Source organism: Echiichthys vipera (assembly GCF_963691815.1).
Source record: "Echiichthys vipera genome assembly, chromosome: 8".
Lineage (NCBI taxonomy): Eukaryota > Metazoa > Chordata > Actinopteri > Perciformes > Trachinidae > Echiichthys > Echiichthys vipera.
In genome coordinates this window covers 21,955,482-22,027,570 of record NC_139833.1, presented here as the reverse complement: position 1 = coordinate 22,027,570, position 72,089 = coordinate 21,955,482, and the positions used below count along the sequence as shown (strand labels likewise).

The following is a 72,089-nucleotide window of genomic DNA, read 5'->3' as shown; positions in this document are numbered from 1 at the left end:
CTAGTGGTCCTTCGGAGGAGAGCCCCCGCCCATATTACAGCTTTGTTGGCCAATAGCAGCATACGATTCGGCGCGCCACGTGTTCATTGGCAGTTGTAAACAGGCATCGTCAGCTGTCGCGCCTTTCGTGTTCTCTGACAGGCCGCTAGGTGGCGCAAGTGACCAGCTGTGGCGATGAGACAGGGTGAAGTGACAGCGTTTGACAATAATGTTCGACCCCCTGTCTTTTAAATTGAGTTTTGTGGATCCAAGTTTATCATAATGACAGGATTAGATGCTCCAATTCAATAGGTTCCTGTGACTGCAGAAGAGTGTTGAGGGGAAAGTGGCAGTGGTGGAAAAAGTAGGCTTTATATTTTACTCAAGTAAAAACATAAAGACAGCCTCAGTAGTATAAGTTTAAGCCTACTTTCACTTTTGGTATACTCATGCAGAATGGCCCATTACAGAATCATAGCCTTTGCACCGTAACTGAATTATAATTAGTCATGCATTAATGTGTTCATCATATGTTGCAGCTGGTAAAGGTGGGGCTAAATTTAATTATATTATATACTTCTGGGTGAGCGTATTCTATTAATATTAATATAACATTACAGTTTATTAGTTGACTTTTATTTTGTATTAATGATCTAAATTTGTAATGTAACTAAAGCTGTCAAATAAATGTAGTGGCATTGAAAAGTGCAGTATTTGCCCCTGAGATGTGGTGGAGTACAAGTATGCAGTAGCATTGATTTGAATTTGAATGTTTTTGGCTGGTATCCTGTTTGTTTTTGCTTCTTTCGGATGCATGTTTGTTTTGTTTTTTAAATATTAGTACTTTTTTGTGCTTCGTTGTTTCTGGTCAATCTAATTTCCAATGTTGAGAGTATGGACAACAAGTATAAACTAACCGATCGGAAAAAGATAGCATTGGGTCTAATATTCATTATTCAAATATACATTATACTGTGCATTCCAAGAGTTGGCCTGCATTGTTCAATAGAGTAGACTCACAGAAGTCAAAATCCTTAAGCATCTGCATTTTCATCAACTAAAAGCTGAATATTTGCCAAAAAAATCGCAATTTTTTAAAATAAGCTTTGTCATTGTCTTTACATACAGTATCTCCCATATTTGCTGTCTAAAGCTGGCATTCAACTGAATTTTTACATTCTAAACCATCAACTTGTATGCACTAGGCCTATAATCTAAACTCTATTTACCATTTAATAGTAATGTATCTTTTCAAATAAAGGTTTACATTCAGTGGTTTAAGCACATTTAATCAAATACAATTCTGATCTGTTTGTGCAGTACCGTGTATTATTATCTATAGCAGTGGTTCCCAACCTGAGGGGCCCGACCCCCCAAGGGGGGCGTCAAAGACCCAGGGGGGGTCGCGAAGCCCTCTTGATTTTAAGGGGTTTAATAATTTTAATGTAATTAAAATGTTAAATAAATGAGTAGGCTAAGCATTTAATTCATATATGTGACAAAATCAACTAAATCCAAGGGCCACATTAAACATTTATTTGTGTATTTCAAATTTTAGTTATAGGCCTACATCACGAGGAAGAGAGTTGGTGACTTGAACGCCTCACGTGCAGCAGTCGTTGCTAGGCGAAGCTAAGGGAGAGATGGCGAAGCGTCAGGTAGAGGAGACTGCGGTAAATGTCAAAAAGAAAAAGAGGGGCTACCAAGAAAGTTATATTGAGTTTGGCTTCATAGAGGCAATGGATAAAATTAATGCAGAATGTTTATTTTTAATTTTATAATAATTAATTTTTCTTTATTATATTTCAATATGTTACCTGCTTAAATGAATTTGAAAAAAAGAACATGTACTTTTAAAAATTCATTTAAGCAGGTAACATATTGAAATATGTTAAAGAAATTTTTTTTTTTTTAAAGTACAAGTTCTGAAGAAATATGTTGTAATCATACATAGGTTCTCCTCATTGTCCCATGCTGTTATTAAATAACTGAAATATAAAGTATTTAATGTAAAAGAAGTCATGATGTTCCTTATTATTATTATTCTTTTTCATGGGTGGGGGGGGGGTCACCAAAGTTTACAATGGTAAAAATATGGGTCCCTTAAGAAAAAGGTTGGGATCCACTGATCTATAGTATAAGATTGAACATACGTTTTTATACATTAATACAAAACTGTAATTGCTTATAGTAATATTTAGCCAACCACAACATTAAAACACTGTTTACACATATACGCATATACAATAATAATACAATAAACATATAATGCTCTGGAAGGAGTGATTCTACATTACAGGTTTCTTTACATTTGATGCATACATCTTGCTGATAATACCTCTGCTTTTAATTAAATACAATTTTGAAATAGATTACATTTACTTGTAATGGAGTATATTTTACTTTGTGGTATATCTACTTTTACTTGAGTGAAGGTTTTGAATACTCCACCAGTGCATACCTTACAGGGTGGATTGGATGTCAGGAAGGACATTTTAACAGCTGTGTAAAAATCACTCATTGAATCTGATCAACATCTCATCCTGGTTCAATTTCGTCTCTGTTAGGAATAAATTCAAACTATCCCACATCATTAACCAAGCAAGTAAAATAACTGGCCAAACTCAAACTCCATTATCTGTACTTCACCCGAAACAGTTGAGAGGAAAGCCATTCCCATTACAAAGATCCCTCTCATGCCCTACATAAGTTTTTCCAGTTACTACCATCAGGCCGCCGCTATAGAGTCCCCCTAACAAAAACACTTTTAAAAACTCCTTCTTTGCCACCGCCATAAACACCTTGAATAAAAGGTTATGATCCACACACCCACGTAAACACTATGCCACTTCGCACACGTACTGTATATTGAAATTTTTTTACTGTGTAAATTATTTTGTTTTTAGGAAGACATGTTGTATGTTTATTATCCAAGTTTGTTTTGCACTGTATGTTGAGCCACGCCTAAGACGATTTAGTGTGATGATAAACAATAAAGTTTTCTGAATCAGTATCTGAATCATAGTTAAACATATGATCAATGGCTCAGTTACTGTACACCCTGTAAAAGTGAAGTGTGGTGGTATTATACAAGATACAAGTTGAAGAGACATCTCTTCAGCTTGAAGTTAAGCTCTGACATGGACCTTCAACCTGTAAGAAACTGAACTGTCCTTAAAGAATCTATCAGGCTGTTATTGTAGACCTATAGCTTATTCTGACCTCCGACCTAGCTGATGAGTGATCTCCCCTTACCCTTGGATTAACCCTGTGCAAAAAGTGCTCATGTTCAGGGAGCCACGGGCAAAATGTGACATTTGGGCATTTATTATGACTCACAGCAATAACTGCAAAATAATTAAAAAATATCTATTCCCATTTTTCTCTCAGTCCTGAAAGCCATGCCCTGGAGGAAAGAGCATACAGTCCTTTCCTCTCTCTTTCTCTCTCTCTCTCTCTCTCTCTCTCTCTCTCTCTCTCACACACACACACACACACACACACACACACACACACACACACACACACACACACACACACACACAAACAAACAGGTTATTGTCTCTCTCTCTAAACTTTAACAAAGCAGGAGATGTCTGCTGTCCATTTTCTTTCACAAAGTGAATATTTCTTACCTGTATCAATCACCAGTTGTACACACACACACACACACACACACACACACACACACACACACACACACACACACACACACACACACACACACACACACAGCATCGAAGGGGATTCCTTCAGTCTTTGAATAACCTATTCAAAAACACTTTCTGTTCATATTTATAGACATGCTAGAATCCTAGATTCCAAATATTGTTGAGAGATTTGAGAATCTGTTGTTGTTGAGATTGTTGAGAGACGAATGACTGACTAAAAATAAACATTTAGAAGATGAAGAAAAATAAACAAAGAGAAAAAGAACAAAATAGACAGCATTTTAAAATGATATACTACACAGATCGGCAACTTCTCTTCATGTTGTATTGATCTGGTTAATGGGTTTTTGTCACCATTAGCCCCTGACACACCCCTAAACACATCTATTAAGCAGGGGCGGGGGTTACAGCCTGATCCCACTTTGTCATCTCATGGTGCGCCAAGTTTAAAAGGGAGCCTGAATAACACCGGAAGTAAGATTAAATGGCTTTCATGTGTTTTATTTTTTAAATTATTATTCCAATGTCTTAATTAAATGGACTAGACACTACGTACATATTTCTCTTGAAATAATCTTCACTTACGACAGTTTTAGTGCAGTTTATGTGTGTTTTTTTTTTTTAAAAGAACAAGCTACACTGCCACTTCTCTTTCTTTTATTTTTAATTATCACAAATTTTTAACCTATTTTATTGTCTTCCTGTTTACTCTTGCTTTGTGTAGGCTAGTTTTTATTTCTCTTTTAACGAAAATCAATAGACTACTATTACATTTATTTTGGGCCTACTCATAATAGCTTATTTAAAATCTTTTTTATAGCTTTTAAAGCAACTTTATTACTTTCATATTTTTTATAATCACACATGCATTAGCCTCTGATTGTTAGACTAATTGTTAAATGTTTTTTTGTAGCCTATTGGTGTTTTTTTATGGTCTGATTGAAATGTAACATAAATGCAACATGTGTGAGCGAACCCCCTTTTATTGTAGAAGGTCTGCGAGTATATTGTGGGCGAAAACAAGTCTGCAATCTGGTTTCTGACAGTAGGCTACTGACCTGTGGACGCTTTTTCTAACAAAATTTTAAAATTTTCGCACTACTGGGCTTTTATTTTGCAAGCAATGACCGGAAAAGCTATATTTCTGTCACGTGTCACTGTCTGACTTGACTGGTTCTGAGTCCCTGGGGAGGAGGAGAGAAAGTCGGGAGTGATACAGTATGCCTCTGGTCTGTCTGGCTTGACTTGTCACGGGGCCTTTCGAACAAACAATGTACTTCTGTCACAGTAAATAGAAGTTAGCTAAAAAAAAAAAAAACAATACAAGAGAACCGGGAACATTGAGGCGTCGCGACAGAAAAACTACCCAGGATGGTCATGGGCGAGAGGTCGGACACTACGTTTAAAACCACCGGTTCCAAGTGGCTGCTGCCTGTCAGTGAAACCATGGGCTTTCCTCTTGACCAGGTAGGACTGTTCTGTCCAGGAAGTTTTTTCATCTAAACATTTCCCAGATTATGTTGTCTTATGGTTAGCAGTCTGTGTTGTGAATTAACGTTGGGTCTCTTGTTAGAGAGACGTGCAGTTATTCCTCACTTGCCACCGACCCACCCTGCAGTTCATCATTTCATATCATTTGTGTAGTTTAAATACTTTCGGTGTCTGGGTCTCTCCAAAAGGGCCGTATAGACACGGATGACTTGCACGTCAAAGTTTCAACTTTTTGATATTCTATTTCACAAATAACACAGCAAAATGATACACCCTTGAATAATTGATAAAATACCACTGAGGAGGATGAAACAAGTGGGGAAAATACTTCTAACTTTGCATCATGCTGTCACAATATATCCCCACACGAGCTGCTTTTTGTAAGGTGTTAAAAAGCAGATATTTTGTTGCATATTTTTGAGGATGTGTAAGTGAACACCCATCCTATTCTCTATCTCTCCCACACAGGTGAATTTTCTGGCGTGCCAGATGTTTGCCCTGGCTGCTGCCTTTTGGTTTCGTCTCTACCTCAGTCCTAGCCATGCCAATCCCCTGGTACGGCATGCTGTGGCCACTCTCCTTGGCATTGCCTTTCTCATCTTCTGCTTTGGATGGTACTGTATGATACTGTATGATACGCTAACACAGTGCTGCGTTCAGTTTCTCCCACATGATGCTGCTGCTCCTCGTTCTCTTCACTCAGTCAGTAACATGTTTGGGGGGCCTTGTTTGAGGTGGCATTTGATCCACGAGTAACAGGTTTTAGGGGAAACGTGTCTATACACTCTGCATCATGTTACAAACACACCTCAACTTAAAATAACACTTCAACACTGTATGATTCAAATCATAGGAATGATGGACATTTTCTGATCTTGTGTGTCCTTGTCTGCAGGTACTCAGCTCTCATCCTGACAGTGGTGGCTGCCAGCTACTTAATCATCATCAAAGCTGACATCAACAATGTACACAGGTCAGTGTTGGTCTGCATGCTTTAAACGGAAATTCACATAAAAGTCTTGGATGAAGCTAAGTTATGAGGACAAAATGTTGAATTATGAAATGGATCAATGTTACAGTAGTGAAATATAGGGCTGCCCCCTCTTTAAATCACTCGTCAACTTTGGTGATTTTGGTCTGAGACGACTGCGATTTCTTAAGGCGATCAGCCATTTTTTATGCTTTTTTTCATGCTGAATGAGAATTATTTTTCCCTTGAAACTTATGAGCACATCTCTGATAAACACAAGATTTAAAGTGGTGCTTCTGCACAATTCTTTGTGTAGAGAGTCATTTTTAAAAGATACCTTGTTTCTAGCAGCCTCTTTGGCAGTAAGATGTAATTGCAGGCGAGCCTGTTCTTTCCATAGACTGTATAAAAAATGCACGTAGCCTCTGTGTCCAGGTTCGTTTTCTCAACTTGATCCAATCATACTCGCCTACAAGAGTCGCCATCTTGTTAGACTTTGACTTGGCCTCATTTCCTCTTACCAAAAAAGGGCATTGATGTGACGTTGGGGGGAGGGAGATGCGTACGTCTGGCTGATGGATACATCTGAGGTGAAGTGATTATTCATAAACTTTAATCTCCAATAAAATAAAAACTAGCCTAGTACAAAAAATAATCATCCCCCTCAGTGTTGTCATAAGATATGACCTAAACATACAGACTAGAATGTTTTTTTTACCAGGGCTAATTATTCTGTGAAAACGGCCTATTTAACATGGTGATCAATGAGAAACTGCTCTATTAGGAAATCTGCCCCTAGTGGCCACTGGGCAAATTGCAATGTTGGCACTTTCTTATTGAATCAACCAGGAAGCCCCCACGGCTTGGTTCTTTCAGACACCCCCCCCCATCTCGTCACGTTCACGGTCACTATGTGTCTTGTCATTTTTTTTTAACGTTTTTTATTCTTTCCTCTTTTATAAACTTTTTTGATTCACATTTACCTCTCTACTGCCGGTCCATCCCCATATAATACCCCCCGAATGCTACCCTCTCAAATCCATACACACTTATGTTCCTATTACACTTCTGCCCTTACTACAAGCCTGACTCAAGTTGGAAGTTCAAGATTTTCTGATTACAAGTGAACGCATAACCGACGAGTTCGGCTGGCAGACCAAGCACTGTCAGCAGCGTTGCCTGTTTACATCTAGCCCATGAATGTCGCCACAGACACAGCTATTGTAATACTCTGCAAAAAGTAGAAGCGGTTTCATTTGTGGGTCATATGATCAACTTATAAGTTATCAAAATCACATGAGTGTTTGTCAACCAAGAATATCTTTAATTGAGGACAACCCTACTGAAATGTGGTGGAATTTCTGACATGTAAACATATCACATATTACACTCTTTTGTGGTCTGTGCATTTAATCAATGTCTTTTCGCCGCACATCTTGAAAGGGAAAGTGTCAACAAGTGTGAGTGTATATTGTTTGGTAGCCTAATTGGTTTAGTTAGTTAGACAAACAAAATGATTATTCCATTGTAAATAAGTTGCTACAGGTGTTGTTTTTTAGACCAGACTGACCTGTTTTTAGATATGTTGTCATGCAGACAGCTGGACGTCAGAACTGATACAGCAGCAACATCTCATTATAAGATACTGGTGCATTTCTAGTCACTGTTTTCAAGTAGAACTTGTCAGGCAAGATCCGCCTGAAGTTTGTTTACTTCATAGATATGTGCTTGTTGTAATGGACAGATGGCTCAGTCTAGATAATGGCAATTATATCAAAAGTTTATTTGTTTATAGTAAGGCAGTTTCTGACATTTAAATTTGTAAACAAATATTTATTGTTGCTCACCACTTGGAATTTACCCATCCATTTACTCCCTCCCGATCTACTGACTGCAGTCCAAGTGTTCCTGTTAAAATGTATTATGAAATAAAATACTGTAAATGTAACTGTAAATGACTGAAAAATGTAAATCATGTCAAATAAAAAGTAGCCGGACCAATTTGTTTGGAGACCGCCGGCCTGTGCATGTATTTTATTGTGTAGCTTTGTGAGTGTACATTGGCTTGAAACAACTTGGCTTAAGTGTGTCATGGTATTTTATTTCATTTATTTTTTACTATGAATGGAGCAAGATATAAGAGGTTTGGTTAGGTTGCTCTGGTATTTACATGGCAGGGACAGGGTGATAAAACCAGTATTGATCTTTACATGTGGAAGAAAAACACAATGTAAACATTGTTCCAACTGCTTGTTAAATGAGCAATCCACATTACTCACCTCTTTATCATTGTACAGGATCAAAAGAGGTATCTCTGAATTAATAAAGACAAACTCAGGACACTCTCACAAAAATGAGCAATCATTCTGATGTGTTATTAATGTTAAAAATGTACCATTCTTTTTGAATTCCTTTGATGTTGAAACGGATGTTTAGTAGTAATTTTACCTTATTGTTTTTCCTCACTATTGTAATCTTTAAGTTATAAACACTATGATACATGTGCTCTCCTGCTAGATAATATTTAAAGGTATTGTATGCATCACCAGAACATCTGTCTTTTGTCTGATTTAGTGTTGAATATTCCTCACACACACACAGGTATTCTATGATCATGGCTATGGGCTACTTGACAGTGTGCCAAGCGAGCAGAGTCTTCATCTACAACTATGGAGTCCTGTCCACTGACTTCTCTGGGTGAGCAACAACTTCATCACTCTGCTGTCTCCCCTCTTGTCCTCTCTCTTTGCCACACCTTCATGGCGACAGCATATTAGTCATTTCAGCTTTAGAGCACTTCTCATGTTATCAGTTAACAAACTGTCGTACCTGCTTACACATTTGCCAGTGTCACGGCCTTGTGTAAATACAACACCACTGATTAAAAAGCAGCAGTGTGGTTTGTTTCGCGGTTGACATTGTCCAGCCAGGTAGAGTTCAGGTACTCGCTGCCTCCTGGCAACTGTGACTTTGTTGTGTTAGAAACTAGGCTGCTTCCTAAAGGAGTGGGTAGTTCACTCTTTAGTATGTTTCCCTTTATTTAAAGTGCTTATTTTCATTCCAACATTGTATAAATTGATAGAGACTTGACTAAAGCTGGGCTATGGTTGCATGAGCAACATCCCATTGTCTGTCTTTAGCGAAGCTGCCCCTTTTAGAGAAAAAACTTTTGCTCTTGTGACTCCATAATTACTAAAGTTAGACCAAAGTATTTTATTTAATGTTATCTGAGCTGCTGAAAAAAAAGGTGATGCAAAGCGGTCCACTGTTCTGTGACACTGTAGCATCCAAACTTGGTATTGTTGCCATTGTTGCCAAGTTTTGTTGAGCAATTTTGCCTTATTGCAATATTATGAAATCTTAGCTAGCTAGCTAACATAATTATGCAGCAGGCTACATGCAAGAAAACTCTTAAGTTATGAATATTGCATTAAGTGTGCGTTCAGTAGAAATACAGGGATCTGGTGGTTTTGACTGTTGAATCATGCTAAGGTACTTGAAACCACGTGTATGTCCAGTGACTTATTGGGTCCTATTTAAACGATCAATGGCGGATGGTCTAAAGTGCATGGCACCCTTTGGCTAGTTAACCAACTCATAGGCTAGGCGCAAAGTGAGGCGCAAAGGGGCTAAGGGTTGTATTTAGTCTCTTCATTAGTCGTGGGTGTGTTCGGGTTAGGGGTAACATGAATGAAACCAGTCAGTGTCATCTGATTCCCTTTAAAAGCCATGTGCGCATGTAGCTTGCGCATTGCTAATCAAACAGTGAGTTTGGGAAATTGGAGCAAGAGATTTCCGCTAAGGTAATGGATCTGCTCATGTGCGAAGCTGGGGACCCTCCACCATCTTTGTCCCAACATCTCCTTTTGACTGCACATGAGAAAATACAAGTAATCCAAGACTGCCTTGGTCCGAAACTAGCATTGACAGTTTTACTGCACTGGTAGGTGCTCTGTGCCAGGTGTAAGATACAGCCTATTGTCCCTCTGCGATTAATGTGGATTTTTGTTGAAATTAATTGAATTGGATTTGGACTAAAATCGAAACTCTGTATTAAATGCAACTTCATTCCATAGCTACTCTCACAGTGATGGCATGCGGTTGCTTTGAAAAAGAGGGTTATCAGTTTGTCAACATACTGGTTTACCTCATCCCACAGAAAGAGGTGGGCCTCCCAGGATTGACAAAAACAGACAAATATTTAACTAAACATGGAGATGCAAATACAAGTTTTTGTCAGGATCATGCCTGAGGTGGTAACAGTGGTTTTACTAGAATGGCTCATACGAGATTAAAACAGGTAATTGTGTTTCCTGTGTGCAGTTGTTCTTGTAAAAGGTGACTGTTGAATTTGCAGGCTCCTGTATTCAGCAACTTTTTGTTTATCTGGCAGCCTCACTTGCACTCTGCCTGTGAGTCAGCCTTGGCTGGGGTCATATGTTGAATTAGAGATCCAGCTTCTTTTAGCCATCAGATCAGACAGATAAAGGGTTTTAAATCACAAAGATGTGGTCCATATGTGTATCTATTTAAACAGCCTTTTTGTTTTTGCTTGTATAACACCATTCATGTATGTTGTGTTTTCTTCATTATCACCGTGATATGTTGTGTTGCTGTCCCTGTTGGAAGATGCCAAACACAGTTCACCTAGAGCTTGTATCTGAAGTCTGTCTGCTATTATCCGTATTATTTCCGTAAGCTTTTATCTCCTGAATTTGTGCAAGGCAGCAGAACTGAACGTGTGTACAGTCAGTGCCAGCTTAAGAGTCTACGTGGAAAAAACAGAGTCTGTCGGCCACAGTGGTGGGAGAGTTGCACACACTGACTGGCACCCTGAAAATGTTTCTCTGAAGCCAACTGCCAGCTCTCACTGAACTGGCACTGCCAGCCGCTCAGCCTCTCTCTGCCTTCCATGCTGTCCATACAATGCAGCTGTGTGTGTGTGTGTGTGTGTGTGTGTGTGTGTGTGTGTGTGTGTGTGTGTGTGTGTGTGTGTGTGTGTGTGTGTGTGTGTGTGTGTGTGTGTGTGTGTGTGTGTGTGTGTGTGTGTGTGTGTGTGTGTGTGTGTGTGTGTGTGTGTGTGTGTGTGTGTGTGTGTGTGTGTGTGTGTGTGTGTGTGTGTGTGTGTGTGTGCGCACAAAGGCTCTGCATATCACACACACCCACATTCTTAGGACAGAGAGGTCTCTATCTGTGTATGAAACTAGGAGAGGGGGTGTGAAACGAGTCGTTCAGACTTACTGTACAGGACCTTAATGTCCTCCACCGTCACCTCACTTAAGCCCTTTTTTGGATACATAAGTTACTGGAAACGTCTGTAAGCAAAAATGTAAGCAATGTAAAGAAAATCAAATACAAAACATGAGTTGCTGAATGTATTTTCACCTAGTCTCTCGGCTTACACTGCTGTATATTGTACCTTTGTTCTGTATGACAGTGCCAATAGTAACAATGTTAAAAATCCAAGCAAATTATTAAACTAGCTGTTTATTGCAATGGAAATGAGTGTGGAAAAACCCTACGTTATGCTATTGTTGTAATCAACTTTATAACATCAATCTCTTTGGAGCTTGACAAGATATCTGCCTGGCTCTACTGGTTCACAAGAGACACAATGATTAAGATTTGAGTTTTGAATGAATTGCATTAGAATTAAAAATAAGTGACCTGACATGACACTGCTGGAAAGAATGAAGTGATTCACAGGATAAATAAATTCTGTGGTCTCAGGCTAATGCTCAGAAGGCATTTGGTTGGGACTTGTTTTGTTTCAAGTCAGTCATATGAATAACTGACAAGTAATCTTCACTAAAACATCCTGCTGCTGTTAAGAGGCTGCTTCTGATTTAAAACATAAAATAAAAACAGGATCCTTTTATTTCAAACTTTGTCAGAATTGCCCATCTACATCAAGTTGCCTTTGTGAGGCTAAAAACACCAGAATGTTTGACTGCTAACAGATCATCACTACTTATGTCCTTGCTGAATATCATAGAGAAACAAAGATTAATCGATTAGCTGGGAACTGTTGATTTAATCACCAACCATTTTGATAATTCAGTTTGTCTATTTTTTTAAAGAACAAGATCCAAATTCTCTGATTTCAGCTTTTTAATTGTGCATATGAGGATGCCATCTTGGGCCTGTGGAATAGACATTTTTTACAATTTCCTGACATTTTATAGACCAAACAATTAAAAAACGAGAAAATAATCGGCAGATTAATCAACAATAAAAATGATTTTTAGTTGCTGCCCTAGTATATCAGCTTTATATGAATCAGTTTATGTGGCACAGTATTATGAAGGTCAGTGTCTACCATTAGTAACTATTTACCTTTTCCTGCCCAGGCCTCTGATGATAGTAACCCAGAAGATAACCACACTGGCTTTCCAGCTCCACGATGGTAAGGCAGAGAAGACACACACACACACACACACACACACACACACACACACACACACACACACACACACACACACACACACACACACACACACACACACACACACACACACACACACACACACACATTGTGTAAAGTGACAGCATTGAAGTTTCCAAACAGGCTACTGAAGATACCCTCCCTTGTTTTCAGGTATGTGTAAGAAATCTGAACAACTGACCCCGGAGCAGAAATCTCTGGCTATAAAGTACGTTTTTATTGTGGTAAATAACTTGAATACTCATTTTATACAGTGTATCTTGTGAATAGTGATAATCTTCTTTTTTCCCCTACTGATTCTCCCTGATTTGCTTTTTAAGCTGACCGTTGAGGTGCATATAGTTTACATGTAGTGTTGATATGTCAAAGTGTGTATGCACAGAAGGTTGCATCGGAATCAACACCTATTTTTTTTCCTTTAGCCACGAGGGACAATGACAAGGAGATGCAATCATGGTGAATAGCTTGTTGCTGTAAATAGCATGCTGCTAACTTAGAAAAAAGGCATAATTTTGCATGAAAAATATTACATTTTTATGCATGTGAATTGATCAAAGCATAGCCATCATTGTAATATGCGTGCCATTTTAGGTTGACTTTAAAAACAAACTCAACCCTGCAGCTCATAAGTCACTGATTGTCTTGTGTGTTAGCTTTGTTTAAGAATACTGTGCCCCCTTCTGGTTTCTGATTTCCTGGTTCTTCAGTATTTGAAAGTTTGCTGTAATTGGAAGTTTCAAAGGAACTAACTCAAGAGGGAATTCCTAACATTTGGATTGTCTTGTCTAAAATTGAAAATGTCACTTATTGCCATTCACAGAATGTTTACTTTTATGTAACGTTTACAAAACTGATTTTCAAATGTTCATTTTTACTTAAAAATAAATGGAATGCTTTTCTCACGTTTCCACCCAACTTGTAAATGCTCGCATTTACCAAGCAGTGATCACGGTTATATTAAAATGTATATGAAAATAGAAGGGGTTCTCTGTTGTGTTCTCTGTTTTAAATGATTTCTCCTTCTGCAGTGTGAGGCCTTCTCTCATCGAGTACCTGAGTTACAATCTGAACTTCCTGACTGTCTTGGTTGGACCATGCAGTAACTATGAAGAATACGTAGACTTCATAGAAGGTAGACACATCAGCAGGAGGCTTAGGCAGCAGTCTGGGACATGTAATGGGCAGAACGGCTATGATAAGACAGCGGACCCGTCGCCTCTGGTAAATTCAGCATAACCTTGGACTGTAGTCAGTTCTCTAGACCTTCTCTATTTTGCGCCGTCTTGCCTCTAAATTTGACTAATTTCCTCTGATTTTTACTGGAACTGATTGTGGAGTGAGTTAAATAGTCACAGAGGTCATAATGTTATCTGTTTTCTCTGCAGAATGCTGTCTGTCGAAAATTACTGGTCTGCAGCGGATGCATGTTGTTCTTCCTTACTGTGACGCGGGCCTTGCCGATAATGTACAACGTGGATCCCCACTTTGTCAGCCACACCCCCTTCCTCACAAGGCTCACCTACGCTTTCTTCTCCATACAAGCAGCAAGGCCCAAATTTTACTTTGCCTGGACACTAGGTGAGCGCTGTGTGTCTTTTTCAGAAGTAGCTACCCAAAAGTGAGGTGAGAATATGATGGGAACATGAACTACATTGTTATTATTGCCATGGAAGTCACATGATTTTATATCGTCCTCTGTCCTGTCAGCTGATGCAGTCAACAACGCTGCAGGTTATGGTTTCTTGGGAATGGATGAAAATGGAAGGCCGTCTTGGGACCTCATCTCCAACCTCAACATCTTTAGGATTGAGGTACCCACAGTGTTTCACGATATTTAAAGAACATACATAGATAGTTTCTCCATACTGTGTGAAGTTTCATGCATGTTCATGTTGGTTAAAGTCCGGCAATGACTTATGGAGCACAAAGTTGCTGTTATGTGGTTATTGTTATTTATTGATCATTTTTCAGACCGCAACCAGCTTCAAGACATTCATAGACAACTGGAATATTCGAACAGGAATTTGGCTCAAAACGTAAGTTCTGCAGTCAGAAAACTTCTACTAAGCTTTCGATTTCTCTCTATTCAACTCTATTGAATGTGTTTGATTCGTCTCATCTCCTCAGGGTGTGTTATGACCGAGCCCCCAAGCACAGGTTGGCATTGACATTTATACTGTCTGCCCTGTGGCACGGTGTTTATCCAGGGTACTATTTCACCTTCATCACTGCCATCCCAATAACCATGGCAGCACGAGCTGTGAGTACTCCACCTCCTCTGAAAATTCAAATGAATACTCCAGCGTACTAAAATTTAGTAATTTTGATAGCTTTATTAAATATAAAACAAACATATGTTATTATTCTCATTGTAACTGCAAACAAAAAGAGAGAGAACATTCCTTTTGGCTGTTCGACAAATACAGATACATGTGCATGTCTTGTTGTTGAAAGTCCAGCAGCTAACCTTGGGCAAAAGCTCACGGCTGCAGGCTAAACTACAACCCCAATTCACATGGCGTTAGGACATTGTGTAAAACGTCAATAAAAACCGAATACAGTGATTTGCAAATGCTTTTCAACCTATAATCAATTGAATACACTACAAAGACAAGATGTTTAATGTTCAAATTGATAAACTTTTTTCACTTGTTTTGAATTTGATGCCTGCAACGCGTTCCAAAAAAGCTGGGACAGGGGCACGTTTACCACTTTGTTTCATCACAATTACTTTTTGCGACCATCAATAAGCATTTGGGAACTGAGGACACTAATTGTTGAAGCTTTATAGATGGAATTGGAATTGCAATTTTGGAATGATGTACAACATCAGTTGCTCAACAGTCCGGGGTCTCTATTGTTGTAATTTGTGCTTCATAGTGCCCCACACATTTTCAATGTGAGACATGTCTGGACTAAAGGCAGGTCAGCCTAGTACCTGCACTCTTTTACTATGAAGCCACGCTGTTGTCACAGAATGTGGCTTGGTATTGTCTTGCTGAAATAAGCAGGGATGTCCCTGAAAAAGACGTTGCTTGGATGGCATCATATGGTGCTCTAAAACCTGTATGTGCCTTTCAGCATCAATGGTGCCTTCACAGATATGCAAGTTACCCATGATGCCATGGGCACTAACACGGCCCCATACCATCACAGATGCTGGATTTTGAACTTAGGGCTAGTAACAATCTGGATGGTCCTTTTTCTTCTTGGCAGGGAGGACACAATGTCCATGATTTCCAAAACAATTTGAAATGTGGACTCTTCAGACCACAGCACACTTTTCTACTTTGCATCTTTTCAACTCAGATGAGCTTGGGCCCAGAGAAGCTGTCGGCCTTACTGGGTTTTGTCGATATATGGCTTTCACTTTGCATGGTAGAGTTTTAACTGAAAATTGTTTTCTGTAGTGTCCCTGAGCCTCCGTGGTAATATCCTTTACAGAATGATGTTGGTTTTTAATGCAGTGCTGCCTGAGGAATCGAAGGTCACAGGCATTCAGTGTTGGTTTTTGGTCTTGCTGCTAATGTGCAGAGATTCTCTGAATCTTTTGATGATATTATGGACTGAAGATGATGAAATCCCTAATTCTCTTTAAATTGTATGTGAGAAACGTTGTTCTTAAACTGTTGGACTATTTGCTCAAACAGTTGTTCACAAAGTTGGGTACCTCGCCCCATCCTTGCTTGTGAACGACTGAGCCTTTTGGGGATGCTCTTTTATATCCAATGATCACAATCATGACTCTTCACTTGTGAATGTTCCAAACTTTTGTTGCTCCTGTCCTTGCTTTTTAGAATGTGTTGCAGGCATCATATTCAAAATGAGTGATTATTTGCAAAAAGAAATAAAGGTTTTCACTTTGAAAATATCAACATTTTGTCTTTGTAGTGTATTCAATTGGATATAAGTTGAAAAGGATTTGCAATCATTGTATTCTGCTTTTAGATTACGTTTTGCTCAATGTCCCAACTTCATGTGAATTGGGGTTGTATTAGATAAGAGACTTTATTCCATCGTCAGTGCAGTACAGTACACAGAGAGACAGAACATTGTTAAAATGCAGTCCAGTTTATTGTCCACGCAGCAGACATTTGCTGTGAAATCAGTGGAGAGAGCTGGTTCTGCAGGAGTTAGCCGTAGAAGCCCAGCTTTTGTCAGATTCTAAAAGAGTCTGACAAAGGCAATACAACCGCAGACTGTGTTTTGTTGCATTCGGCCTCCTGCAGCTTTAAAGGAAGGCAATACATTATTGTCATTTAACTTAACTGGTTAGTTGGAATTACATCAACAGCATACACCAATTATTTGTTTTACTAGTTTGAAAACAGTAATTTATCCCTCTGTTTCCCCTCCAGGTCCGGAAGTCTGTTCGCCACTACTTACTGAGCTCCAGAAGCTTGAAGCTGGGTTACGATATCTTAACTTGGGCATCCACCCAGCTGGCCATCTGCTACACTGTTATGCCTTTTCTACTTCTTGCAGTAGAACCCACTTTGGTTTATTACAGGTATGTAATACTCATCTTATCCTCTTAAGCCCAATTGATGTTTGCTGCATTTGTGTAGCTGCATGGGTCGGCATGACATAAATTTTGTCATCAGCCCACGTCCACAAAGGTCAGTGTAGATGTCTGTGCTGCCCAAAAATTGTGACCGTGCAGACTGTACGCAATTTGAGCACACCAGCTACGCTTGCGTCGACTACTGTCGATGCTTCTCCTTGTGCCAGTACTGTGTTCCCCTGCCTTGTTCCTGTTCTTGTCAGGCGGTAACACACACTGTTTTCTTTTATTGACTTTCTTCTTGTTGTACAGCCAAATACAACAAACAAAGAAGTTTTTCGGTAAGAAATTAAAACTCTGGGTTTGCTAACTTTGTTGTCGGTGCTTCGTTTTATGTGTAGGGACCTTAATCATGCTACTGCAGAGTTTGGTGCTATTTTGAGCAATATTAGTGGTTAATAAATGCTGTTTTGGATGCGTTCAGCACACCGCCCAAGCTAATAAGTGTTAGCCCTTTGGAGCTGTCTCTCCGGGCATTCTCTATACATGGTTGATCAACGAAAAAACTGTCTTCATGCTTAAAAAGACCATGGGGTCCATTTTCAACGGACTTACGCTTTAAAGTTGAAAAGTATAGTTCAGAATGAGCCTTTTTGTTTTACACATTTCCAAAAAGATTGCTTTATTTTATTTATTTCTGAAATTATGTTTTTTGGCATGTTGTATTTTGCCATGTCATTTTTTCCCTACTGATAAACATTTCCCCTCACAGTACATCAATTACAAAAGTTACACTATTGTTTTTTCCTCCTAGGTCTATGTACTTCCACGTTCACATCATCAGCATTCTGGCTGCAATCGCCCTGCATAGGAAACACAAACCCAGTGAAGCCTCCGCACCAAAGCCTTTTCCTCTCCTCCTCCTCCTCCTCATCTCCATGCGTAGCTGAGTGCCAGCCTGTTCACTCCAATATCAATGACAAACTAGACTGAAAGTTCCCTCTTCACGTTGTTTTATCAGGCTCTCAGTCGAGGGTGTTTTCTCAAAGACGAGTGAATATCCCTCGTGGGCATTCAGCAAATCTACAATGGGAAAACATTATTTATTTTTTGGGACAGTACAAAAACGGTACAATACGATGCAGGACTTGAATCTTTGGCACTGGATTTATATGGGGAGAGCCTTTCAACCATAATGCAAGATGAACAACATCAGAACCTGATTCTGATTCAACACATCAGACATCAGACTGGAAAGAGAAACAATGTCTCTGGTACCAGCACCACCACCAGAATGCTGGCCTCTTTCCACTTTCCCCTCCACCTGCCTCTACTCTCCTCCACTTTCCCCCCCTGCATGCCCATCTCACCAGCTTGCCTCCTCCAACAACAATGCAACAGTGTGAAGAGAGAAAGGAGGCTCAATTTCTTTCCTGTCCTCTATCTACGTTGTCCGGCAGATTGGTGGGATCGCAGCCTGCACCGTGGGAGAGGAGCTCATAAATGGGACACAAATACCAGGACAGACAGACAGACACGCGCACACACACATACACACACACACACACACAGATAGATACTAGGACACAAATATGCACATACTTTGCCTTAGACACGGTCATACTTGGACACACTCTGATGGCATACAAAGGCTGCTCTTGTGTGGCCACAACAAAAGAGCATACCAAGAGGAGAGAGAGCCCTGGTTTATATGTGTGTTACCCTGTGTTATGTCCCAACAACCTCTCACTGACTGTGTGTGTGTGTGTGTGTGTGTGTGTGTGTGTGTGTGTGTGTGTGTGTGTGTGTGTGTGTGTGTGTGTGTGTGTGTGTGTGTGTGTGTGTGTGTGTGTGTGTGTGTGTGTGTGTGTGTGTGTGTGTGTGTGTGTGTGTGTGTGTGTGTGTGTGTGTGTGTGTGTGTGTGTGTGTGTGTGTGTGTGTGTGTGTGTGTGTGTGTGTGTGTGTGTGTGTGTGTGTGTGTCTGTGTGTGTGTGTGTGTGTGTGTGTGTGTGTGTGTGTGTGTGTAAAAACTGGACTGTGTTTGGTATTTCTCCCACTGTTAGTCTGTACTGGCTGGGTGGAACGACACTTGAAATACCAATTAGACCATGCAGCTCTCAAACTGTCCAGTGAAACTGTTACTAATGAAGTCTTTTTAGGCAACATGGCAGCTCCTCCAGGTGAGGAGACTTGACCTTTCTACCTTGTTATAGTTTTTATGGAGACCCCTGATATTTAGCAATACACAAAAAGGAAAAGCTAGCAGATATTTAAAGCTAAATTAAACGGTGCGATATTAAAACAGCTAGCTTTTGCTTATGTTGTTTTGCATTGCACAATTGCAAGTAATGAAATGGTGCAATATGAGCACACACATTGATGTTAACAGTTGAAGCATGCGGTTTTTAGTGATTTAATGAGCGTAGTCAGATAGCTTTCTCTTTTTGTGCTGAAGCAGTAGGGGATTTACTAGTGATATATGTGTTAGTACTTTACTATGTGAGCGGTGCTGGATACCTGTTATCATGATGTAGAGTAACTGAACAAAAAGCTGTGGGAAAGCTGAGAGGAAATACAATGGAAGTTTCTGTTTTTGGAAGGTGGCCATTAAACAGTCAAGAAAATATGACCAAAAATAGGAGTTTATAAATCAAAATGCATTTCTTTTTTAACATGATACTGTGTTTGTTCTGTGGTTCGTTGTGTGGAAGAACACATTTGAAAACTGTAGATTGACTGGAGCTGAACAGCAGCTGCAGACCTGCTGATCTGCTAGTTGTTTGTACTGTCTGAACTCTGCTGAATTCAGCAATGAAGGTAAGCCAATTCGGACTGACTGAAACGGTCACGTTGCAGCATCTCCCAATGCAACTTCATGTCAACTACGAGCACAAAGCATATTTGAATTTCTCTTCACAATTCACAATTTCTTCTCTTCACAAGTTTTTAGTTTTTCACAGTTGCAAGTTGATGAATCAGAAGGTGATGCTTATGATTAGAGGTGAGCGAAGCACAGAGAGATACATTCACACATACACTTTTCTACAATTATTATTTTTCACTATCAAGAAGAAGTTACCACCTGAGAGGTCTGGGAGCACTGGGAGTTTTGAAGGTGGCACAGTGACTTGGTTTTTAATGGTGCTACCTGCTGCAGGCTAGCTTTTAGCTGCATTTATGGGTTGGCTATAATAAGGCATGCTAACAAGTTGCAATGCACAAATATTTGTTTTGATTGTGTAACAGTGTCTGGTGAAGAAAAAAATGACTTTACACTTGAAAATGTCAGGCTATCCCATTACACGCATTATATTGGTTGCCAAATGAAAATGCAGTTTCTGTCTTTGGATATACAGTAGCGTGTGAACAGCATGTTCATCTTAATCATGTTAGAGACACAATCTTAAAGCATTTTATTACCTGCTTTGGAATTTTATTGCAACCTTTCCACTACAGGAAAGGTGTTTTTGGCACAGTTTACATTTTGACTCATCCCTCAGAGAGTTGATCAGAGTAGAGCGTGGTTTTACAATAAAAAAAAAGGAAAAAAAACGTTGAGGAACAGAATCTTAAAGATCTTAGCTTTGCTGTGACAAGGACCCAGTTCACAGACATTGAATTAACATGAACTATTCGATAAATAGTGCAGGGGGATTTTTAAATATCTTAAAGGGGTAACATTTCCTTTCTGATTAATTTTTTTTTTTATTATAGTTTCAGTCATTTTGGAGCAAATATGGCAATATTTAGTTTGTGTGGATTTTTTTTAATGTTTAACCACACATAAGTACCTCTCTTGGAGTTAATGAAGTGGCAATAGTGACTGCTCTGGGGACCTGCAGTAATAACCATTTAGACCTGAAGAAAAACACCTAAATGATAATACAGGTCATCCCCAGGACAGCCACTGCCAAAGGCTGACTGCACCCTAACTCCTCAAGAGGTGTATGTGTGCTGAAAAGTCTAAAAAACTTCTCAAGTATGGCTTTGCGATTACATAAAACAGTTTTTGTGAAGCAAAACCTTTATTAGCCGATATGGAACTAGCTGTAACCATTAAATGTGTTGTTGTTACCAATGATATGTATATGGCACTGTAGAGTTGGTAATATGTTTTTAATGCAGGGAAACCAGCGATGAGTGGCATAAACACAGTATGACTGTTGTCAGAATGAGCAGCTGTTTGAATGAAATAATACTGATTATAAAGATTTTTTTGTATGCGTTTTTGCAGATGTGTGTGTGATCAATTGCTGACAGTGAGAATGTGTGCTGCTCCATTTTAGTATTGTTTGTATGGAGGAAAGAGTGAGATCTGAGTAACAAATAAAGCTTCAGTGAAACACATTTTTACTTGTCAAAGTTTCAATTGTCTGATATTAAATTGTATTTTTTAAGTTTAGTATTTAATTAATGCCATTCTGAAGACAAACATGTAAAAACCTTTTTGATAATTCGAGGTGCCTGTGAGTCTATTTGTTTTCTCTGTTCACGTTTGATTCTGTCACAGCATTGTATCAAAGCCTCTCTATGCGACGCATGTCCCATGCTGTTTAATCTCTGATGGCACTCTCAAAGTGGCTGCCTCTCTGTCCCTTGTGTGTGTGTGTGTGTGTGTGTGTGTGTGTGTGTGTGTGTGTGTGTGTGTGTGTGTGTGTGTGTGTGTGTGTGTGTGTGTGTGTGTGTGTGTGTGTGTGTGTGTGTGTGTGTGTGTGTGTGTGTGTGTGTGTGTGTGTGTGTGTGTGTGTGTGTGTGTGTGTGTGTGTGTGTGTGTGTGTGTGTGTCCAACCAACCTGAGCTCACGGAAACCTAATGACAACCGGGGGAAGAAGAAAATGTGACAAAGATGACAACAAGCAGTGAGGGTTGGGGTTGGGGAGGCACTGACTCACAAGTCAGATTTACAAACATACAGTAGGATGCCAATAGGATAGAATGACAGAATAGGAGCCAATAGGATGCTGAAAACCCTTTTAAAACACCAGTGCCACTGTATACTGCAGTATATCTTACCTTTACTTGTACATGACTTCTTGCTTTGACTGAAAGTCCAGCTTTTTGCACACAGGTCAGAGTTCACCGTGACCTGGGTGACTATCAGGCTGCTCACTATCGCCGCCTGCCTTGAGGCAGAGGTACTGCCTGCCTCAAGGCAAGCATTTCCCCTGTGGATTTATGTCACATCAATAAGATGTAAATATCACACACATACGTAAAATACATCACTGAACACCATGGAAAAGAAGACGTATACTTTTATTACATAAAAGTGTCCTCAACCATCATATTGGAAACATACACAGAAATGGGAACAAGCACGTGCAGAGGGCACGCGCTCAATCCAGTTTGTGAGTGATTGCGCAATCGTCTCTGTTTATTTAAGACATACATACATTTCTGCGATTTTAACTATAAAAATGGTCAAAATACATTAAGAACCACACCAAAATCATAGTCCAGAGGACAAATATTAATACTTGTGTTTTTTTATTATTTCGTTTCTTTTTCCTCTCATGATGACAGGGGAGGCACAGCCTCAATTTTGTGTTTCTAACATAACACAAGTTATTATTCATGTTAATGTAACGAAAGACCAGAACAATTGACTATGTTCGTAAAGGGGGAGAAGGAAGTATTTACTTATTAATTCTTACCCTTTCACCACTACTCAGTAATTAATTTATAAATTTAAACTTTATCATATTTGACTTTGGATCAAACTTAAAAATAAAGAGATAAACAAACAGGCCCACTTGAAAAAGATGAATGGTATGCCATCATCCAAAATGTGTGATGTGATTGTGCATAATGCACTAAAGACCACACCAGATGTTTGCAGCCAGGTGATAATAAAAATAAAATGGAAAATATCACAGAGAATCACAGTCCTATTCATCACTCCAACATTATATTAATCATATTAAGTAATCATTTTAATTTCTCTCTTCTTCTTACATACAGTGTATACAGAGCACATCCTAAATGTAAAACTTAACAGTAATAGTGCATTTTTTTAGCACCATGAACGATGTTACAGAATAAAGTCACACACAGATAAAGTGCTACAAGACACAAGAACACAGGAAGATTTTAGGTGATTGCAGTTAAATTGATTTACCCTCATTGCACATGGGAGAGAAATGACTGCGCTTGTATATCTGTGCAGTGGAGAGTAGTATGTGTTGATGTGTTGAAGTTGTGCACGTTTATACTTTGTCTTTTTCTTCATTTTAACTTGAGTTTGATTATGGAGAAAACTGTTCCAGTTTCCAGTGGGTAAACAGGAATCCCATGATCACTCATTAAAACCAAGGCCTTATTTCTTGGTTTAAAGTTGAAGCAGCTGTTCATTGCTCTATAAATGTAGAAACAGTATTTTGGGCCAGTACCGATTCAGCTCACAGCAGAGAGAAATCACCGAAGATGTTACACTGTAACGAGTTTCAATACACTGAAAAGTTGTTGAGATATTTCAGATATTTCAGTCTGGACCAAAGCGGTTGATCGACTGACCGACCGACCAGCATTGCCAACTCTAGAGCAATGCCACTTTTCATTTTAGAAGAACATGCAACTCCAGAATAGATCGTTTTTTGGTAGTTTCAATAAATTGAAAATGAGAAAAACAACACACTGTTTTAAATAAGATGGACAATATGGACATATAGTGGATCATGTTCTATAAACTGTAGGAAAGTAATGTCTGTAGACTGAAATGCCTCTGGCTCATGACCCCTGCCTGTCCAAAGCTCACATTATAAAGCTTCCAAATCTTCTGAATGAAAGTAGGTCCACTAAAACAATGAGAGCACAAATAAGCTCAAAATAACTTCTAACTAAAAATCAGCTAATTTTACAAATATATCAGCATATACAAAATAAATAAGGTCTCATGTATGCACTCATGACCTTCAACGTACTGTATTTCACACACAAAGGAGCCAACCATGAAGAATAATTTAATAGACTTTTTTCAGAAATCTTTTAACATTCTGTTTTTTTTTTTTATTAAACATTGAGCTGTGACACATACAGCGCCCTCCATAATTATTGGCACCCCTGATTAAGATGTGTTCTTTAGCTTCTAATAAATTCATTTTTTTTCTAAATAATAAAGGACCACAATGAAAAAAAGAGTAAAATCCAACCTTTGATTCAAGTGCGTTTATTCAGAAGGAAAAAATCCCAGAATTAAGAAATAATTATTTTACATCAAATCAGATGTGCCACAATTATTAGCACCCCTGATGTTAATACTTTGTACAACCCCCTTTTGCCAACAAAACAGCACATAATCTTCTCCTATAATGTTTCACAAGATTGGAGAAAACAGAAAGAGGGATCTTTGACCATTCCTCTTTGCACAATCTCTCTAAATCATCCAGCGACCTGGGTCCTCTCCTCTGCACTCTCCTCTTCAGCTCACCCCACAGGTTTTCAATGGGGTTGAGGTCTGGGGACTGAGATGGCCATAGGAAGAGCTTGATTCGGTGTCTATTGAACCATTTCTGTGTAGATTTGGCCATATGTTTAGGGTCATTATCTTGCTGAAAGACCCAGTGACGACCCATCTTCAGCTTTCGGGCAGAGGCCACCAGATTTTGATTTAAAATGTCCTGGTATTTCAAAGCATTCATGATGCCATGCACCCTAAAAAGGTTCCCAGGGCCTTTGGAAGAGAAACAGGCCCATAGCATAACCGATCCTCCCCCATACTTCACAGTGGGCATGAGGTGCTTTTCTGCATACACGTCTTTTTTGTTACGCCAGACCCACTTAGAGTGTTTGTTGCCAAAAAGCTATATCTTTGTCTCATCTGACCAAAGCACACGGTCCCAGTGGAAGGGCAAGTACCGCTTAGCGAACTTCAGATGTTTGCGCTTATGATTTTGGGTGAGAAAAGGTTTTTTCCGTGCTTGTCTCCCAAACAACTTGTTTGCATGTAGGTAGCGGCTGATGGTTGTTTTGGAGACTTTGTGACCCCAAGATGCAACCATTTGATGCAATTCTGTAACAGTGAGCTTTGGAGATTTTTTTATTTCTCTTACCATCCTCCTCACTGTGTGTGGTGGCAAAATAAACGTGCGTCCTCTTCCAGGCTTGTTTACCACTGTTCCAGTTGTTTTAAATGGGCAGGTGTAGGCGAGTGGCTATTTTCTTGTAGCCATTGACTGACTTGTGAAGGTCGACACACATCTGCCTTACTTGAAGGGTGTGTTCCTTTGTCTTTCCCATGTTGAAGAGAAATGGCCGCTGTGTCACGTCATATTTATACCCTAGGGAAACCAGGATGTTAAGAATTACTAATTAAATGTTCCTACATACTTTGATCAACTTTGTAAACTACTGTAGAAATGACAGAAATGACAGAAATACTTGAATTATTTATTTCCTGGGAATTGTTAGGGGTGCCAATAATTGTGGAACAGGTGATTTTATGAAGAATAATTATTTCTTAGTCAGGGTTTTTTTCCCACCTTAAAATTCATTTGAGTTGAAGATTACATTTTTCTACAATTTTCAGTGTGAGAGTATGCTACTTCAATAAAAATTGAATTTATTTTAAGGCTTTTAACACATCTTAACCAGGGGTGCCAATAATTATGGAGGGCACTGTAAATCCATTGGTGCAGTGCATAGTTAATCTAGGAAAACAACAATATCCCAAAAATTACAATATTTTGACACTGGAATAGAATTTCCCTAGAATGCACTACACACACAATGCAGTTGTAAAAGCACTGAGACGGGCAATTTAATGATCCAATGCAATGAGGCAATTTGCCACTCATTTTTAAAACTATTGCTATCATCATACTGTATTTTGCTAAACAAGAGTTTTGTAGGACCCACACACTGTCCAAATATCCATGCTGCAAAACCTCTGCAAGATAACTCTTATTTTGAGCTGGGTTTATAAATATAAACCCAGCTGTTATTATCAATGGTCTTGTATGCCTTCCATTTTCTAATAATTGCTCTCACAGTTGATTTATTCATACCAAGCTGCTTGCCTTGGTTTACAATTTCGTTCGTGGTGTCCTTCGACAGCTCTTTGGTCTTGGCCATGGTGGCGTTCTGAGTCTGACTGTTTGAGGGTGTGGACAGGTGTCTTTTATACAGATAACGAGTTCAAACAGGTGCCATTCATACAGGAGTGAGGAAAGAGGAGCTTCTTAAAGAAGACGTTACAGGTCTGTGAGAGCCAGAGATCTTGCTTGTTTGTAGGTGACCAAATACTTATTTTCACCATAATTTACAAATAAATTCTTTAAAAATCTTACTATGTGATTTCCAGGATTTTTTCACATTCTGTCTCTCACAGTAGAAGTGTACTTATGATAAAAATTACAGTCCTCTGTCATCATTTTAGGTGGGAGAACTTGCACATGGTGGCTGACTAAATACTTCTTTGCCCAACTATATATATATATATATTTATGCAGACTCAGAACATTTTATGATTTTTACACAATAAACATGTACAATAGGGTTTTTTTATTAGCAGTGCATGCAAGGTGGAAATCAAGCAATCAGATCAAAAATCCTAACTACATAAATATATTTTGTTCTTTTCTTCATTGTTATCACTGTTTAGGATCACTGTTACCCACATAATAAATAACTAGAACAATCTTATACAGGGCAAGTCTTCAGAGCATGTTTCGTAGGTTTAGTGATGGGCTATAGCAGAGCCATCAGTCGCAAAGTCCTCCCTGTTGAAGAAAATATACTAGCAACGGTGTTTTTGTGCTGACTAATATTTTTTGTTCTTAACAATGAGATGAAGAGTATATACAGTGAGGACATACATGAATACAAGTATGAATATTATAACAAAAATAAAAACATCTTCTACGAGGAAATTCCATTCAGTGACACGTGGCTGCTTTCTTTCATTTCAACTTCCGAATAGATTCAACGCCATAAACAGTTACCAGTCTTCAGTTCTGCTAAGGAGATGAGAAACAACTCTTATAAAAAGATAAATTAGGAAATCAGTGACTACATGATAAAGACCTGGATGGATGCTAGTGTCTTATCATGCCAAATAGATCCTTCCTGGCTTTGAGTTTCATGGCCTGTTGATGCCGCAGCGTTTGCATATCACAAGACAACGGTTAAGAACAATTAATGATCGTGATCTCAACTTGACATTGAGTGGCTTGAATACTAAACTGGAAGTAAGGGATTTTTCTGAGGTGCAAACCAAACTAAACTGAAAGAAACTTCCTTCAAATTTTAGCCAGCGGAGGGCAGTAGAGCAGAGACAATGTAATATGCTTTAAGGTAACGAAAAAATGTAATCATGGGTTAGTGTTAAAAAGCAATAATTTCAGTTACTGTGAAGTCCAATTGAAACTATCCACTGTGCTGTTGTGAGTATTTCCAGGCCCTTACTCTACGCTCCATAATAGAAACTGGACTCGAGGCCCGCTGCCATATTACAATGTGTGGAAGAGGTGTGTTGCTGTTCAGCTGCAGTTTGGTGGGGAGGTAATTCCTTTGGACCCAAAGGATCGGTGCAAATGGGACAGAGGTCTCGGGTGGATCAGTGTTTGCATGTCTTATCTTTCTGCCACAGCCTCTCTGAATTTCTCTCCTTCAAGCCCAGAGGATAGTAACAAACTGCTCTTTAAAAAGTTAGTTACTGAACTGCACCCACCTTATATTCAGTATAGATGATGGGAGACATTTGATGCATGTTACTGCTTTAGGTGATCATTATGTAGCATATAATATATCAGTTCATCACCAACAAAAAACATTATAATCTAAAGAAAAGAAGCCGGTGTTACATATTTACTCAATGAAAGCAGCTGACTAGTTGTCATGGAGTGAATGAGGCTGGTTGATGGGACGTTTTTAAGACTCTGACACCATCAAAAGGCAGACATGCTTGTAAAACTGAAGAGTAATATAGTTGCAAAAGGTGACCCTCTTTCCTTGGCTTATTATCACCCTCAAAAAAACAGGTAAGGGATGAGTTTAACACTGCTGAATCAAACCACTGGCATGCTTCTGTGTTCAGTCGAGATTTCACACAATTTACAAGACACCTCAAAATATATGGTACTTGCATTCGTACCGAAGTTTGTTGTGATATTTTAGGGGGTGCTCAACCTGCTATCTAACCATTTTGAGTCATAGGTTAATATACTCAAAAGACTGGAAACAGAGGAGAGGAAGGAGCCAGCAGTGTGTTTCAGATAAATTAGTTTCAGCCGGTGTCGGTCGGTCAAGACCAAGTTGAGGTTACGGTGCAATAGTTGGAGTAGCAGCAGTCCAATGAATCAAACATTACTTGTCTCTTCAAGAGACGGTCAATTCCCTGTGCTTAAGTACAAAGGCTACAATCAAATAATATCTAAAATCCTCTTCAGAATACCTCTCATAGTTTGACTGGGCCTTGTAAAGTAAAGCACCCGGTGATTAGACTGTAACAGGTTCAATGACATTTCCACACACTCCAGTCCACCAGACAAGTCCCAGTTTAAAGTATTCTACTGGATTCCAAATAAATATTTGCCTCCGGCCAGATGAAAGTCTCAGTTTTTGATGTTCTCTGTCGGAGCAGGAGGTGGTTGTGTTTTCTCCGTCGCCTCCTTCTTGCCTTCTTTCTTCTCATCATCGTCCTTGAAGAAAAAAAGAGGGAACATGCCAAGGATACAGCCGATGCCGACGCCAATGGCTTTGCCCTGCACAGAGGAAAATGGAAAAAAGAATCATTTTTAATAAATGCTCAAAATGGCTTGTAAATATGCCTCTTTACCTCCGCCATGGAGGTTACAGTTTGTTCTCGGTTCAGTTTTTCGTTTGTCTGTCAGCAGGATCATTGGAAAGCCAGAAACACGTTTTTCATGATACTTGCTTGAAGGGTGTAGCATGAGCCAAGGGAGAAGCCATCACATTTTGGAGCAATTTGAATCACAGGGCAAATGCACAAATTATTTTTCCTCTCCATTTACATTTGTGCTGCTACGTTCATATGGCAAAATTAGAGAAAAATGTGTTCCTGACTGGGAAACTTCACACTGCATTAACATCATGAGACAGGGCACGTCTTGATGGATGTCTGTTCTCTCCGACTGCTAGTTTTATGATACTTTGGTTCGTTTTGCATTAAGACCTGGACTTTAATACTGAACAGGTTGTGACTCGAAGAAATATTGCTAAGACTGAAAACAAGAAATATAAGACATGATTTCCCTTACTCTAAGACATGTATTCTATATGTTTGTATAAAATACAACAGGTATTACCCAACATGCCGGGAGAATTGTCATGACCTTTCACAATCAGCAAAGAGCCCTCTAGTGCTAAACCAATCACTCAACCGCATTACAGCTAATTATTGTACATATCCAACTTAAGCAGTCACAATATATTAAAATCATTCAGGTCTAAATTTCTCGCACAATGAAAGAGTGATCGAAGGGGCACATCACAGAGACTTGTGTTTCTGTTGTCACTGCACAAACCCCCAACTTGGCCTGAACCTTTACAATAGGTTCATTTATATCAATTTTAATATCCTCTCTGACTGTGGTTAGTCTGATAGGCTTTTGTCACACACACACACACACACACACACACACACACACACACACACACACACACACACACACACACACACACACACACACACACACACACACACACACACACACACACACACACACACACACACACACACACACACACACACACACACACTCAAAAGTGAGACAAGCATGGAGGTCCCTGTTATATTAGTGTGGTGTGGTACAGTATGATGATACGGACCGCATGAGAGCTGACTCTGGTTTGCCACATGTCAGCCTGTTTTGGGCTTAAGTCAGGAATCTGCATTCCCAGCCGATACGCCAAGGCCTCCACGTAACCTGCCAGCCTGAAGAGAGGAGGAGACAGACAGAAGAAAGAAGGATCAAACTCACTGTTATAACAGAACTATGACAATTCCAATCGGTGGCCCATTAAGGTGCTTTGAGAAACAGATGATGAATTATTACTGGGTGATACGACCAAAATTGTCTATGTATGATTATTTCATATCTCAATAACGATATAGCATGTTTACCGGGATTCCAATAAATAAATAGTCTGTATGAAATATAACCAAGTGGTAAAGCCTATTTTTACATTCTCCTATATGAATTAAATACCTGACAACTGAAAAGTATTTTGTCATTTTACTATGACTTTAGTTCTAATTGAACAGAATTTTTCCACAATCAGAACGTTAATCGCCATCCGATTGACATACACATGTATTTTACATTGTATTAGAAACGATATAGGAAAATCTATACATTAGACATTTTAAAATAATTTTGAAGATTTATATCTTCCTTTTTCTTTTACCTTCCTCCATATTACCCAGCCTACTTTATCTCAATGTATCACCATATCTGTTTACATATGTGAAATTATCGCTTATGTAATTCAGTTGATGTTAACTGCATTCTGATTATGAAACCAAAACTGCAATGTTGCATTGATATTTCCTCAGGTATTTCAGATCATTTTTCACGACATTGATGATAAATGATCATATATTGAATCATCACCCAAGATGAATGATAAGTTAAGTAAAAGAATTTGACATTTAAGAAGCCTGTGAGAAATGAAGGTCACTAAAAGAGACGTGTGAATCAGTTATAGACAGAAGTTCCTTTTTATTAGAGAGCAAGGGGTTTTCAAATTGAGTTCAGGCTGTCATTCCTACATAGATTGAGTTTACAACTACTTATTTGTGTTTGTTTTGTCTCCTTTGTTTTTTCTACATTACATGTCATGATCCATTAAACCACCCACGGAACAAAACTGGAGCAGCAAAGTAAACGACCAAATTATTCGATTATAACAAAGTAAATCAGCTGATGAATGTTCTTGTCTGCTACTCGTTTCAGTCACAAAAACAGCAGGATATCAAATAACAGAGGGAAAGGGAGAGAGAGAAAAGAGGGAGAGAGAGGGAGAGAGAGGGAGAGAGAGAGAGAGAGAGATGAAAAGCACTCTTCAATGTTTTATACAGATGACGGAAAAAAGAGACAAAAAATAGGTTTCACCGAGTATCATAAGAAACTCATAAAACATTAAAAATTGTACGTTTTGTCTGATGTGAAGTCCTGAATAACACTGTAACTGAATAATTCGCACAGAGCCACAATTTTACAAAAAAAGTTTATGTCCTTAATAAAGTAGATATAAAACTAATACATGACACTATTAAAATACATTGTAGTTTTGGGGAAGCTTCTTCTATCACCTGCGGGATATCGGTCTGATATTGTGAGGAGTTGGTGAACAGGTTCATCGGTGAATTGACCAACGGGCCACAAGTGCTACAACTACAGTCAGTTTATAGATTACCTATAGAGCAGAGAGACTGAGAGCACGGCTAATGTTTCCCTCAGTGGGGATAAAAGTCACACGTTCTATGTCAACATAAAATGTGGGCAAGAAGGGGATAAAAAAACAACAGAAAAATAAGAATTATATCTGGTGATTGCCTGGTGGCCATCATTGTAGTTAAATAAGCCAGGTTCAAAATAAAATTAAATTTCAATCATGTCATATTGGGACTTATAACAACATAAAAGATTCAACACTAAAGGCGAGGTTTGCACCTCTCACTATCAACCGTGGTTACTGTAGTCTGATAATTAAGAGGCTTCTTACATGGATTCCTAATTGTTAACAAGCTGCCAGACATGTAAGTCAGTAACCTATTACTCTTTGTTGCTGATTTAACATTGTTTCATGTTAAATCAGTGACACTTAGCTAACATTTGATTTTAAAATCTGTATTTGTATATAGCAACATATAACCTACACTATTTCTATCAAGAATTCACTGACAGAGACCCAAAACAGGCTTGGCTTAAGACCTCTCCCTATTCCTTGGTAAAAACTTCTCAGCAGCTTTGTGAATAGATTTTAAGAGGACTCTCTTAGCCAGGAACTTTTAGTGTTATGTACGAGTCCTCCTAGTAGTGAGACCAAATGTCATCAATATTTTATTAGACTCTCACTAGCATTTCCTTGCTGCCTGCAAGGTGGATACAATATTGGCATGGATGGTTGTTAAAGGGTGCATGGGATATTCTGCAGAAATGATGGATGGAATTCTCGGCTGCAGGCAGCTGATTTCAATCAGTAATCAGAGCCTGGAGCACAAAGGAGCTGGAGAGTGCCAGTTTTGGAGCCAATGGGCCATTATGCCGAGTTCAGCCTGTGTGTCGGGCAGACAGTCAGCCTGTGTTTTACTTGCATGATGCAAGTGTGTCCCAACTTTATGCCTTCTTGGACGGAGGGTGGATCTGTTCTGTGTTGTTGTTAATAAATTCCTTGTTGATGCATAGAATGATATTCCTTGATTCTTTCCCCAAGTTTCATCCCCTGGACTTCACAAGGGAACATTGCGTGCATACTGCGAAACACATTTGTAATTAAATAACCATCAAGTTATTCTCCCACACAAACAACCTGAGGCCTTTGGGGCCTCTGAGGGTCCGGGGTGTGAAGTTCTTGCCCACTTTGCCCCGTTGGTAATCCAGCCTTGCTGATGTAGCCTACACATTGAACTCATTGCAATTACAAAAGCGGTAACAGTGTTAAGACCAAAAAATTAACGGAAAAGTGTTAGGAGAGCTGCTCTAGCTTCCTGTCGTGTGTCCGCTCTGTGCAAAAACATACAGTGCAGAATAAGTCAAGTAGCTCTAGTGTCAGAAAATCAATTCAAGTGAGCATTTTGACCCAGTTCTGGTTTAGTCACCGTCTGGTGCTAATGAATCCTCAGTTCACCGCACACACAGACAAGCTGCAGCTGGAGCTGTCGAGCCAGGAGAGTGATAAGAAGCAAGTAGCATATATGAGAGAAAGATACGGAAACAGTGTGTGCCTGTGCGTGTTGAACTAGAGACGAAAACGGAGAAATAGAAGGCTTTTAGGAGAGTAGTTTCAGTTTTTATCACTACACATGATGAATTATGAAAGGAGCTAACAAACATACTTGCTACGTAAAATATTTTCTATATAAAGATATGGTGGAACAAAATCACTTTCCCTCTGTGTGTTGTAATCTGAGTTTCTCTCTTGTTTGTTTTGATAGCCAGACAATAATAATCCAACAGGCAATCATGATATATAGAAACTCATCATCCATCCAAATACTGACTCTCATATTCATACAAACAATGAAAATGTCAGGTGCCTTACCTTGACTGAACAGTAATACGGACACACGTCTTTGAGTCAAATCCAGCCCAAATAGTTCACATATTTGTAACAGCAGAAAAAAATCAAGGCTGCATCACCAAATAGAGAACCTGTGTGGGCAATAACAAAGTGTGTTCTTCTGCTGCAGTGGTTTTAAAGAGTTAAAAGGAGACAGCTGCTCTCATGTTGGTGGTGTTATCTAGGGAACTGTTTGATGCAGAAAGCAGGGATGCCAATCAAAATGAGTGAAAGTGAGAAACCGTTAATGGTGACTGGTGCTTTGAAGTCTTTATAGAAATAATCCTTTGACAGAATAAAGTATGCCATGATTCATACAAGCATCTTGCACCATGAGCAAAACACTGAATTCCTTCAGATACATGGGCTTTAAACCTCCTTAGAGGAAAATTAGACTTTCCCTCTTGGGATCAAAGTGTCACCCTTTAATCATGATACATTTAACTAGCAATCATCCATTCATGAACTGCCTTTATCTGCTTTTTTTATTTTTATAATACAAGGTCTTGGAATATGCTCCAACCCAGCATGTAAAAGGTTAAAATACAAACATGACATCACAGAAATTAAGTTTGGACCTCATTTAATTGAGTGAAATAACGCTCTCCTGGCTGCCTCGTCTGCCCCTGAAATCCACTATGCATTAAATCCAAAAGGAATAAAACTGCGGTTGAGACAAAGCTGTGCGGGAGGAGCATGTGTAACAACGGGCTGAACGGTCAGAATGACTCATGAGCTAAATTATGGACTTCAACAAGGTTTAGCTGGTTTCCTACATCTGTCAAAACACACACACACACACACACACACACACACACACATGCACAGAGGAAAATCTTACAAATCCACCAAAGCCTCCTTGACCTCCTCCACATAAAAAATATATGCACACAAATTAATTTGTGAATACACAGAATGCTCACCATAGGCACCAATACACACACACACACACACACACACAAACACACAGCGCAGCAGAGCTTAGTCCCGTCTCTGGGTTGAGGAAGACAGACGCTGAGTGGGAAGATTTACAAACAACCATTATCACGTAATCACTACATTATTGACTAAAGAGACTCCATAGAGACATGGCTGTGCAGCTACATCTATCTGTGCTGTTCCACAACATGAAGTTGGCTCCTTTGACTTTCACTGGGCATCAGTGTGAATCAGAATGTGCACATCTTACATCCTCTCCTACGAGTCATCGACGCTCTCACTGCTGTGTTACCTGTCTTTCTTCATCAGCTCTTAAAGTTTTATTACAGAGATGGAAATGACATAAAACTTAAAGTGAAACTACATGTTTTCTGCCCTCAGACTACAGGTTTATACAATTCTGTGTCTGAATGAAACCAAAATGAAGGCTCTCTGTCAGACAAACTATGAATTTCTTTGAGTCTTTCAGTGAAATGTAACTAAAGGTATCCTGGTCTTAATGAGGATAGATTTCACATGTTTTCTTTGAACGAGTTAACGAGTAAAATGTTTACAGTAAAGTGGCATCTGGGGGTCTCCTCATCTGGCTGCTTCTAAAGTGCCGCTGAGTGTAGCACAGGGTTAACTGTGTGCACTTCAGTCTTTCCCTTTTTGAAATGAACACAAGCTGTAATGCAAATGTTGTGGTGAAGGATACACCTGCAGGAGCTCCACTGAGACTCTGTTTAGCAGACGAACAGCCTTCAGGCTCACTGATATAAATCCATCAATAAAAAATAAAAATAAACTCTCTTGTCGGGTCTAATCAAGTCTCACCTTGACAAACTGGCCACAAGGGCTCCACTTTCCAATTATGACTGAGTGGCAAACACAGAGGCTCACACAGAGGCACACACAGAGGCACAGCCGTGTGTGTGTGTGTATGTCTACTGAGAGCTTTTACAAAGGCCAGAACAACATCGCTAATCCATCACACTAAAATGGTGTTAAGTTGACAGTGCAGTCTCTATACTGTAGTCTGTAGTATATATTACCTTGTCTGTTTTGCTCTCTCTGTATCTTAATGAGAAAGGGTAATTCTCTGTTATATCACTTATAATCACTGAAATATAACCAATAGGCTGATGGTGACACATGGTTAGAGGCCTCTTTTATTGCTCTACTGTAAGTATTCTGGTTGGCAGGTTAGGAACTGATTATTCGGCCACTAGAAGGGTCTGAAGTGGAAAATAGTCATGAATCAGCTGACTGAACCTGATAATACATTACAATCATTTCAAATGATCCAAGAACACGCATACTTATTTTTGTGTGTCGTTTTTTGTTTATCGACTGAACATGATCGCATGCTGCACACAACAGACCTGCAGTCATTGTTCTGATTCAGGGAAGGGAGAAAGAGTCTCTAGATCATTTTATCAGAGGAAACTAGAGGATGAAGCTGGAGGAGGAAGACTGAGAAACAATTTGTATTACTGTGGATACTTTAGTGAGGTTGAATATGTTTAACATGAGGGTTTTAGTATGTCAGCAGTTGAATATTCGGTCCATGTTATGCTATACATCTGTTTCGGGGCGGCAGAGGCTTGGGAACTGAAGGGTCGCCGGTTCAAGTCCCCATACGGACCAAGAGAGGAGGGTGGACTGGTGGCTGGAGAGGTGCCATTTCACCCTCTGGGTACTGCCGAGGTGTCCTTGAGCAAGGCACCAAACCCAGAAACTGCTCTGGGCGCTTCTCATGGGGCAGCCCTCTCGCTCTGACATCTCTCCATTAATGCATGAATATAGGACCTGTTTGTGCATGTTTGCATATTTGAATTTCCCCTCGCGGGACTAATAAAGGCACACTTTCTTTCTTTTTCCATAGCTGTAACCTTACATTATTCGCTGAAAAACCCTGTCAGTTAAATCAGGCTGCAGACTTATTTAAACACACCTTGTTTAGACTGTGTTTATTTAATGAACCTCATTGATACGTTTAAATTAGTCAGCTTTTCATATTCATAGTAATACTGTCTTGTCTCCTCTGAGACACAAACCTCTGGTGGCCGCATTCCTCCTTCTCCTGCTGCAAATGCTTATCTTCCTCTGGGCTAAATTCAATAATTACCGTTTAATACAAAGCAATTTAATGGTTAGCCTTCACCAAAGGGATCGGAGTGTGATAGTAAACCTAAACCTTCATTCTCTCTGTATATTACAATTTGCATTTTTCTGGGTGTAAAAAAAAACCCACTGTTTTGCTGCAATAACTTGTGCAATGGGATATAAACTATGATAGGACCATTTTTTAACATTTCATCATTTTAGTGAATACGGGCTATGATTCTAAATCCTCTCAACCTGCCAGAATTTACAGAAACTTTATTAGCCTGTGCGTGGATGTGTATGTTTGTGTGTGTGTGTGTGTGTGTGTGTGTGTGTGTGTGTGTGTGTGTGTGTGTGCATGTGAGGTGGTGTGTGTGTATTTGTGAAATTCTTACCCTAGTCCTGCCAGATCAGACACCAGGTTGCCAAGGGCAGCAGCTGTGGAAAACAAAAGGAAGAGAAAGAGACATTATTAGAAAATGAGTTTGGGAAATAGAGGGTTGTATCGAGGAAGCCAAGAGGCACAAGACAAAGAATTCATCATATGAAACACAAGAAATAACACAGTTTTCCATGTACCACTTAGAGGCATGTGCCTGGATTCCTCTGCTAAATTCCCCTCATTATCCATATGTATGGACAAAATATGAACTGAATAACACCCAGAATGTGGCTGTAAAGTAGTCACGATACATGTGCATCAGAAATATAAGTGGATCAGTCAGCATAATATTTAGCTGAGAGAAACACACAGAGCAAATATAGGTCAGTTTTTTTCTTATAATAACCATGTACTGCTTATTTTTACCATGTTGGTTTTTACACAAGATAGGATAGACAACCCCAGTGCATTCTGGGCTCATTAAGGAGGTAAATGCTGAAGCCCATATTGCTGTACACTCACTCCATGAGATCAATAACTCTATATGAATAATAACATCAGCTGTTCTCATCAGCTGATCACATCTAACCAACAGCGAAGCGTCACACCTCTTGTACATACTTAGCCTATCATCCTGCTGCTGTCTCTGTTTAAATATGATTCTCTCTCTGCCTTAATACATTTAAGCTGCTATTATCCGCACTTCTCTGCTGCTGTCAGTCGTCATTTCACACAAAACAAATCATTCTGTAGCAGTTCCAAAGATTTCTACCACTTTGTAACATTTACAACGTTCACTGAGAAGCACTTGTACTTCATCCATCACTCACACTAATTAGATAAAAGAAAGATGGAGTAAATCATAGAGGGAATGAGGGTGAAAGATCGGGATTTCCAGATTGAAATGACCTTTGTGTCATGAACTTAGTCGGGACTAAGTTGGGAGATGTTGCATGAAAGAATCTTGTTCTGTTGTTTACTGATCTAGTCGCTCCAACATGAGACAACAAAGTCTGTGTTTTGCTTGTGTGCTCTCTGTTGTCCCTGACCCAGAGTTCAGAGTATTGCTGCTGCAACTGTAGCGACCAAGACGTTGTTGGGGAAATACTGTAGAAACAAAGCAGCAATGTCATCTCTGCTAAGGCCCGACCTCTATTAAACTCTGGTTGGAGGTCTGGAGTGCTTCGATCCATCAGCTTTTCTGTTACTGTAGCAACAAGGAAGAAAAAAACACAAAGTACCCAAACTGGCTGTGGTGACTACTTTCTGCTAACAATCTGTAGTCTGAACAAATCACCAACAGAACCTGCGCCCACATTAAAAAGCACAGAGGAATTCAGATAAGACACTTGTTAGGGAAGTGTTTTTTAATGTGTCTGAACAAAGCATTAATGTTAATAAGCTACAGGTTTGTCTGCAGTTGGCTCCAATCAAGCATGTTAGCGTGTTGCTCCTTGAGAAGCTCTTTGGATGACTTCATCACAAATTCACAATGAGTGTGCAGGTTCCTAACTCTGTTCTGGTTCATGGTTCTGGTTCAATCATACCTTGTACAAACCCCTTAAGAGGCAGATGTAATGCAGAGCAAATCAGGCTTGATTATGTTGTCACACTGCTTAATTGTTATTACAAGCCAAGGTCAACTGTCAATCACACCCACACAAAACAAGTCATTCCGGACAAGTTCCAAAGATGTTGACCACTATGTTATAAACTTAATAACCTTCATTGAGTAGTGAGAGTCTTGCACATCATCCGTCACTCTCACTAATTATAAAAGAATGATGAAGTAAATTTCGAGAGTGAGTGAAGGTAAAAGATCCTTCCCTGTTCTTCTGTTCCTTTAATTGCATGCTTACTTTATAATGGATACCGCCATCTTTCACTGGAACGCTTTAAACTTTCTAGACCTGCAGCGAAAGCAGAGTTGCTGTCTTCATGTCTATCATAAACTGACGTAAACTGGTGGCTTAATGGGCTGTGATACAATCCGAAACAACAAATGGGGGACAGTGGGAATGTTGTATCAGTGTCTCCTGCTTTTATCGACAAGGCTGTAGGTCATGATGACAGCTGTATACGAGCAACACCTATCTATACCCGGAGGGCTCTCTACAGCAACAATAACACACACAAGTACACCTAAACATCACTGCATATAGCTTGTTCGAACACACAGGTTTTATCAGTAAAGGTGAGTGTGTGTTTGTATGTGATAATTGCAGCCTTTGATGAAACCAGTAATTTCGAGATTAAAATGTCATGAAAACCATCTTAGAAGCATTTATTCAGTCTGGTATGTATTACAGTATTTTTCAACCTGGACCCTATATTCTAATGTTTGTATGTCTAAGGGCGCACTCACACTGTCCATTCAAACCGTGCCCAAGCACGTTTCATGGCTAAAGTCTAATTTGTTCGCCAGTCGCCAGTGCGAGTACAACTGACAACGACATTTTAAAAAATGCCGTTCAAGGGTTCGCAGTGGTGTGATTCTGAGGTGGAGTGTCTACTGCAGATTTCGTCAGATGAAAATCCAAAAACAATTAGACAAAACTTAATCTCCGAGGGGTGATTACGTTTAAGCAAGAAGTATTCGAGCCTCGGCTTGGATCATTTCACGTACTGTGAGTGCAAGTGGGCCTGGGCCAAGTGTGAGTGAGTCTTAAGTGAGTAATGGGTACAAATATGTTTGAAATGTTTTTGTCGCTGATCGGAACAGCTTGTTATTATAAGTGTCTGACTAAATGATTGAAAAATGGAGATATCACGTTCTGAAACCTCGGCAGGTGACAGAAGACGACGTCAGACTATCATACTGTAGGAGCTACACTATGCACAGCTATCATAGACTAACGCTACTTCAGGATAGGACAGGCTGATGCTGTGGCTAGTTGTGCTACAATTGTCTACAGTGATAATTGTGAACAGACTGACTACTGCTAGTCAAAGAGTAGAAGAAATCCTACCAAAGCATTTTTATTAAAAAAAAAAATGTGGAGAGCTGCAGACAGAGCGGAGGGAGGCTGATTTTATTAGCTCAAGTTACTGTGTTGACCTGCATCAGTAGCAACACACAAAAGCATGACAGGATAACAGCAACTTCTCCATCTTTCTATAATGTAGTCAGACACTCGAATCTGAGTCTGTCAGCCGGAAAAACAACTTTCAGTGGACATATATTGATGATTTGTAAAGGATAACATTACAGCTTCCAGTTACATTGCTCATGCCCAGTAAAATGGTTGTTCCATTAGTCACTCAGACACATGGGAAAATAGGTTGAAAAATACCAACGTTCCTCTTTAATGCAGGATTAAGTTATCAAAAATTAGAAAGCTGTATTAAAAACACTAATGCAATATAAATATGAGGACCAATTGAAAAGGAGACATTTGATCCTATTTGGAGTTTCCAAGCCTCTGTGTAAAGTAACTGGCCTCAGCAGTAGAGCATCAGCTGAGGCAGAAAGGGTGTGATTGGTGGACTTGACACTGTTACTTAATCACTCTGGACTGAACTAGATAACTGCTTCCTCTTGATTTACAGCCCCCACATGTCCCCATTGTAGCAGCGATGAGGAAACGGAGTCTGAGTGATAGACACTGGGTTGAGGCTGTGCTTGAGGAAACAAAATGAAGCTATTTCTGTTTTCTGGATATGTTTGTTTTATCGTTTCTTCTGTGTGGTAGTTTCCTTACATTATACAGCCTGTCAAACCATGAGTTACCTTTCCGAAACATCAATTTTACATTTCTGCCTGAGTTTGCATCCTGATAACCTTTTTGTCTACATAATCACGCCTGAAATAGGAATTAATGAAAATATTTTGTCTTAATCAAAATCCCAGTCATCCTTCTCTTGTACAAGTTCCAAAAGAAAATGAACAAATTCACATTTTCAATTGAATATCTGCCTTGAATTGTAAATCTAAAAGAGCAGGATCAATCCAAAAGTTAGTTCGACAAGATTCAAATAACTCCTTTTTACAGTATATATTGATTGATTGATTCATTCATTGATTTAATGATTGATTGATTGATTGATTGATTGATTGAATTGTCGATTGATCTGTCGGTTATTTTTGCGGTTAATGGTCGATCTATAAAATGTAATACACTTGTGAAAATGTGGATCCCAAAGTCCAACATGACGTTCTCAAATGTCTTGTTTTGTCCACAACTCAAAGATATTCAGTTTACTGTCATAGAGAAGGAAAGAAAAACAGATCATATTTACACATAAGGAGCTAGAATCAGATAATTTGGAACAATTAATTGATTGTCAAAATAGCTGGTTATTAATTTAGACGTTGACAACAAATTGAATAATCAACTAATTTTTGCGGCTTTAACTGAGTCCTTTATTATTGTGTCTTGTACAAAGTGCCCAATCCTCATAGGTTTACAAGAACAAAGGTTGAAATATTTCATTATATTTCATTAACATTCATTACAAAGTTATTTTACAGCTCTGTCTTAAACTAAATATTCTGCCTTCTCAGGCTTGTCAGAACAATCTGCTATAAAAAAGGTTCCCTTCCTCAAGCACAACTCAAGTTTGCCATAATCATGCAACCATGAGAAATACAGTAAATACCTTATATCTTTGTAGATCAGACAGTAAAACAAGAAAGTGAACCTCATTCTCAATTTCCCCTAACGAACACAATAAACAAAGTCTGTCTCTCCTCTACAGTGGCATTTATCCCTGAAAGATCCATCACTCTTTGGTTTAGTCTGCAGCACCGGTCAAGGTTTCAACACCTCTCCAGTTCCTGTTAAGTCTTAAAAGTTACGCTTCAGGCCTCTGCTCTGTTACAGCATCAGCACTGACTCCTCTAAGTCTTTCAGACGGATCACTTTCCTGAGTCCAAAACAACAAAAGCACAGTGTGGTCAACAACAGTAACAACTAAAGAAGAGGAAGAGAAAAAAGTTAAGACTGCCAGTTGCCCTTAAACTCGTCTTTTTTCTGGACCAAGATGGAACAGGAAGAAATTAATTTAGATTTTTGCTGATACTAGGTGCATTACCATAATTCATTCCAATGCTGACTGAGTGATGGCGGCCATAGGACCTGCCAAAAGAATTAGACATTCAGCAATTTAGTCATGAATGTTGTTTTTACCAGCATTAAATATGCAAATATGGAGAGTTCTCATGCTTTATAAAATCAGTGTACTCCTCTTCTCTGCATTCACATGCAGTGTTATATCTACTATAACAAGATACATCCAACAGGAACAAGTGTGATAACATTAAAATGCAAATGTGCCTCTTTGAGCTAAGTGGATATTCATTCATTCTGCTTCCCAACACTATTATCATATTTATGAAATCATCATTATCCAGGCCAGCCAGTGTCACTCTGTCATCTCACTTTCTGTTTCTGGATTGGTGTTGCAGCGGTGTTAAAATTCTCACTTTATCATTAAAGCTTCATTGTGAGACTGGTTATTTTGTCGTCACTGGAATTGAAAATGCCTCCTTCTATTTTTGTTTTAAAGAGTTGAAAGTCTACTATGATTATGATACCATCACTCTGATAACAGGGAGTGCAACTTCAGCCCCGGCGGAAAATGAAGATCTAAACGTAAACTAAGTCTCAGGTAAAAGCTTGTGTCAAATAGAAATTTGCCTGGAATTTTTCCCATTGTTCTGAAACCTGAGCAGTTAAATGATGGTGATGATGATTTAAAGGTATTTTGAGTAACATTTCATTAAAATGAAAAGGAAGGATAGACCTATGTTATATATTCAGTTGAGATGTTTACTTACTATACTTACTATACTTATACTTATTAGCCCAAATGTTGCCAACAATGTTCAAATCAGTCCTTTTATTCAAGGTAAGGCTCTGTTACATTTGGTCACCTGTCAATGGCGTCATATTCCCGTTGGGAATGTGTCAGAGTCGTGGTTGTCAACCAGAAGCTTCATAAATTGACTTTATATCCAGTTTTGAGACACATTTTTATGATACACATTTTAGATCTTGGTGGTTTTTAACTCTGTATTTTAACGGATGAAGGATCTCAGTCATCAGACGTCTGGATCTGAAGTTATCAGAGCAAAAAAGCTGAGCAAACGTTAGCGGCAGCTCAGCTCACAGCCCCTCTGCCTCTGGAACAAACCTGATTTAAACATGAATCTGCTTTATTCAATGTTTTTACAGGAGAGGAGGAGACTGTTGAACACAGGAAGGAACTGGGAGAACTGGGAGAAGCTGACTACGATGAAGACAACTCCCACGATCCTCACCACGTTATTGTGTTGATTGAGAGAACCCTTGAGGCAGAAAATTACATATGTACCTGCAATTTAATGTATGCAAATATACTGGAGAGAAATTGTATGACAAACATACTTTTATCAGATGGAAAAAGGCCATCTGGTAAAATATGGAAACATGTCAAAACAGACATGTAACCCACTTAATAAAGGGCATGTTTAGGTAATCGACCAAAGTTTGTGAGGCATCTTCTCTTTGTATCAATAATGTTATACAACAATCTTCAATCATAATGTTATGTTTTTTTTTTTAAAAGGGGATTTATTAAATATCATCATGTATGCAAATAGAGAAGATAACTTAAATGTTGTGAAGTTGATAAAAATGTGTGAAAACTTTCATTATATTGCTTAGAAATGCAAATGTTAGACAAACTCTAACAGAAACATTCTCACACTTTCTTAATACACATCTATTCACCTTTGAGATAGGAATGACATTAAGATGCAACATAGAGTGCAAGCATTTTTTTGTGGAATTTTTATTTCTATCTTGTGTTTTTTTTGTGTATTTATTTTGGTATTGCTGTGTAGTTGCAGCCTTTTTTGTTTGGGTTTATGTCATCCATTCGTCTTCCGTTAGTAATATGTTACTGTAAGCATAATGTTTTGGAGGGCTGCAACTTAAATGGCCAGGATGACGTCATCAAATGTCTTGTTTTGTCCATACCAAAGATATACACTTTACCGTCATAGAGGAGGAAAGAAAGCAGAAAATATTCACATTTAAGAAGCTGAAATCAGAGAATTTTGACTCAAAAGGATTAAGGATTCAAAATAGTTGCTGATTAACTTAACAGTTGACAATTTAACAGTTAATCTTTGTTATTGTGGTATAGAGAATGGTATGGGAAAGTCAGGCAGGAGAAGGGCAAACGTGTCCTTTTCATCTGTACATTGTTTACAAAAAACTTAAGGAAACAAACAAGATAACAATGACTTAAGTTTTCAAAAGCTGAGGTAAGAACAAAATAGTGAAAGTACACTGCCTCATACTGACAAAGATAAACATTTCTTATTAGATACTGAGTTACATTAAGATCACAAGATTCTCTTACCAGCCATAGTTGAAATGCCGAGGACCACGCCAATGGATAATTCAATGTGTGTGCCCTGGAAACAAACACAGACACACACAGACACACACAGAGACACACACACACAGACACAAAGACACACAGACACACACACACACACACACACACACACACACACACACACACACACACACACAGACACACACACACACACACACACACACACACACACACACACACACACACACACACACACACACACACACACACACACACACACACACACACACACACACACACACACACACACACACACACACTTTATGGTTCATTTGTAAGACAGGAAAGATTTCAATGTACTTCTGTTGTTCTATAATAGAAACCATCAGTGCAAGCTAATGATCTGTCTACGACATGTTCATGTGAGAGAAATACAGAACAGACTTATTCAACTGAGGCTAACTTGGCATCTTTTATCCAAAAGGGCTTATCACAGTATTATTATTATGGTCTGTGATGGCAGTATGATTTTAATCTCTAATAATGACAACTTCCTCTTCCTACTGGTAATGTTAAAAACATTTTAAGAAGCTTCCAGTCTTTCAGTTTATGGATTTCTTGGCTTTAAAAGAACTGCAGAGCTCTTAACCCATACATAATGTAAAGTCAGACCTTTATACCCACTTCCTTAAAAATAAAACCCAAAAGAAACATTTGACCAAATGCACTTTGCACATTCACATTCACAGACAAGTTTCCAGTCTGATTACTTATTGATTTCAATTTGCATGGCTTTGCAGAGTCAGCTTTATGAAGAGCAAAAAGAAAGAAAGAAATATGTCGCATAGTATCTGCATATTCTTTCACCGTATTGAGATTTTGGTAAAGTTATACCATTCATTCATTCATTCATCTTCAACCTCTTGTCCCTATCAGGGTGGCAGGGGGCTGGAGCCGATCCCAGCTGACATTGGGCGTGAGGCGGGGCACACCCTGGACAGGACGCATTCAATTTTTTTTAGGATATTCTCTTTTGTTTTTTTTTATATTATCTCCATCTCTTTGTAGAGACCTGTATAAGAATTCATCATCTCTGACCCTATGTGCTTGTCCTTCATTCTCTGAGCAGTGGCATACCTCTCCACTGGGTTTAGATTTCATTATTTGAACTACTTCACAAAGACTTAAAAAAGAATATGCATGCTTATGGAAGGCAAATGTCTAAAATTGAATTGGATGTCATAAGAGAAAGAAAAAGAGAGACAGGCTGCAAATCAATGGAAATACGTATATGGGGATCTAAATAAATACAGCAGCATCAAGCAAAAAAAAGATTGATGTTTCTCCTCCCTCGATGCTTCCCTCCTACAGTATTATGAATACATGCAACACTTTCTTTATGCAGTGGTTTCCCCTGTGGAAATCAAACTGCAGCTGCAGGGGAGCACAGCCCTGCAGGGAGCTGACAAACTTACAGCAACAATCATGATGCAGTTGTCCAGGAATCCAAATCCAACGAAAGGGATTGCATTGTGCAGCAGAACTGTAAAACAACAAACAAAACAATACATCAGAGCCAGAGAACAGAGAAAATAAACAGGAAGTATGTTAGTAGTGTGTGTGTGTGTGTGTGTGTGTGTGTGTGTGTGTGTGTGTGTGTGTGTGTGTGTGTGTGTGTGTGTGTGTGTGTGTGTGTGTGTGTGTGTGTGTCTACATGAATAAATAACAACCCGACATAATTGAGCCTTGCGGAGCAGAACTGTAACAGAATTAATAAAAAGAAGATACAAGTGCATGAGAAAATAAATATTATGACACTGCTGATGGGAGATGCTGCAATAAAGTGAAGATGGATCATAACTAGAGTCATTAATGCATGCAGGTTTTTAAGATGTTGTTGTAAGAGGTTGAAGTGACAAAACAGCATGCAGAATTTATTCAACTTGTGACAGAAAATGTAATAATCGATCATATCTTATTTCTTGTAGCACCATCAAAGCCATTGGTAAAACTGGCCACCTCACAGACCAGCATTAAAACAATAAAGTATTTTCCCAAACTGGAAAAATAGGTTTCATCTTTGAAAATCAAAACAGACACAAACATTAAACCTCAACCTTTTGTGGAAATAGTGTCATAAATATCAATCAGCTCCATTTCTAGACCCAAAAAGCTATCAGAATGCAAATATTTCTACATGGAGTCATGTATTTGTCCCTTTACATGCACAAATAGATTCACTGTGTGTGTAAATAAGATAGACAGTGTAATATCCTGCTGATTTTGTGAAAGTGAATTTTAAATGTCACCAACTGCCCCAGGAAAGTTTAATATATTCTAGTTGAAGTTCAATTGAAGTCCAGTCTAGTTCCAGTAAGTGATGTGTAGAACTGTGTTGGCTTCAAGTATAATATCTGCTGAATACCACTCATTACTTTTCTCAGCTCTCCTTCAGATGATATGAAGTATATTGCAGTGTGAGTACACAAATCACCTACTCATTTCTATCTTAAACATACTTTACTTGGATGCTACACCAGGGGCAACTTGGATTGGCTTTTAAGAGCATTCCATCTTTTTGTGCTGAGATCTGTAGAATCAAATCCTGGTGTTTGGTTTGGACGCTACAAGTCAAGAGTATGTTCTTAGCAGCAGTGAGTGAGCTCTGTGCAGGGACAGCTACTAATTTTGCCTCTTGGATCTCTAGTTTCCATTCAAAACATCATTGATAATTACGTGACTGCATTTTAAACAACCAGAACAGCTATTTATTTTTTTATTTTCTAATTTTAACTTCCCAACGAGTACCCCTTATCTCCCCCGGTCTCAGTTGGAAATTAAAAATAGACTCCTCTGGTTAAAGTAGTTCCAATAACTGAACTTTGTTCTTACTCTGTGAATAAAATGATGGATGAAAGCTGTTTGTGGAGAGGTTTTTTTTAAGTGATTGGTCTTTACCCTTGTGCCAGCATCAGGCCAAACTCTGCAAATGTGGCGTGAACTGCATCTGTTCAGTATATTCTGCACAGAGGTCTCGGATGAGGTCTGTTCTCTGTGGTCTGCTGTTAATTTTACATTGTGATCATATCTCATCAAACCAACCCATCTTCTTTTTTCTAAAGGAGTGTCAGCTCTAGAGATTGAAGTCTAAAATCTGTTTCAGAGACACTGCTCCTCAACGGGTAATATTTTATGTCATACATTATATTAACTTTATTGCTTTTTAAAATGTTCATATTCAAATCTATGGCTGAATCCCGATCTCCACACTCATAGACTCAAGGACTTTTGGCCGTTCTGTCCAACAGACATTTTGAACCCTTTATGAACACTTTGCCTGAATCCACATTTTTTTTTTTTACAGATTTTTTTGGGGGGGCAGAAAAAAACCTTTATTATATAGGACAGACAGGAAATGGGGTGAGACAGAGAGATAGGGATAGACATGCAGCAAAGGACCGCAGGTCGGAGTCGAACCCGTTGCCGCTGCCTCGAGGACCTTCAGTCTCTTTACATGGGGCGACTTCACTAACCACTTCGCCCCTGTGAATCCACATTTCTGCAGACTTTGGCTGAGCGAATGTCCCACAATTCATAGCATTGTGACATTAATATGGTGTTACCAGGTAAAAAAAGAAAACGAAAACAAGGATAAACTGGCACATGGCTGCTCAGCCCATATCCACGGATCAGCCTGCATATTAAAATTAGATAGAAACATTAACATTAAGGAATTAGGATGGTTCATAAAAACACATGAAATGAAATGAAAGTGTAATGAAGCACACTGGTTTGTTCATCAATCATTTCTTTTAATTTTTTTTAATGATGCCGACTTGACAAAATAATTTTTTTAATGATGCTGATTTGTAATTATTTGACCTCTGTAAAAAGCCTATAATGTTCAAAACTGTAAAGAGGGTAAAATAAAAATTCCCCAAATCCACAATTGTACACAGCATGTCTTGGTGTTGTCATGGTAACGGGATATGTCGCTGCAAAGCGCTGTCCCATTCCTGTTCATGCCATTTCCAGCCCTTGCAGCCTCTCGCACTCAAGGACTTTCCAGGTGACGTCAGTTAAGTCTGCGAGGGTTTAGGGATCAGGGTTCAGGGTTTAGTATGGAGATTGTGATTGGGCCAGCGTCACAACTGTATTACAATTAATTGTGGGTAATTAAATAAGGGAAGTCTGCAGAAAATCCACTTGAGGAGTTGAGGATTTGGATAGCCCTTACTCGCAAAGTCTGTAAGTGGGGTGAAGTCTAAAGATTAGGATTCCGCCCTGGGTTGATGCTGGAGACGAACTGATTGCCGGCAGGTGTGTTGGAAGAGCAGGAAGGGACACAGGAACCAGGAGAGGGATGGAAATGTGTTGGTCGAAAATGGGTATGAAAGAGAGACAGAGCGCACATACACACAGAGCCCAGGAGACACACAAAGGAAAGATAGGGGCACTGCTGCAGCCATGACACTTGAGCCAGGGTTGAGTCAATTTGCATTCCCACTCAATTACTAGTGTTAAAAAGGAAGATGTTTTACAAAAGGGTTTCAGCATTAAATCAGCTAGCAAGCTTATTTTAAGGATTTTTGGTTGAATGGCTCTGTTTTATCTTAATGGAAAGGCTTTTTCCACTTTTTTCCACAAAAGTTATTGAGGCGTGTAACTCCCAGCAGGGGAAAAAAGCAACAATGCACACATCACAAAGAAGTTACTGTCTTGCGGAACATCACAAGGGCTGTGTTGGACGCTGTTGCCCCTGTGACAGCCGGCTGGGTCGATGTTTCTTTTTAAAGTTTGTTATCTTTAGTGTAGAGCCAAAGCAGGAAAAACTGCATTTCAGCACAAGACAAACCCTGAGCTTCAGAGTAGAGAATTCTCACATGATGTCTCTGTTTCTGCTTAGACTCAAAGATCTCTTTGTCTTTCGTTCTCACAGTATGCACTGAACAGGCATGCTTTCCACCCGCTCAGCAGGAGGAGAGAAATGTGAGCAGCACAGAGTGAAGTGCCTGCAGAAGCTTTTAGTTGAGTGTGTGCAGGTGGACTACCTATGTGTGAGTGTTTGACCTTCTATTTGTAAAAAGAAATTATCTTTTGTCAGTTTCTCCTCTCTATGTGCTAATTCCATTGCGTTTTAAACTAACTTGCGATGTTTTTCTTTTTATCTGCCTTTTACATTCCCTGAGTTAATTTTGGTTTCTCTTCAGTATTTTGCTCAGTAACATTTATGAGTGTTTAAGGACAGCAGGAAGGCGACCTGCTGAAGCAAATTAGGATTCTATAAACCATAAATATTAATCAATAAATATATCTAACTATAAAGCAAGGAATTTCTGTCTGTGTGTCTGTTATTTACATGTCTTGAGAAACGGTCATCCGATGTTCTTCACACTTGGTGGGTGTATTGCTGGGCACCCAGGGGAGTGCAGTGTCTAATTTGATGCAATTTGTCCATATGCTGCCGCTATAAAAACAATCTTTATGTTTTGGGCCTGTAACTTTTGAATCGTAAGCCTCAGAAGCAAAGTTTCCTTTCATTTTTTTCCCCTGGATTCTTTGGGTACAGATAAATCTATCCATATAAGCCACGTGTCTACTAATTTTGAGCAATCAACTCCAAATTTGGTGCAGAACACATCTGGACCAAGCCTGAACAAGTGTGTTCAATTGTAAAAATGCACAGATTTTTGATGTTCCATACAGTGTTTTAAATGCTGTGGGTGGGGCTTATATTATAAAAATAACATATCTCTTAAACACTTTGCGCTATTGCAACCACATTTCGTGGGCATGTGTAGATATGATGTCTGAGTGGACATGATAATAGGTGGCATTGTAACCACATCATTTCATTATAAAGGAAGGAATCTTTTTTAGTCTGTGTATGTATTACTATCCCTCGCACATCTCAAAAACCGTTCTAACCATCTGATAGACTTTATGCTTGGTAGATGTAAGCAGCAATACTGGGAGCCAGGCAACTAACACACCCCAAACAGACACTGTACTAGCCGTATATTAAAGGCAATTAGCTGTCCAGACAGTGCAGTTACTGTACAGCAAGTGGAGAACAAGGAGTGTGTTTACAGTGCATTCCTGGACGTTTGTTTTCTTGCTTTTCTTTAACAGTGGTTGTGTGTGTGTGTGTGTGTGTGTGTGTGTGTGTGTGTGTGTGTGTGTGTGTGTGTGTGTGTGTGTGTGTGTGTGTGTTTCTGTTGTGCTCTGCTAACTGTGACACAGTGATGAAAACTTGAGCACATGACTTGATAGTTAATAGCTAATAGATGGTTGCGTGCTTTGTGTCATCAATGTGACGTGAATGTTAGGCTACAGCTTGTCATCTTGTATTAAAATAAAATTGCCTTGCATCTTAGATTCAGGTTTAACTGATATCCTTCGGTACCAATTTGTTTGGAAAATCAGGGGGAAATTATAAACTAAGTTCGTACAGTATGTTTTTCCTTCCCTTTGGAAACAAAGTATCAACAGTGGACCACAATCATTAATGCTAATTAGGAGTGATCTTCATTAATCTCCCTGATTGATTGACAGTTAAATGAAGGCTGTCAATGCAGGCGGTCATGCTACAAGATAAATAAGCATTTTTCAAATGTTGTTTGGAAATAATTTCAAATGTACTCCATCAACCACCCCTCTACACATTGAAATACATACAGTCCTTCTAAAAACATCCACCAAGATAAGACTTCTTACCATATCTTAACTCTGCTGCGGTAGGTGGTGCAACTTCCAGCTGTCCTGAAAAAGAAGAAAAGAAGAAAACATTTATTATAAAGCATCTGCATCTCCAATGGTCTGTTTTTCTATGGAGGGGAAAAGTCAGGATAAAGGTCAGCCAGTTCTTAAATGGCAATGCCTATCAGTCAGGACCTTTTAAACAAAAAGAAAAAGAAATGGAAGAGAGAGAGAGAGAGGACATTTCAGCAAAGTGCCAGAGGAGATGAAAGAGAGCGAGGAAGAGGAGCAAAGAGAAGCTCCCCTGAGGGAAAAGCGCATCAAGACAAATTGACATCAGGAAATAATAATTCTGTTGCCATTCAGGGCTCAAAGATGGTCTGACAGTATCCACACACACACACACACTGATTATACTAATCAGTGTGTGTGTGTGTGTGTGTGTGTGTGTTTGTGTGTGTCTGTGTGTGTGATGACAAACAGATCCAGAGAAAGGAAAACACATTAGTTTCAAGCCTTATCAACAGATTTTAAAGTGATATCATTATCATCAGACACAATGTGGATGAAAATAAAATGAGACTACTGAGATCTGATCACAATTTATTTTTTTCACACTGTGAAAGTAAAGAGCCCCAACATCAATCGGTGATAAGAGGTGTCAGACTGGACACCACGAGCTGCTGTAAAACAAGAGATAAGGCTGAAAACAGGGAAGATCATTTCCTTTGCAGGGTCTGTAAAATTGAATTTGTTTGAACTGGAGGTAAGATAGGGCGCACTCACACTGTCCGTCCGTACCATGCCCCGTGCTTTAGGGTACTTGTCCCCCCCTCCCTCTCCCCCCGCGGGCCAGGCCCGTTTGTACTAACACTGCCTGGGCCTCGGTGGAATGCCTCTCGCCTGCCTATACGTCATCACGCAGTAATACGTCACACGCATTGATGGACGTCATCGGGATGCGTCGCTTTGTTTACAAATCTTTCCATAAACCTCAGAGTTTTTGTGCGTCTTGTCAGACTGTTTTTGAATATTTTCATCCGACCAAATCTGCAGTAAACACTTCACCTCCGCATCACCTTTCGCCGCCATTGTTTTAAATGTCCGTGCATGGTCCGTCCTTCTTTTTTTCTATGTCCGAACAGGCGCACATAAAATTATGTCAGAACCGCCATAGGCCTCGTGCTCGTGCTTGTAGACGTGCGCACGCTTGTGCTCGTACATGTGCAAACGTGCTTTATAAAAGCCCACCTCTCCCAAACGGGCCGTGGCCGTGGACACTCACACTGGTCAAACGAACCAGACTTTAGCTGTGAAACGTCCTGGGGCACTGTACGGATGGACAGTGTGAGCTCGCCCTTAGTACGCATGAAGTATGTTCCATCACTTGTTGGTGTTATTGTACCACTGTAGGGTAAACCAGGCTGGAGCAAATTTTTCCAAACACAATCTGTTTCCAGCCAGACTACAGCCAGACACATAAGCATGACTGTACAATCCCCAGGGCACTATTACCACAAATGCTAAATCTGCTTTCTGGAAGGAGACCTGCCAAGTATTGACTTTGGGAAATGAGCAGTTATTATTCATATTATCAATGTTATAAATGTCTTTTCCCATCTTGAATAAAGCAATATCTGACCTTTCTGTTCTCTTCACATTATATACAAATGCTAGCACAAAAATCCATTAATTCCATCCTCTATTAAAACACTGAATAGCAACAAGTAGTATTATATGATATGATTTTACTGGGGACTAACTTATTGCAACTTGATAATGTACAGTATTATCTGGCTTCACTATACCTGTTTTTTATGATTTTAAACTATTTTCTTATACTACCTTGTATTATAACTATTGTTTCACACTCAACATGTGAATTTAAACATGTTTATGCACAAGTGTATGTTTATATGATATATGTTCTATGTGTGTATGTGCATTGTGACGTAGACAAGTAAGTTGTGTTGTGCATGCGGGACAATAAAGTATATATTATCTATCATTTTATAGATACATTTATGCTGAAAACTGGCAGTGATCCACCTGATAATATTAAAATTCCGGCTATAACATCACAAACTGCAAAGAGCAATACAAAAACATTTTTCCTCCATCCTGTTTCCACCCATTTCAATCTCCTTCTCACTTCCTCCTTTCCTTTCAGGACTCGGTGTTACATTTCAAGCCTCAGTCTTCAGTTCAGTCCCCATCTCATGTTGCTGACTCAACAACGGACAACTGTTCACCTCAAGTAGGTCCTGCTGACACATTCAACGATGCACGCACACACTAACACACCCACTACACACAATGGTCTGTCATTGCCTCTAGCCACTGCAGCACCTTGTGCGTAATGAAATACAGTCTCTTTCCATTGTTCAAGGTTTTATCTCCTTTCACAGGTTTTTGCAAAATCCTCTCGCTACAAAAGCATATCTATCAAAGTACAGGACAGGAACAAAGTGGCAGAGTTGAAGATCCTCGCCACAGAAGATGGGATGAGTACTAGAGCACATTTCTTTCCATTTATCACTCACTCATGGGTTGTTCTAGGGTTTAATTAAAGGCTCTCAATGTGCTCCTGTGCTCATCTGCGAGCCGTTGCTGTCTTTGCTCACTGAAACCTGCCTAAACTGCACTGTTCTCAGTTATAACACTAATATCTGTACGACTTTAATCATGTCACTAACCAGTGACACCATACTTTTGTACTTACTTATACTTTTTGTTTGTATGGTATCTTATGAAAAGTTATGCACAATTTTCAGAACGAATGTCCAGCAACAACTAAGTGATCAGTGCGCCTGCGCAAGCCCCTGTAATACAGAACCTGTTTAGGCAACAAAATGACTTAGGTTTAGAAAGACATTATGGTTTGGGCAAAATAAAAAAATAAGTAGGTTTGTTCCATAACCCCTTTCACACAAGCACCTCAAACCGAAAAAGGATCTGGACATTATCTGTTCAGCAGCAGGGATCAGCTCCCTTAGACTGGGTAATCTCTGTGTGGGCAAATGTGTGAATACAGCCACTCATTCTCCAGAGTATTCACCCATGGAGCGGGGGGGGAATCATTTTAACGTTTTTATCATGCTGCAGCAAATAGCAGAGCAAAAAAAACCTCAGAAGGTAAAGAAGAAGGGTGATTTACACAAAGACGGCATGAAAACGCCTAACGAGATTCGAGTACTTCTGTCAGTAAGGACTGACACTTAAATCATCGGACAAATTACAATAACAGCAAGAGACTTTGTTGTTTATGACCAAATCAAGAATGGGTTCCATCAGCACGTTGAATTCAAATCATTTCAACCACAATGATGGCTGTGCAGTCACTGAGTTTTGCTTGGACAGTCATATATTAGGGATGGACAGTGATCAATGACAGTGAAGCTGGATGGATTCAAAAATATTTATGGAACCTCGATTTGACTTTCTTGCACCTTCCGTGGTACTTTTAATGTAATCTAACCAATAAAAAAAACCCGTCTGAAAGTGTAACAAACATCTACTTCTGTGACATGAATGGCCTTTCATGTCTTTGGAAGATCCTTTATCCTTCAAATGGATAACATTTAACATTCAGGCAGACAAGAGTAATTAGTGTTTGGAGTCACCTGGTGTGGTTTTTAGTTGTAAGGAAAATCTGGATACTGTCAGCCCTCTCTGGCACAAGGTTTGTCTGTGTAGGCTACCGTACATACGACGGTGTAGTTACATGTTAATACAGCAACCAGTCATCTGTGAGAAATGTCTTAATGCTGTTGTATTTTAACCTTGGTCCAAGCTCACGCTCACTTTAACATCTTAAGCCGATAATGATAACAAAATGATAAGTTGTTCTAATATATCCCATTTTGATATGATAGAAATAACGCAATACATCATTGTGGCCCAAATAAGAAGCCTGTTCCTGCTGTATTTTCCCATTACTTAAAAGGAATGAGGCCAAATTCTAAATTGCAGTCACCATCTCATCACTAATCACAAAACATTCCCATTACCGAAAAACTGAATCCCTTGAAGACTTTTCTCTCTCAATCCACTGGGCTTCACCCAGCTATTTATTAGAAGGGCGATAGCTGCCATGGCCGTCTGTTGCCCCCAGAACTCCTCTAGTACAAAGTATTGATTGCTTGGTATCTTAAACCCTCCAGGGCCGGCGTCTCAAGAGAATTTCAATTCCAACAGACAGGAGTAGTGAAAACATTTAATGGGCTGTGTTTAATAGCTAACCACGAGCATGATTAAACACCAAAGCAATCATGTCGCATTCTTCTCAAACCAGATGGTCTCCTCCTGCTGCAAAATCAGCCGCACGGCACACATGTGGCATCTGATCTAGACTGTTTACAGATAAACACAAACACGATGTCTGGCTCAGATTTTAACTGTTCACTGCCAAGTCAGATACAACAATTCTCTGAAGCATTTACTGTGCACAGCCTACAAATGATCTACACACAATGCATCAGATGCACTTTATTTCAAATGCAACAGTGCCACATGTATTGTCTCTGTCAAATAATCTGACACATAAAATAAATAACTATGACAAGCCTGTTAAAGCTATGGTAGGCACTTACTTTTTGGCATTGTTGGGCAAAAAAATCCATCATAATATTCTGATCATCATGTTGTAAAATTAGACTTCTGCACATTTTCTTTCAGGCTTTAGAAAATTTAGACTTTAGCAGTTCCTGTTGGGTGTTTTACAAATGCAGACGTACCTGCACATCTGCTCTGTGAAAGTTCTACTGTAGTCAAAGGCTTGTGGCTGCAGCTGGTTCCAGGCTAATCCATCAGATAAAATGCTTTATTATTATCTTATCTATTCACAGTGCAGTAGAGTACACAGAGGAATGAAACTGTGTAAAACTGTAGTTCAGTTTATGTCCAAGCAGTGGACATTTGCTGAAGGTTAGCATTTAGCCTAGCAGTCCTGCTCTTTTGCTGTGTTTTCCTCTCACACCATCTCCATTCAACATTCTCTGTTTAGATGGCAGCATTAGAGGAAGCTACGAGGATCAGAGTGTTTCAGAGATGGATAAGGGTCAATAAACAGTAGAAAGCAACATGGAGTCAGTCAGTGACCTTTATATACCTGTTACTTATATAGTCCCCCTTTCAAACTTGGTGCCGATTAAATTGGAATGATGACGAAAGGAAATTTTGGCTGAGCTGAAAAAGAATCACAAAAGTTACCCACAGAGGTCGGATAAGCATCATAGCCGATAAGGGGCGAAAATGATCAGGTGTCATGTTTCCATCACTGCTGATTGGAGCTGGAGTCCATAAATACCTGTGACTACTGGAGAGTCGTTTGTCCAAGGAATTAATGCAGCCTTTCCCATTAAAGACAAAAGCCAGAAAAGGACTTAAGAGTCTACAGCCATGCTTCATTTGCCCCATTAGTTTTGCAGGCGTATGGTCATAAACCAAAGTGTTTGGTAAATTAAAATGTTGTAGATGAAAAATCCGGGGATTACCAAAGTTATTGCAATTCATCCAGAGGGGGGACATCAAATTGTGTTCCACATTGGGGGTCCAACAGTTGTGTGATAGATGGTCTGATTGACCGAGTCATTCCTCGAGCCATGCTGCTGCTGTTAGATTGGCTAAAAATTGATTTTGCCAAGTGTATTTCAAATTAGTAAAAGTATAATCATGTCATCTAATATTTAACTACTGCATCTAACCATTAATGTGTTTTATCTGACAAAGGCAAAAAGTGCCAAAAGGCGAAAGTATATTCCCAATTCCAGATGGCATTTACTAAAAAAAACAAAAGGCTCATTTTAAGTTTCACTTTGTTGTTCTTCCTCCACTGCTTGCTCTGAAATCGTCTGTTTGAGGAGGAACCTTTAGCGCTCTAGTCCTCGTTTGCTGCAGGTGTTTAAAGGCGAGCAAAAAGTCACGCTTTCCTGTCTTTGTTTTGCAGTGACAAATGCTCATTTCCCACTTTGTCTCTTGGTGCAGCATGACACTGAAGTGTGAACGGAGTTTGGTAAACTGGACATAAGTCTGCGAAGGAGCTGAAAAGCCAATTCTTCTCTAAGCAAAACTCAGTTATAGTGAATAAATGCCTGTTGGTTCATTCATTCAATGAAAATGATGAATAAAGGTAATAAGATTTTCTGCAAATTCATGGGTTGGTGTCACGGTGGTAGAAGCCAGAACATTTCCAGGGTCATTTTTCATTACAGCACTGTGTAGCAGTGCAGTGCAGTGCAGATGGATGTTTCTCTGATTGAGTGTGTGTCTTGGGTTTTATCTTAACAAAAAAACATCATTGTTTTCCCCTCAGGACTTTATTGATTTTTGAGTTACACGCCTCCAGTTCTCACACAATGAATAGATTCTCATCATCCGAGTGTGGCTGAACACAACATAGACTGATGTCAATTGTATGAATCTATATCACCATCATACTGTACTATCTGCATTTTGTTTGTGTATGTGTGTGTGTGTGTGTGTGTGTGTGTGTGTGTGTATGTATGTGTGTGTGTATGGGCCCCACAGGACAGGAACAATAGAAGGCTAGAGTCATTTATCACCAGCACATTGCCATTCTCCTCTGATTTATGAGACGGGAAAGAACTTATTCCACAGCACACAGAATGTGGGTCAAGATGGCAGGTGCAGTCATTAGTCAACACCAAATGGGAAAAGATTTGTGGCGGAAAATTTTGTTTAGGTTGAAATGAATTTGAACTTAATAGAAAGCAATCAATATTAAATGACACATTTAGCAGTGTCAATGTGGACAGAGATTTTGAAATGCTGTTTGAGAATGAAATCGTAGTAGTGTGGATGTGGCCTACTGTTGTTTAGACAAAATGACTGAGACCACCTTAACTTTGTGATTTGCATAGAAACACTCATTTTGAGAAAAGCCTATTTATTTTTGTTCATCTACTTCCAGTTACCAACTCTACTCTACAACTTAAAATACTCTGCCTACTGAGGGGAAAATAAGTCTGCTCCCAGGAAAAGCAGACTTAACCAGTCAGTATTTACCTGTGAGAATAAATACAAAGCCCTGGGGAATTACACTACAGCGACTGAAGCTTTGAATTTCAGCAAATGACTTTTCCCTCTGTGAGCTCAGTGAGTTCTATATGGCATGTACAAATATATATACACCCATCTATTCCCCCAGAGCCAATTAAGACAGCTGTGGGTCTGAAACAAAACACAAAAACAGACAGAAAACAAATCCACCACACAAACCACAAACCACAAGCGGCAGGTGGAAAGAAGAAAGAAGCCTCGTTTCCTCTGCGTCTTACAGCCGGCACCCAGCCAGGAACTAAGGTCAAATCGAAGGAAAGGAGATGAGAAAAAGAGAATTCCTTTAATTGAGCAATAGGCTTCCTAAAATAACTCGCCTCACATTAAAGGCAGTTTCCAATGACTTCCCCTGCGGTTTTGATGACACAGATGAAGTTCCTGGGAGACCATGTATTTTACATGAATTTCTAAGGACAATAATAACATGCCATAATAATATCACCACATATTTATGTATAGTTATGTGGTTAATTTCAAGCACCCCACTTAGTCTGATCAGATAAAAATGCTAAAATGAATGCCCCTACACACATAAACACAGGCCAATTAGTCCCTCTATGTACTGTAGGCGTGTACCGAAGATCTTCCTGATTCTCTTTTATTGCTTCTGTTTAGTGCCGGACAACTTTGAATTTTTATGGTTGGTTGCACTCTATTTGGCTGTACATGCATGCTGAATGTGGGTTAATAAGTGTGACAGTGGCACAAACTGTATTGAATCTCTCAGCTGATCAACATCAGCAGGTAGAGCACAGCCTCTACTGTGGAGTTGACCATAGCAAACTGAAAGCATGATTCTTCTAAATTCAAACCTGAGAAAGGTCTCAAAAAGCCCAAGTATAATTAGCAGCTAGCTTGTGGAGTGTTTTATTTCAGCAGATGGTGGAGAGCATATCAGAGCTGTAAGGAGATGAATATTGGACTTTGTAACTGCTGGGAAACTGTTTGCTCACATGCACCCAACAAGAAAAAACATGTACTAATAATAATCATTTTGTAGAACTTCAATTGAGGCAGGCCAGTGAACAAAGCAGCTAATGAAGTCAAGTTGCCAGCCAGGCATGGATAGATTACTGAACAGACCTACCAGGCACAGGGAGCAAAGCTGACAGGGGCCCTCGGCCTTCACCTGCAAAGTGTCACTCAAGGACGTACTGACCACGATGAAATGCAAAATGATGACAAAAAGACACCAAACCACTATATAGAGACACACAACAACCACAAAGAGACACAAAATGACCAGAAAGACACAAATCGACTACAAAGAGACAAAAAATAACCACAAAAAGACATAAAACAAGAGAGACACAAAACGACCACAGACACAAAATGACCTCAGAGAGACACAAAATGACTTCAGAGACAAAAAACAACCCGAAAGACACAAAACGACCACAGAGAGACACAGAATGACCACAGAGACACAAAACAACTGCAAAAAGACAAAAAACACACAAAATGCCCGCAGAGACACAAAATAACCACAAAGACACAAAGCGACTGCAAAAAGACAAAAAAAACACACAAAATGACCACAAAGACACAAAACAACCACAGAGAGACACAAAATGTCCACAGAGACACAAAACAACTGCAAAAGACAAAAAACACACAAAATGACCAGAGACACAAAATGACCAGAGACACAAAATGACCACAGAGACACAAAATTACCACAAAGAGACACAAAGTGCCCAAAACAGATACCAAAGGACTAACAGAGAAAAAGAGACACAAAAGAACAAAAAAGGAGGGAAAAGCCTCATAAAGCCTGTGTCTTGCTCCTATGTAGGAAAGATGGTGGACATGTCTGTGTCCAGGGGCCCATTGTCTCTACTAAACTACAAGTATTACAACACAGTAAATACAGGCTCTCAGAGAAATATTAACCTTTAAGTGCTGACTTTAGTCTTGTGGGACTATAGTAAAATCAGTAGCCATGGTAATGACTGTGTAGCAAGGCCAGTTACCGAAGCCTCTGGGGGGGCATGTGCAAACCAAGGAGAAAACGGGGAGGTATGAGTGGATGAGAGTGGAGATCTAAGAGGAAAGAGAGTGAGTGAGGAGGGACAGCGCAAAAGAAATGACAGAGAACCGTTTTGTGGTGACAAGAAGTGAGTGTGTGTTGTCTTCAGAGGTCATATTGTCTTATGAAAAAAGAAAGAAAATGATACATCCCTGTCACTTACTCTCTCAAGACCATGACCTCATGATAGGAAGGACAGGCTCACAAAAACAAACACCACCTTGAATACCAAACACATCCTGCAGCGCATAATAATATACCCTAGGCTTCCGTGGTGCCTGTGTATTTTGATCCATCTGCGTGCTTTCATAAAAAAGAAGAGCCCTATGCATTGACTTCATCCTCACTTTTATATCTTCTGATTATAAAGACATTTTAAAATGGTGCCAGATTACAGAAGACAATCTTCCAAACTGGGCTCCATGGTCCAAAAACATTTCCTTCGGTTTTTTTTCTGAGAACACGGACAATCTCTTGTTGTGTGCTGCATGTGTTAAAGATAGAGTTCATATGAGAAAACAGCTTTAGTTGCAAGGACATAGGACACAGGGAACATGGGGGATGATCACACAGTGGTAACCTAACGCAACGTAACTTCAAAGGCTAAGTAGCATTTCTTTAACATTAGCATGATATTGTGTATGTAGTTATTAAATACATATTCAATACCCAATTTTAGGAAACATAATTCAATTAAATTGAATGAAAAACTTTCTGGTACAGGATATACTGTATATCCTCCACACCAGACTCACCAACCACAACAAACAAGAAATACTACCTGAGACTAGACTAGAAAATAGCTAACTGAAGGAGCCTGAACTACATCTTCTGCTTTATTTCTCTTTTCAGAGCAATGAATCATTTTAAGGAGCTCCTCTTACATCATACCTATTATTCCAGAAGTGGACAACAGACTCAGTAAAAACATATATTCTGTGGACAACCTTGGAGACCTCAATCATGTCTCCTCTGTGTTTTCTGTATGCTAAAGTTGGCAATTTAACTTTCTTAACCTCTCTTTCAGACATGGAATACGTTTAGTAGCTCTTCTTTGAAATTTGAATATTGATTATATATATATTTTAATTTATAAGGGCGCCGGACCGAAATTGCAAATTCAAGATAAGATCTCACCAAGGATTTATATAAAGTTTAATATATTTCCTTACATATGGTACATTTCCTACAGTTCCTCTTCTTATTGACAGCATTTGGCCGAGTTCAGAAATGGCGTTTTAAACAAATGCATGGAGCTAAGCTAGCTTTATCAGGTAGCAGTTGTCCTTTCACAACACAGTTGTGATAAACTGTCCATGTATGACTTTTTTGGGGGGTTCAGCACTCACTGCAGTTTAGAACACTTCCCAGTGAAGAACCCCCCTTCGTAAATCTCCTCACACACTGAGACTGATCTGTTATTAATAGCTGCAGCTCTGCTGTTGGCAGCAAACTGCACGCTGTGTTATTACAGTCAGTGTGATGAATGGTGTGTTTTATGTACACAGATTAGCAGACAAATGTCACAGCACAACGTCCAGCGGACAGCAATACAACCGGCTTTCTACCACGTTATTAACTCGAGTAATTCAGTCAGAATCTCTGCTGTTTTTTAGAAAGCCAAGCAACAGCATGACGTCAGCTTTGTTACAGAACAATATGCAGATGTGTTGATGCCTCTACTTTTTTTTGTTACCAGACTGACAGGAGTCATTTTGTGTCACAGCAGGTTAAATGTCACCATGGATCACCGTTATGAAACAGTGTGTTTGTGAATAAGACTGTATGACCTGAATGGAGGAATGAAAAGTGATGTCCTTAGTCCGTCCAGACAAGAAGGCTAATCTGAAAGGCGTGGCTATGATAGGTCCACGCGGGCACAATGAAAGCAAAGCGTTGAGCACAGAAAATATTACACCTCCCTTTGAAATAGACAAACCAGAGGAAAGAGGATGAAAGCTTTGATCCTGGAATCATTTCACCTGTTGGATATGGTCATGGTTAAATTAGGGATCAAGATGAAGATTACTTTTAAACCATAAGACAAATATATGTTTAAAGAAAAAGAAAAAAAGAGGTTTTATTGAAGCCTTGAGTGTCACTAAGGTGAAAAAAGTCATAAAGAAACATTCAGACATCCCCTTCGTCTCCCTACACTTCCTCCAATTAACTCCCCCCCTACAGTACTTCTCCATCCTCTGAGCCATGAAGAGAAGTTGCTTAGTCTCTTCTCATGTTTTCTTTTGGCCTGTGGGAAAGCCACGCTAGTGTGGAGGATGTCACTGAGTCACTGAGTAACAGATGATCACAGAGGGCCAGATGGGACAGAAGGATCTCTGGTTGATTATTCATTCATGGATCTGCTGCCTCTCCTCCAAATCTTTGCTTCATTTCTCTGTGATTTTGTCCACGTTATGAGAATTAAAGGAAATTATACTTATAAGTGTTAAGTCAACAAGATCATTTAAGGTTTAATATGTAACTTGTCAAACTTTGAAAATAATAAAGAACTAGACATATGTTATATATTTACTTGAGTTGTGTACTTTCATTATCCCAAATGTTTCCAATAATGTTCAAACTAGAGAAATCTGTATTTTTTTACAAGGTAACGCTCCATTACATTTGGTCGTCCATCAGTGGCATCATATGCATGCGTCAGTGTCGTGGTTGTCTGCTAGCAGCTTCATAAATTGGCTTTTCATCCGGTTTCAAGCCTCATTTAACTCTTTTTCTTGACTCTATATTTGAACCAGATTAAGGATTTTAATAATGACGTCTGAATCTTAAGTTTCAGAGAAACAAGCAGAGAAAACGTAAGCTGCAGTTTATTTTTTATTTGTACATAAATCTGTTTTATTCAGTGTTTTTACTGGTGTTAATCAGCAGCTCCATCTGTTTTGGAGAGGATCCCATGATCCCATGCTGCTTCACCAAATCATCAAACTGCATCTTTTGTTACTGTTTAGATTGAGAGACCCCTGGAGTCAGAAAATTACACCTAAGTTTAATACGCAAACATATGCTTCCTGTCTGAGTGTGAGAGACAGGTTTTCCTGTTTCTACAAAAGGGATATAGATCAATATTTATGCCAGGGAATACAGATTTAATTTTCCTTTTAGCTAGCTATGAGTCCTCTGCATGGTTTATGAACTGCAAGGTGTTAACTCAATATATAATCCTATTGATTATGCCTGTTAAAGTTTCAATCATCCCAGGGTCTTTTTAGGCAAATTGGGTCATCAAATTGTATGTTTTGTGTATATATGAACTATTATCTTAGATTTTCTGGAGAGACGCTAAAAGCCTGCCGTGGCTAACACTGATAAGCTCGGGGCGACGAGTTGAAAAACATTAAATACGTTTTTTTACGTGTTTTGCTCGAATAAATCATCAATGGGCTCCTTCCCTTTGGATTGCATTTGGTAATTGACTTAAATGGAGCAGCTGGTGCCGGGGCCAGTAGGTAAGTCTTTTAAAACACTTTTAATACACTCCGTGTTCACAAACTAAGTTGTTGGTGCTTTGATTAATGTGTAGGGACTCTTCTCATGCTACTGAAGAGGTTTGGTGTTATTTGGAGCAGTATTAATGTAAAAAAAGACGTTTAAATGCATCCAACTCGCGGCCCCGAGCTTATCCATGTTAGCCGCGGCAGGCTGTTAGCGTCTCCCCGGAAAATGTTGTTGATGTTGTCTCGATTGCTTATTTGATGACCGAATTTGCCTCAAAAGACCCTGGAATTGGAATTCCACTTCAAGTATGTTAAGTAAATAAATGCAATTGGGTGAAAATGCTTAGCCTACTGCCCCCACAGGCAATGAAGTTTATCGACTGAATCTAAAGATAATATCCTCACTATCATAGTTACAGCAAGGCCCTTTCATGTCCAGTATCCAACGTCATTATTATATCTTCACAATGACAATCAACCAATCACTAAAGCATTATCTAATTTCTCACATCTTGACAATGAATAATTTCATAGTCTTATATGGATCTCCCAGTTCCCAGTATAAGTTGGTTAGTTAATTCAAATATGTATATTTATTTGCTGTGAAAGCGCTGTGTAATAATCGCTTGTCTGGTCTCTGACAGTGTATTTACTGAGGTCTCAAACATGACAGTGGGTCATCCGACGCACACTTTACCTGTGCTGTAGGTAAAGTGAGCTGTGCTGTAGGTTTTTGAGCTGTGCTCCTTCTGAACTGTAATGAAAGTAAACTCTAAATTCCTCTGATGAGTCTTTCATTCACTGTCTTTGAGAGCACTTTCACACCAGCCGTATTTAGTTCGTCTGAATCGAACTTGCGTGTCCCTCATTTGCTATGGTTCGTTTGTGCAGGTGGACAAAATAAGACCCCCTCTTCTACCAGGTTTTGGTCCGCTTCCAAACAAACTCTGGTGCGGTTCCTTTGTGGTGAGAATGTGATTGGATCTGGGTCCACACTACCTGCACAAAGCACTGCGCTTTTTTGGACCAACCCAGCTCCTGTAGGCAGCTACGTGCTTTACGTGATTACTAAGTACCTCCCATCACCACAACAACAATAACAACACACGATGTAATAACTGAAGACCAACGCCAAAATCAATCCCTGCAGTTGTCTCTCCATTGTGACATTCCTTTTGTCTGTTTACATTCTCAGCATTTGCCAGCCTGGCAGGTCTGACCAATGAGTGAACTGCATCTTTATCACTTTTTTGTCCCAAACCTTTATTGAGCAACTGGTGCCCACCAGGGAAGTGGACGAGAAACGGACTATCAGGTGTGAAAGCACCTAAAACATCTCTCCTCCATTTATCTGCCTTTATCCACTTTGAGTGTCTGGATCTCCACCTAACCTCTCTTTCTTCAAGCTTCTCTCCTCTATCTTCTCTGAAAACGGGGCATTTCTACCGAAACAAGGTAAGGAAAATATACTTGTGTTTGACCTTCACTATAAATTGCTTTTTCCTGACCCTTTCTTTCTCTCGTCTCCACTCACACATCTTGTCCTTGGGAGTATCTTGGCTGTTACCCCCTGTCCCTAAAATGCTCAGCAGACATTTGTCTTAAGAATAAAAACTTTTTAAAACTGTGACAATTTTACTGGAAGTTTTGCCATGGATGCTGAAAATGACCGTAAAAACCATCAATATCATCAGCCCTAAGTCTGCCACATGCACTGACTTCCCATGGGTTTGGCGACATTCTACTGTTTCACCAAAAAACATTTTAAAACAAAAGTATTGCAGTTAGATTTCCTAATCGCTGTTTTAGTGACTTGAAATAAAATGCATGCTCTGTGATCAATGACTTGCGTTTTCTCACATGAAATTCAGACAAATGTCAGGAGAATCAGGGCTTGACATGGCCCAAAACAGATTGTTGTTTCTTTGTTGCGGACGCGTTCTGTGCCATCATTGTGTAAATCACCCTTCACAATACAAAAGAGGACCCAGACCTGCCAATTCTGTTTATACAGCACACCCAGTGCTATAAACAATGGATCAGATACGAAAGGGATTGTTTATTATGACACTGCAGTTTTCAGCTCTGCAGAAGTTTTTTCAACTCAGTGTTTGGATTTAACTTTACTGATCACCTCCTTTCGAGCTGCACCAGTGAGCTGTTTTCAGCAAATTAACAAACAGGACTGACCGCTACCTGCTCAGCACAGGCAAAGTTTGCAGATGAACATATAAGTAAGGCATTTGGCAGCTAAAGAGACAAATATTTCCCTCAAGAGCTGGTAGTGACCAAAAACGTTAAAAGCCGAGAGAATATTGGACTTTTATTCAGCAAAAAATCCAGGAATGCAACTGGAAATGAATGCAAATATTGCTTTGTGTCTGCAGGATGTGTAAGTAAGCAAGTGCAAACACAAATGAAGTGGAAAAACATTAGAGCAGCAAGAAACTGACTAAATGACTTCAATTGAAGAGTGCAAACCAGACAGAAGTTGAATTCATTCAGTAAACCAGCATGGAAATACTGCAGGGGACACCATAAACTCTGAGGACTGCCCAGTACAGTGATATGTCAGTGAGCGTCACCTGGCAGACATCCAGCTTCCTCACCATCCAGTGCAGCTGCATGTAAACATCAGGAAAATAAGGGCTTTTGCCTCAGGTTTCCCGCAGCCTCTGGGTAGAATGATGAAGAGTGGAGATAGGTCTAAAGACATTCAGTCAGTCATTGAGAGATTGTGTCGACCGGTCCAGAAATCAGTGATGCAGCTAATCTGCAGCCTGCACATACAGCAGGTAAGAGAATCCCTGAGGGTGTTATAATAGCGTGAAGGTGAGGATGTCAGCGAGCTCCAGCCAGGCGGGCTCCATGGAGAGCAGAGGAGAGGAGCTGTCCTCTGCGTACAGTCACCGCAGTATACACACTCACATCATACTCCTCTTGGGTTGAGAATTTGTGCTAGTTTAGAATCTTAAAAAGTTGTAAATTAACCAAGCAACGTGTATCTTTTTTGGTTGGGGTGGACACAAAAACACCACTTTAGCGAGGTCGACCTTCATGTCGAGCGCGAAACGGGAAAAGAAGAGGCCAGAGGGTGTGGAAAAACACGAGATCACATGAGGAAAAAAAAAGGACTCATGGAAAGGTCTCTTCACTACTGTCCTTTACTTCAGATCTATAGTTAATAATAATAATAACTTTATAATTATAGTATATTCACATCAACAGGGCGAGATAAAGAGTAGGATGCTTCAACTAATGTTCCAAAGCCAAAGGGCCCTGGTGGAGAAGGCACAATCACCTCTGGTTTTGAGCCTTGACTTTGGAACAGTTAGAAGGCAAACAGGCTCGTATGGGGTCAGTATTTCTAAAATATAATCAGGGGCTAGACCCTGGCGAGCTTTAAAAGGGATCAGTAAAATCTTGAAATCAATTCTGAAACGAATAGGGAGCCAGTGAAGTGAGGCTGAAATTGGAGTGATGTAATGTCGTCTGTTAATACCTGTGAGAAGCCTGGCTGCTGACTTCTGGAGCAGCGGGAGGTGGGGATGATTTTTAGTTGATGTCAGTTAAAAGAGAATTACGATAGTCTAGGCGGGAAAATATGAGGGCTTGAATGACTTAGCCCAGATCGGGCTGAGATAATATGGGTTTGATTTTGGAGATGGTTCTGAACAACTTTATTGATGTGAATTGAAGTCTGAGTCACAGATAACACCTAGATTTCTTGCAGTGGCTTTAACGTTAACGGACCAAGGCTGATGAGTTGGCCGGGTTGAAGATCATTATTATGGATAAGTTTTTGTAAAGTTTTTTTCCCAAATTTTTTTATTGAATTTGAAGATGGTCAAGGAGGAAAAGTGCAAAAGTTGTACAGTGGGTCAACACATTTGCCTTAAAGTAAAGAAACAGGAACAAAAAAACAAAAAAAAACATAAATCTACCATCCCTCCGAGTTGTAAAGTTTTGAGCCATCCAGCGGTTTACATCTTTGAGGCAGTTTGAGACAGCAGCCATTCTACTACTTCGTCTTCTTGCTTAAATGAAGATTATTTTATTTGATTGTCCAATGACATTTCTGAGAATACTGCAACAAACATAGCGTTGTGTCTAAGCGTCTCTAGCTGCAGAGACCTCTGGTGCATTTCACAAGAGGGGGGTGGAGGTTCAAAATCTGGCTCAAAATATACTATATATATAATTACAACTCTCCATTTTCATGCCTCGCTGCTCTCATATTCCACAAGAATACGATGCAAGCATTTCTGCCCAAAAGATTTAAATGGTCTAAAAGAGGTTCTCAATCTTTTTTCAGCCAAGGATCACTTACTAGATAGAGGCCATACTGATATGTGTGCCGTGGAATAAGAACAACACAAGAGAAAATGTATTCTAACCAATACTAGACATGTATTAAATATATTTGCTGATCCTTAGAGCTATATGTTTGTGAGATTAATCTATAAACTATAAAAGCTTTAAAAATACAATATTATTCATTGAACCATGAAGCCTTTCGAAAAATTTTTTTTTTTTAATATCATGATCTTTTAAATGAATAAATCTGAAAGCTTTTCATGGACCCTACTTTGAGAATCAATGAGGGTCGTAATGATGGTTTTCTAGTCACTAAGTGCAACTTGAACATGTTCAGGTCCAAGATAAGTACTCTGGTTTCTGTAGCCTCAGTGTGTGACATAATGAGGGGCTGGACGCTGTTTGCTCAGTGCTGATACTGCACATGAAAGGCTCGCAGCATGTGGTCAGCCGCATCAAACAGGAAAATAATGATGTACTATTACGGGTTGCCGAGCGTTGAGAATCATATTGAAACGGTTCGTAATGAGGCGTCGGTCGGCTTCTGAAATTCTGTCTCTCAATTCCCCAGCACACAGAGCGGAAATGAGGAAGGGATGGGTATTTCAAATCAGGCAATAGACAATTTTTTCCTAAACAACTTAATCTCCTCTGTGCAACGAGGGAAACAATGTAGTTGGAATGGAACAGGGTCTTATCTTATTGGGCAATAATTATCACTAAAGGTGTGAACACTCAACAATAAGTAATGGTCTTTTTAATTAAACAGCAATGTTGACTCATTAGGCAAAATTACTGTTAGATGACACTGTGAAGCTTAACTATCATCGACATTGTCCTCACTGCCATCTCTGTCATCACCTTTTACCATTATTATCACTGCCAAAATGACTATTATAGCATCACTGACCTGTTGTAGTGTACATGGAGAGAAGTGGCTGATTGCTTTGACCCAAACAGTCATGTAAAAAAATCAATTCTGCAGCTGACAGCAGCATGCAGCCCTTCTCCAGTAATATTGTTGTTCCTGAAGCAACATTTCTTTGTGTTTTCCTCTTGAAAAAACCTCCTCTGACAAGGGAAAAATGGGAAGAAGGAGAACAATTTTGCAACTTTTTTCAAGCTACAGTGTCTGAGGCGTTCTTAAATGAACATGATAGTCTGTGATTTGTGCATGACGGTGCTAATTGTTACTCAGAGCCTCACATGCTGTACCCTTAGAAAAAACAGTACTCACATGACACTATTTATAGCAACAGATGCATGTACGCGCAACATTCAGCAGTCGGATGCTATTTGATGTAAAGGAGCCTGGTGTACTGTGCACCAAGTCCATTATGCCGTCCATTAGTTTAGTGAGGGAGTATTTACAACATAAGAGCATTAGCCTCATATTGTTAATGTAGAGGAATTGATGGACTTTGATTTGTCCACGCTGAGACAATGGAGGACACAAGGTTCCACTGAAAACTTGAAACACAAAGCCATTAGACACCATAATGAGAATGTATTTTGAAGTTTAAATATAGAGGGCGACAGGAGCTCGGAGCAGCACACTCCCAGAGAGAACCTCATGTTCTGCAGAGCGTCATCATCATCACTCATGTCTCCTGTCCCCTTATTCTATTCTCCCCCGTCCCTGCATCAATCGACCCACTTCCTTCTTTTTCTCTGCGTCCACCACGCTCCTCCTCTTATCTCATCAATTCATTCACACATATTTCACATATTGTGAAACCCAACTAACACCTTAGTTTTGGAAATAATCTGATATTTAAACACCCAAATGTCCGTACATTCATCTTGAAGCTATAGGCTAGTACTTGAGGATACTGTAGTCCCCTATGCTGTGATGGACAAATGAATAATTGTGGAATTTACAATAATGGTGTCACGCTGTATTGATCCCTGCCAATTGTGTGTCTTTTCTCTCAGGGAGGTCAGAGGTCAGAGGTCAGGGCCGGCTGCACAGCACACAGAGATGAGCTCTCCTTCCTTGTGGGACTCTCTTAACCACACTGCAGGTTACTTCATCTCACTTCTGATGCTGTAGCCTGGAAATGCAGCTTATGTCACTAGTGTTGGTGTTGGTGCTGGTGTATGTTCCACTGACTGGTGAATATCTAACCCCACAGTTAACAACTTGTCATTGCATGTTAGTATCCAGTGAATGGAGCGGATATATAATAATAGACCTGCAGCTGATAATGACAATGACACAAAAACCATCATCATCAATTATTTAAACGATTTCAATACAGCATGTTTTGGTACAGAATAGATGATGTCCTGTTTTGTCTTTTAAAGCTACGTAATATGAAAACGTATTTAATACTGGAGAGCACAGCATCCCCTACCTTGAGCTATGGCTATGGACTCGAACTTGTGCAGTTCTCGCAGCAGACAGCTCCGCTCAGACGGATGGAGAGTATAAATAAACTCCTTGGCTCCCCGGGGCGAGTCGAGCGGATCCATTGACTCCTTCAGCGGGTGTGTGCCCAGGTAACACCGCTGCACCAGCGTGGACTGAGGAGGCGCTGAGGCGAACCGTGCTACGCCGGGTGTTTGGAGGTTGCTGAGTCCGGCTGTGGCCAACCCAGTCCCGGCTCTCAGAGAGAGGGCGGGCCGCAGGACTCTACGCAGGCAGGGCAGCATCGCTGGGATAGGGTTAGAGCAAGACACGGAACCTGATGGAGAAAATAAACAGGCCTAGTTACAGCAAAAAAGGAAACATACCGCTTTATTATTATTTTGCAATCATTTGAAAAAATCGCGGCCACGATCGCGTGATGACACCCTCCTCCTCAGTGTGGAGGCAGCTCGGGTTATCTAAGGGCAAAACACGGCCTCACAATAACAATCACACAATTTGAGCACATACCCTTGTTTACGCGTCTTTCGTGGACGCAAAAAGTAGAAAAAGATGCGACGCCTGTCCGAAAATCGAACTGCAACTTGTCTTATCGGACGCACCTCAGTCGATGCTCCGCTGTCCCGTCCAACAACCTCCACAACAAGGAGGTTGCTTCTTTATCCTGGAGGATGCACAAGCTGCTCCGGCGCGCGCGTCTCTGCTCACCGGCGGAGAGGTTTTTATAGAAACGCGGCCTCCAACACCAACTGGCTCTAACGTTAGTATTCGTCCTAAATCACATATTTACGGGCGCTGTCCCGGCTGTGTAACCTCTGGCTGACAGGATGGAGTGAGGCGGACGGGAGGGCGCGTCAGCGGCCAGCACGGAAATATGTTCCAATGGCAGCGCCGCTCTCCTCCGTGCGTAACTCTGACGGCACCGCCAGACGTACGTACATTCAGTGTATAGGGACAGTAACAGTCAGTTATTCCTGTTATTAGGGCATATTTAAGGTAGTGGAATATATAAATGAATGTATGTGATATCAGCTAAGATTGAAAAATGTCCATCCCTCCCTTTATTGTGCACATGCATTTGCACTATTCAACCAGAGTAACAGTCCACACCCCGAGAAAATATGACACCATGTGGAAGTTATTTGTGCTGGAGGAAGCCTTAACTTGGGACAAATGGGGGGGGGGGGGGGGCGTTTTTTTAGATTCCTAATCTTATTTGTTCATGCGTGATTTATACCCGTGTCACAGCGGCAGAGTCGTTGTTTTAGGCTGCAGGCTACTTTTATTGATTAGAAGAGGAATGACGAGTCGGAGCAGAAGCTATAAAAGCGTTCGTTAGGGTGTTAAAAGAAGCTCAGACAGGAGCGACCCCTGGTGGACAACCCGGGCACATCACACAGGGGACACCGCTGGCACACAGCTGTTTCCGGTCCTTTGACGGTGCACCCATAGACATAAAGAGTAGACGCCTCATCGAACGTTGGGCCTATTGGCGCTGACGAGCGGTGGAGCCGCCATCTTGGCCCGGTCGCCCGCTCCACTCAGTGTAAGGACAGGACACGGTTCAGCGTATTTTAATATTCGTAGTGGGATTAACAGTAATAGAATATTCTGATATATGATATATGTGATGTATGATAGGTGTTTTACAAACACTATAAATATAAACACAACAATAGAAATCATTTATAGAGTATTAATAGGCTGTATTTCATACATGAATACATAAATCTCTCTCTCACTCAGTCTCTCTCTTTCTCTCTCTCTCTCTCTCTCTCACACACACACACACACACACAAACACACGCACGCACACACACACACACACTCAGAGAAAATTAAAATACATATAAATCAAGAGTATCAATACAATTAGGTCAGAGAGAGAGATGACATTTTGGACACATCTAAATACAAGTCAAACAGACACACTTTCATTTAAAGCACTAAAAAAACAAAAACAAGAGCCGAACCCTATATGTTAATAAATATTCAGAAATGATCCATGCTCTGCCAGTCGCATAGTCGTGGTAGTGGAGAGGAGAGGGAGCGAGTGTGTGTGGTATAAAAATATATATAAAATTTTGTTAAATCGATC

At 39.7% G+C, this 72,089-nt stretch overlaps 2 protein-coding genes across 3 annotated transcripts; one reads left to right on the top strand and one right to left on the bottom strand.

The window, feature by feature from the left end:
- Positions 1-5,012: 5,012 nt before the first annotated feature.
- On the top strand, positions 5,013-18,010 carry mboat1 (membrane bound O-acyltransferase domain containing 1; the record flags this gene model as incomplete). Its single annotated transcript, XM_083918574.1, has 13 exons — positions 5,013-5,117; positions 5,610-5,755; positions 6,037-6,114; positions 8,713-8,808; positions 12,462-12,517; positions 12,710-12,764; positions 13,585-13,777; positions 13,942-14,134; positions 14,264-14,367; positions 14,528-14,592; positions 14,684-14,816; positions 16,915-17,066; positions 17,875-18,010. Exons 1-13 carry the CDS (start codon positions 5,022-5,024, stop codon positions 18,008-18,010), a joined length of 1,503 nt encoding a protein of 500 aa, XP_083774700.1. The 5' UTR covers positions 5,013-5,021.
- Positions 18,011-26,562: 8,552 nt separating this feature from the next.
- LOC310950274 (transmembrane protein 65-like) lies at positions 26,563-70,767 on the bottom strand. 2 transcript variants are annotated; one of them, XM_083917984.1, is made up of 8 exons: positions 70,502-70,767; positions 69,978-70,307; positions 50,758-50,802; positions 45,516-45,583; positions 44,062-44,116; positions 36,725-36,767; positions 29,847-29,952; positions 26,563-28,759 (listed from the first exon to the last, which is right to left on the bottom strand). In XM_083917984.1, the coding sequence occupies exons 2-8, from the start codon at positions 70,273-70,275 to the stop codon at positions 28,610-28,612; spliced, it is 765 nt and encodes a 254-aa protein (XP_083774110.1). In that variant the 5' UTR covers positions 70,276-70,307; positions 70,502-70,767; the 3' UTR covers positions 26,563-28,609. The 2 variants fall into 2 exon arrangements, with proteins under 2 accessions (XP_083774110.1, XP_083774111.1); XM_083917985.1 differs by having other exon boundaries at positions 70,594-70,767.
- Between the last annotated feature and the right edge of the window lie 1,322 nt (positions 70,768-72,089).

Excerpts from the sequence above, each read along its gene's own strand:
- LOC310950274 (XM_083917984.1), bottom strand. The coding sequence starts at position 70,275 with ATGCTGCCCTGCCTGCGTAGAGTCCTGCGGCCCGCCCTCTCTCTGAGA. Across the intron at positions 44,117-45,515 it reads ACTGCATCATGATTGTTGCT|GGCACACACATTGAATTATC; the intron begins GTAAGTTTGTCA and ends GTTTGTTTCCAG. Across the intron at positions 29,953-36,724 it reads TCTGATCTGGCAGGACTAGG|GCTGGCAGGTTACGTGGAGG; the intron begins GTAAGAATTTCA and ends TCCTCTCTTCAG.